The 59,447-nt window shown below is 35.9% G+C and overlaps 5 protein-coding genes and 4 non-coding genes across 9 annotated transcripts; 8 read left to right on the top strand and 1 right to left on the bottom strand.

Moving 5' to 3' along the window:
- Window positions 1–454: 454 nt before the first annotated feature.
- On the top strand, window positions 455–16,964 carry LOC130648385 (interaptin-like). Its single transcript, XM_057454428.1, has 11 exons — window positions 455–3,427; window positions 9,634–9,794; window positions 9,882–10,084; window positions 10,371–10,421; window positions 10,645–10,838; window positions 11,121–11,357; window positions 11,540–11,870; window positions 13,984–14,224; window positions 14,646–14,769; window positions 14,965–15,039; window positions 15,324–16,964. The coding sequence occupies exons 2-11, from the start codon at window positions 9,652–9,654 to the stop codon at window positions 16,053–16,055; spliced, it is 2,331 nt and encodes a 776-aa protein (XP_057310411.1). The 5' UTR covers window positions 455–3,427; window positions 9,634–9,651; the 3' UTR covers window positions 16,056–16,964.
- A 205-nt stretch (window positions 16,965–17,169) lies between these two features.
- Window positions 17,170–18,236, top strand: LOC130648386 (GPN-loop GTPase 3-like). Its single transcript, XM_057454429.1, has one exon. It carries the CDS (start codon window positions 17,263–17,265, stop codon window positions 18,088–18,090), a length of 828 nt encoding a protein of 275 aa, XP_057310412.1. The 5' UTR covers window positions 17,170–17,262; the 3' UTR covers window positions 18,091–18,236.
- Window positions 18,237–18,370: 134 nt separating this feature from the next.
- Window positions 18,371–19,099, top strand: LOC130648387 (EKC/KEOPS complex subunit TPRKB-like). Its single transcript, XM_057454431.1, has one exon. It carries the CDS (start codon window positions 18,503–18,505, stop codon window positions 19,040–19,042), a length of 540 nt encoding a protein of 179 aa, XP_057310414.1. The 5' UTR covers window positions 18,371–18,502; the 3' UTR covers window positions 19,043–19,099.
- A 20,867-nt stretch (window positions 19,100–39,966) lies between these two features.
- LOC130648822 (60S ribosomal protein L18-like) lies at window positions 39,967–48,099 on the top strand. The gene is made up of 6 exons (XM_057454924.1): window positions 39,967–40,059; window positions 40,194–40,280; window positions 40,367–40,474; window positions 43,513–43,611; window positions 47,333–47,526; window positions 47,986–48,099. The coding sequence occupies exons 1-6, from the start codon at window positions 40,057–40,059 to the stop codon at window positions 48,059–48,061; spliced, it is 567 nt and encodes a 188-aa protein (XP_057310907.1). The 5' UTR covers window positions 39,967–40,056; the 3' UTR covers window positions 48,062–48,099.
- On the top strand, window positions 43,981–44,203 carry LOC130650087 (small nucleolar RNA SNORA73 family). Its single transcript, XR_008983489.1, has one exon. It is a non-coding gene; the product is annotated as a small nucleolar RNA SNORA73 family (small nucleolar RNA).
- Window positions 44,327–44,542, top strand: LOC130650085 (small nucleolar RNA SNORA73 family). Its single transcript, XR_008983487.1, has one exon. It is a non-coding gene; the product is annotated as a small nucleolar RNA SNORA73 family (small nucleolar RNA).
- On the top strand, window positions 45,344–45,565 carry LOC130650086 (small nucleolar RNA SNORA73 family). Its single transcript, XR_008983488.1, has one exon. It is a non-coding gene; the product is annotated as a small nucleolar RNA SNORA73 family (small nucleolar RNA).
- LOC130650084 (small nucleolar RNA SNORA73 family) lies at window positions 46,425–46,646 on the top strand. The gene has a single exon (XR_008983486.1). It is a non-coding gene; the product is annotated as a small nucleolar RNA SNORA73 family (small nucleolar RNA).
- Window positions 48,100–54,649: 6,550 nt separating the features above from the next.
- On the bottom strand, window positions 54,650–56,258 carry LOC130649615 (cold shock domain-containing protein C2-like). Its single transcript, XM_057455939.1, has 3 exons — window positions 56,088–56,258; window positions 55,856–55,978; window positions 54,650–55,588 (listed from the first exon to the last, which is right to left on the bottom strand). The coding sequence occupies exons 1-3, from the start codon at window positions 56,243–56,245 to the stop codon at window positions 55,429–55,431; spliced, it is 441 nt and encodes a 146-aa protein (XP_057311922.1). The 5' UTR covers window positions 56,246–56,258; the 3' UTR covers window positions 54,650–55,428.
- Between the last annotated feature and the right edge of the window lie 3,189 nt (window positions 56,259–59,447).

The raw sequence follows: 59,447 nt of genomic DNA, 5'->3' as shown, positions 1-59,447 counted from the left end.
CTCTTCTAGCAGCATGCGAAGTGTTGATATGCTTTGCAAACACTTGGTTCATTGTTGTACCTTCAAGAGCTGGTGGCAAATCTCTTATCACGTTGGGAAGATTAGGATTTTGTCCAAATACATATTGATTGGAAGAAAATCCGTCCCACATCTGCAGGCAGTTCTTTGCATTTATTGCCCACACTAGAGCCATTTTCAAAGACACTGTTGGATTGCCTGCCAGTGTCTGTCGACATCTGTCGACAACAGCATGGTTTCTCTCACAGATTCCATTTTGCCACAGGCTTTCAGCAGCTGTGTTAAGGACTTGAATGTTTAAGTTTCCACACATATTTCTACAATCTTCATTAGCAAATTTGCCACCATTATCTGCCAAGAACTTCTGTGGGGCTCTAAATGCAGAACCAATCTACATTTGCATAACATTATCTATGATAGTGGATGGTTTTTTATCTTTGATGATTCTTGCAGTGGTAAATCGGCTGAAGAGATCAAGCAAATATAGAATGTTTACATCCTTGTTCCACTTTTTTAAATCCATAGCTACAGTCTCATTAAATTGATTTGCCAAAGGTAAACAAACTGCTGGTCGTGGTGGTGTTTTACAGACTCTTTGACATATCTCACAAGAGGCATAAACCTCATCTAATATAGACTGATAATCATCATCCCAAACATTCGCATCACTCGGAAAGGCTTTCAGTTTACCTTGTGAAGAGTGGGCAAATTGCTTGAGTAGTTTGACAAGCGTTTTCTTTTTCTCTGTTCTGGATACATCAGCTTCCAAGGTATAAACGGAATCAGAAATTGGTATTTCTTCCTTGTCAAGCGGAATGCAATAATGTCCTGATGAGGTACTATCAAGGTCTACTGTTTTGCCCCAAATTTCAGCTTGGTCATTTTCAAGGTGTAATTTGATTTTGGCATTATTCCTTGCAGTTTTGCTCAATAATAATGGGATTTTACTATCAATCACATCCGTTTTGATGAAAATGCTTTTTCCAGCAATCTCGCATGGGAAGGTTACACTACCTCTGGATTTCTTTGTTTCTCCTTCACCAAATTTAAAGACTGTTGAACTATCACAGTGCTGGACTAGATTAGATTCTCTAGCATCTAACTTTTCTAGGTAACAGTCCATCCAATGCCTGCCTGCAACTGTAGATGTGCAGTCTGAATCAAGAACTGTCGAATTTCTTGCTTCACTAGTAAGTAAACACAACTCACTTTCATTTGATCCAGTAAATAATGTGATATGCTCCCCAGAGTTCATGGACCATCTGTGAGGACAATCTCTCATAAAATGCAAAATAGACTTCAAATTTTGCATTTTGTAGGTTTATCATTGAAACCCAATGGGTTTGTTTTAGTGTCAGTGTTTCTAGATTGAAAATGTTCATTTTCACCATGCCTAAAAATTCTCTGTGGTCTGCTAAAACGGTTATGTTGATATTTATTAGGACAATTGTAAAGTATCTCTTCTGAAGCTGAGGCTCCCCTGGATTCAAACGCAATGCCAGAAACATCACTCTCAGATGGGATAGCTTGTTTTCCATAGAACTTTCTGAGAGCAGTTTTCATTTGATCAAATAACTGTTATTTCTTTGAGTAATCAACACCTGTTAACACCAGTTGTCTCTCTTTGTAAGAAAGTTTTGAAGCATCAAGTAGTTTAAATGCTAAGACTGAGGAAGGCAATTTCATATCTTTTTGCATTATTCGGTTATACCTTTTTTCAAATTCCAAAACAAAAGCCTCAACTTTCTGGTTAGCTTCACGTACGTATCTATCAAATATGGTATAACGTTTGTATACCTTACTTAGCTCATCTTTTTTAAAAAGTTTATCCAAATAATCAATAAGTTTCTCTACGCCAACATCAGCTTTAATACTTTCCAGTTTCAGTTCATTAAACACTTTGTCTCTAACACCACTTGGATCATCTTTCAGAAAAGACAATGCTACTGCAACTCCCCATTTCTTTTTATCTAAATCTGTAACAATGCACCAAGCATGTAACTCTTCACAATATCTGTCATATGGTTTGTCTTTTGCTATTGAACACTGGTGGCTTTTTATAGCCACTCATCTTCAAATTCTTCAACTACCCTTTGCTACCATGTAAAATTGATAATAACCATAGATAGTGAAACGATGTACACATATATTTATTACACCCACCAGTTTAATGCTACACTATAAAGAAACAAGTAATAAGCATATGATCAACACTAACATACAGAACGTTCTTTTCTAATGTTTATAGAATTTTGTTATGTATTTATATCTCAGCAATCCCGTTGGTACTATTTTCTTCATTGAATGTATAAACTTTAAATTTCACAATAAATGACAGAAAATATAAAGCTTATCACATAACCTGCACCACATTATAACCCGCACCCACAGTGGAAGTTGTAAAAATCAAGTTATAACCTGCAGGTTATATATGGCAAAATACGGTACCATAGCCCCGCCGGATTAACATAAGCCATGTGAGGGAAATTGGAGATAGTACACTGTGGGCTGTTGAATGTTGCAGGGAGTTGTCCGGTAGAACACGTACCCTGATTGCGTCTGCTTAGCTCAAAATAAATACTATATAATAATAATAATAATAAATAAATAAATACTCTAGGACTCCCCATCTAAGCCATTGACCCTACTGGAAATAATGAACAGGGTAAATCCCTTGATATTTGTTAGGCTAGCCATTTGAAAATTTGAATCATCAAACAAGAAGAGCTTCTAAAAACAGGCTCCATCAAATATATGTGGTTTTTTTAAAAGTAAGCAACAAACACAATTATACATGTTTAAAAATTGTTCGTTTGGCGTCATACATGGCGTTACGATTTTATTCTATTCACAATTTGTCACTCAGACCTTGCCGTGAGTTTTAGTTGCGAGTGTGACAAACCGCACGCGCAAAAGGCCCTGTGCGTGCCATGGTGTGCATTTTTTTAAAATTGTTTTAAAGTCTCTGAATGCTTTACACAATAAAATCAACGTGTAAACAAAATATGTGTGTATTTTTTTTCTTCCACTAGGCTTTCTCTGGTTCTCAATCCACATTAACATAATTGCTGACGTAAAATACAAAGATACCGTAGTTGCATCCACAAAAAAGTTGCCGACATAATTTTGTTGTGAAATGTAAATGAATGCCACAATCAAAAACGCTCGGTGTTATTATGAAGAACGTACGGTATAAAGAACATTGAAGTTGGCCCCTTTCCTTCGTGCTGACACTCTTATGCTTCGCTGGTGCATTACACTGAGACTCAAACGAAAGACGGAAGACCATTTGGAACCATGCCACAAGTCAGTCCGACCTTCATCGTCAGAAGAGTGCATACCCATGCAAGTTAAATATAATCAGAACATGGGAGAGGTTAGGTGTCCTATACCTTAAAGGAATCTTAAGGTACTTTTACAAGTTGGACTCATCTGAAAGATTTGCATGAGAAATGCTAAATGTATTTACTTTTTGTTAAAACTTCATGTAACTCCAGATATAGCTTTTTAAATATTTATTTTCTTGTGGCTCGACCGCCACTTTGGTTATATTCGACCTTCTTCTTCGTTAAAAATTTTCATTCTTGCTCCAGTCTTTTTTAGTGGCACGTGACCCTTTTAGGTATTATTTCGGTAGCGCTTTAATTATTACTGACTGCATAGCCAAAACATATACCTTCAGGCGGCAAAGTGAAACGAAAGCTCCCTTCGAACAATTATTTTTTTAAAAAAAAATTAAAATAATTCTGCATAAAGTTCTTTCAGAATAATTTTTTTTAAAGAAAAAATAGAAATAATTCTGCATATGTTCTCACATAGCTGAGCAATCAAACGAAAAATAAAATATGCATAGTTTTTATTTCAAAAGACTTTTTATTTGAGATGCAACTTGTTAAAGAGGGAAGGGAGAGGGGGCTGCATCACCCCTCCCCCTCCAGCATGAATATGATTAAGGGCGGTAACAACCTTTGTAATTTGATATGGCACTCGGCATTTGCCGAGGTAATTACCAACATATTTTCAAAACAAGTTCCTTCGCGTTGGCAATTATTTGACGTGGTAAAATCGCACATAAAAAGTCCCTAGGCATTGTGCGATTAGATGTGTAAAAAATAGCCAAAGATATAACAACGGAAAAAGTATTTGTTTTTCCAGAGCATAGTCCAGTTGCCTCCTATGGTAATGCAGGAACAACAAACTTAGCAAAAAAACAGTTAGTTTTCGCGCTTCAACTGCATCATTAAAAACAGTTGGTCACCAGTGAAGAATAAACCATAGTGGTGTTTTGAGGCAAAACTTGAAATACCTATGGTTACAGACGTACAAAAACTTTTCTGCCAATGTCAATTATTTTTAACATCAATCAAATATATCAAGCCATTATCACGTAGTCATGCCTTCATCCATGCTTACTTTTACAATTTTGTTGGAGCAAAATTATTATTTTTCTTTCTATACTAGAAGATTAAAGTCATGCAAAATAATTTTAAATATTACTAGATTACCTTATATTATATATTATATATATTATAAAGACTCTCAAGAGGGTATTGAGATAATTGAAGCTTTTTAAACAAACACCTTCAAACTCCTTTCTTGGTTGGTTTGTATAAAAAAACATTTCTAGAAGGGTGCTTCCACACAATCATAGATCATTAACTTAATGTGTTAATTAATTAATGTTTTGTAAAATCATAGTGTGTTACTATGGACAACATTATTTTTATCCTGTATCAGGAACTGAACATTGTAGTAATTCTTAAATTTAATTGCTCTTCTGTGTCATTGACCTAATAAATTTCCTTGTGTCAAAACGTTTAGTAGGAAACTTTTGGTATATACGAAGATAAAAAGATCACCTTTATAAGACTTTGTTGTCTGATTGTGTTGGTTGTAATTGTTAAAACTTGACAGGTAAATCTAATATGGCTGTTTTATATTTGCTGGAGTTTTTCAATTTGTTTGTGTGGACAGATTTAAAAATGCTTGTTATTACTAATGCATAATTTTAGTTGCAACAATAGTTCAAGTTTTGTTTTAAATTAACATTTCTAGATAAAAAAAATCCACAAATGTTTAGTTAACTTGACTTTTGCATTTCTTTTATTTTCTAATATCTTCTGTGGTTGACAATTAAAATGTTTTTAGCAAATATTTTTACCAATTAATTTTGCAAGTTTAGCAAGTATATGCAAGTATATTAATTTGTATTGGTATTTTTCTCTCCACATTGGCAATTTAGCGACTAGGTTTTGCGTTTGTTATTATACAATAGATTGTGAAAAATGAACTACTAACCAAACTATACCTTATCAAAAAAGTTTAAATTTCAGCCGAGACTGAAAGATCGTTTTTTAAATTTTTTTAGCTGTATTAAAAAAAAGATATTTAAAATTAGTTATTTCAACAAAAATAGGATATACTATAAGGGTCAGATTTACAGATGATGATGATAAATATTTTATACATAGATTTGGAAAAAATTTTTTTTATAAATTAGGTATAATTCAAAAGAGGAAAAAAATCTTCGGAAATGACTGAATGTTTAACTTGCATTATTTTGTTTTTAAACTACAAATTCACACTGCATTCATTTTTGTTTAATTCTTGGCAAAAAACTCATTTGTTTCTACCATGTCTCTCTAAAGTCTTTAAAAATTCTTTAATAGCTATATTATGTATTTTTTGTTTCCTGTTCTAACCTTATAATATCTATTTATTGTTTATATAATTGATTCTCAGAACTTCTATGTACATAAGTGGTTTACTATCGAAACTACCTTACCTCACTTGTTGTTTTATTATTTTAGAATATTCACGTGTTTAGAATAAATTTGGATGTTTTCCAGTTTTGATGATGTAAAGAAAGATATCTTTTGATAGTGTCCAGTTTTGTATGATGTTAAGAAACTAATAGGGTAGCCATTACCTTTCATAAAATTATTTAATTATGTCTTTTAATTTAAAAGCTTTTTAAAGTAAAAAAAAAATAAATTAGACAAATTGGATATGTTATAGGAACATCAGTGCATATGTGAGATATATGGTATAAATAAACCTGCACATTGGACAATGGATCGAATGAAATCCATTATCTTTGCAACACTTGGCAAGCTATTGTACAGGGTTACTTATACCAACAGATTGAATAATACGGCTGTTCTTGATTTGAATCAAAGTCTTTGTGTGTTTTGCAAAAGTCCTCTTGAATGATGGCAAAAGTCTGTTAATATCCTTAAAAAAATTTAATTTAAAAAGAAAATTTTGTGGCCCTATACTAAAATTTGGCAAAGTTACTGGAGATATCAAAACATATCATATTTATCTGCAACAAAGGTTTGTCCCTTTTTGTGTTTGAATAGGTGTGAAAAATTTAATTACTGTAAATGACACTAGGCTTATTTAAAAATTTCATCTTAACAGGGGGCGCTAATTAGGCTGAGACAGTTAATTCAGCAGGGACATTTATTAATTTTTTTTTCAGAAAAGTAAATGTTATAAACTTAATTGTCATAATTTTTATGAACAAAAAATAGAAATACAACCAAAAAAGAAAATGCAATATTAATAATATATCTTTTATGTGTATAAGTTGTCCTTTGTGCCAATCCCAAAGGGGCCTAATTATATATTATAAATTGTGTGGCATGATTTATACAGTCATACATTATTAATATTGTGTCCTTATTATTTTAAATTACATTAGTTTAGTGAAAGTTATATTTTCTTGTTGATGAACAACTTTAATTTGTTTGTCGGTTGAGAATTAGTAATTTTGTTGTCACAACTATGACTCTTGCTTTAACTTAGTTAAAAATGGAAAATTATTTAACATGTAGGGAAATGTATTTTCAAAACTATTAAGGAAGTGCTGAGATGTTTGTGTGGTTTTCTATGCTTCTTATATGTTGTTTGCTGATGTATATCATAAAGCAACACCGTGTTGGAATGGGACTTTCATATCTTGTATCCATCTCTAATCAATCAAGTTTTAATGTTATTAGCAGTTCCCTATATAATTGTGTAAAATGTGTACATGCAATTACAAACATTTTACATGCTGTGGAACATTTTTTTTAAAAAAAAATTATGGGATAATAGAAAAAAACCTTGTGTACATTTTTTGGTATTTGTATGTATTTTTTCTGTTTATTTGTGTTTGTTTCGCATCACAACCAATTATTAGGACATAAAAAGACTGTTTTGTCACTGACGTTGAGGAAATGACAATCAACTAAAAAATGAAGGTCTGTTTTTTTAAATACACACACATAGGTTTTACTTATTTCTTTTTTTTTTGTTATTGTTATGTTATACATAAGGTATGTTTGTTCTGTGTTGTTTAAACCTACCAGATGAGGTCATGGAATTTTAATTTCTGACATTTGCATGTTTTTAATAAAACATGAAAAGCCACAGCTACAATATGTTCATTCTTTAATCATTCTTTTAAATTTTTTTTCTTTATGTATCTTCTTTGTTGTTTTTAAATTTGTGTGAGAAAGTTGTTAAATAAATTTAATTCCACACTGTAACAGGAAAAGTAGTGTTTGTAAAACAAATAATAAGTAGTGTAAACATTACGTTTTAACCTTTCTTTATGATTTATGATGTAGTTATAATTGTTTGTATCTGTGTTATAAGGAGGTAAGGTTAAGTTTCGATTCATTTAGTTTACTCCGAGATACCTGTTTGGCCAGTTAAAGTTTATCTACTTAAGTGGATCTTTCTATTCATCTAATAATTTGTTAGCATGACTATAGATTCTGTTTGTATGTGACAAAATATGATGTAATACCATAACAATTTTTATATTGTTTGAATGGTAATTTTTTTGTTAAATTATTTTGCATTAATAAAAATTGGTCCTCGTTGTTATGATTGGAGATTTTTTTGACAAAATATATTAGAAAAAAGTTAACAAGACTTTTTTACATTCAGCAATTTGTTTTAAATGACCAGTCTTCGTGTATGTATTCATATTATTATTTTATTATTATTTTATGACATAATGTTTTTGTTAAAGTCTTTTTTTCTAAGGATTTTTTATTCAATTCGAACATGTAAAATTTGACCAATGAATGCTGCACAATATCAGCTTATCAACAGATATATAGCTATTTTTTTGGGATATATTAGCATGTGAGGTTGATCAATGTAACATGACAATGCTTAATCATACTAATTGTGCTGTTATGACTAATGTTATTTATAAAAATTTTAAATTAGAAGTTTTCATTGTGACATTGAAAACATCTCATTGTTAAAAGAACTTTTAATTTAATAAGTAATGAGTAATTTATGATAATACATAAGAAGACATTTTGTGTGAGAGAAAAATGGAACTGATTTTATATGTCTCTATAATAATAGCCATTGTCTGTCTCTGCGAAAAAGGAAACCACAAGCAGTGAGACACACAGAATGCCGTTAATAAGGAACATGCGAACCTGTAGTTTTATCCATGGGCCACAAACTAGTTTTTATATATTTTACTAAAGCTAAACTCACATTGATAAAAGTTCTATATCGAGTTGACATGCTTCCTTTTAGTTTGCTGCAGGACGCTTTGGAAAGTTTGAATAAAATAAAAGTTTGCCACTGTTTTGTGTTGTAGTAGGTTCAGATGAGCTAAGAAGCAGTATCCGTAGAATTGAAGATGTTATCCAGATAAGAAGATTAAATTGGTTGGGGCACTTGGAAAGAATGGAGGGGGATAAATGGGTAAGAAAGTGTAGAGACTTGATAGTTCCCGGGGCAAAGCCCAGAGGCAGACCGAGAAAGACTTAGCAGGAAGTTATTAGGACAGACTTGATACAGAGGAAGTGGAGTTTAAATCTAACACAGTCTAGATCAGATTGGAAGAGGGTCATAAATATACCCTGTCCAACCCATGCTGGAATAGAAAACGGACCTTAAGCCGAGAATGATGATGATGAAGATGATGATGATGATGATAGGCTTATATGACCATGTTTGTTGTTATTTTGAAGTTACATGGACTTTCTTTTGTATACAAAAATAAGATAGAGTGTCGCAACACAAGGAACTGCGTTTTAGGCCTGAAACCTGCAATATCAATTCCCTTAAGATTTTTTTAAAAAACTTACAGATGTATTATGCTAAATTTTAAGCAAAATAACACATTTTTTTGTAATATTTACTTACTGAGAAAGTAAAGTTCTGAAAATTGAAGTCTGAAGCTCTAAACTATAATGTCATAACGCATTTGTTTTATCTTGTTTTATTAGCTAAACAAAATTCCAGCTATAATACATGCTTTTTTATTCTACCCAAAAAAGGATTGGATAGTATTTTGTTTCAGCAGACAAAATTTAAGTATGTTTATTCGCCACAAGCCATTGCATGTAGGGCTATTTTTTTTTGGTATAACTTTCAGTTTTGTTGTTGACTTTCCATATTTCCATATTTTATTTATTTCCATATTTTTTCTGTCTGGTTCATATCTTTGTTTCACTCTTTTGATAGTGCTTGAAACTCATGTACTGTGTCTATGAACATGTTAGCAGTATTAACTTCCGTCATCATGTGACATGTTTTGCGATTTGGCGTGATTCTGTGTTACTATGAATAAACTGTGTCCTAACTGTTTAGTTTAAAAATAGAAGAAAAATGAGTGCATTTACTGAGGATGCAGTTCAGGTGAATGAGAAAGAAGAGGAGGATGAAGATGAATATGATTGCATAAAAGTTATTGATCGTAATCACTTAAATATTGTCACAAATCTTGACTTGGAGCGCCAATTTATAATGAGGTAACTATAACAACTCACTAGTTTTATATATAACTTTTTGAAATGTTATTTTTCATTATTATTTTTATATCTATTTTAATTCTTTAGCTATCTTCGAAGTAAATCAGTCTTAGATGACGAAGATTGTGAAATTATAAGCAAAACAGGAAACACACGCCAACAAAAAGTTTCCATTTTCCTGGATGTCATAAAACGCAAAGGCGTGGCTGGAGTAAAGCATTTCTTTGATTCTCTTGAATATGAACATCCCTGTTTATATGAACAGTGTACTGGGAAAAAGCCTACAGCAGGTACGCACAGAGAAAGTTAACCTTACATCAATTAATTTTTCTATTGAGTAAGGTAAAGCCAAGTATTCCTATCGAATATACCTACAAGATTTGTAATTTTTGTGTACTCTCTGAGAATAGGGATTTTGGTGTTATTACAGCAGGTAGTTGATTTATTATCTTTACAGTTCCTGTGTCATTTATTTGTTTAATGTTGTTATTATATTTATTGTCTTTTTTATTAGTCATTGTTCACCTTGCCATATTTTGAATTTGATAGAAAAATTATAATAATATCCTTTTTTAGTAATGACACCTTTTCCACATATGTCTAATGGTACCTGGAACTGGACAACAGGTAATCGTTAACTTTTTTTATCATATATACTATTTTTAAAGAACATATATTAGGCTGGGATTATATTAGTGGTTGGATTTTGTGTTGTTAAAGTATTGGCAGAGTGGTGACGCTTTGATACACAGCGTACAGTTAAATTTCAGCATGTTTTATATCGACTACATTACAGGCAGATTTTACAGGAAAGGATATTTTTTTTGTATTTTTCTTTTTTTTTTTGTAGGCTTGGCTGGCAAAGAACTGATCGATTTTGATCGTGTCATACTTGCAAAACAATTACAGCAAACGGCCAACGATTTATCTTGGATCACAAGGTCTTTGCACAAAGCACAAGAAGAGAAAAATATTATCGAGAAGCATTTGCTAGAAGCTAACAATAAGAATCAGATGCAACAGCAGCACATAAAAGAGTTGAAGGTGTGTTCGACCTGAAAGAGATTGGGAGTTGAGGGGGAAGAGTGGTCTTCCAAAAACGAAATCTACCGCCAGGGTAGAAGATGGGTGTTTTTGGCAAAACAAGGTTTGATAGCTAAGATGGGAGTTTCCGCTGAAACGATGTAGGACGCTTGAGTGAAAATTATTTTCACTTTGCCTTTCAATTACACAGTGCCCTTCTTGCTATAAACTTCATAGGATAGCTACAATTGTAGGTGCTAATATTATGCTAAAAAACTTATTTTTTTCAAATTTTATTACCAGGAAATTATTGAAAAAAGTTCCGAAGTGAAACGCCTCACTGAAGAGAATTGTGCTGGCAACAACGAAGCCGTCGCTCAAGCTCAATGCTTGCAACGGGCTATTGAACAAGAGATCGTTCAGAAAACTAACTTAATCATCGCATTGCAGGGAAAGTTGTTGGCGCAGACGGAAGAGATTGATGATATCAGAAAAGAAAACGGAGAGTTGAAATTGTTCAATACAAAGCTAAAGGAAGAGGTGAGTGCATTGTTTGATAAAACGCAGATTTGTAATCTACTCACGACAAGGAAGAGGATACTGTTTTGTTCTAAAGAAAATGTGGACAATATTTGATAATTCACAAAATTATTAATTTAGTTTTTTGCAGTTTAACCTGGAGTGCTAGTTGGTGTTACTGTATTTTAACTTTACTTTTGAAGGTTTTAGACCTTACACTCATGTGTGATAGCGAACGCAGAAACTCTAAGAGGTTAAACGAACAAGTTATAACACATCACGACAAAATGAGACAGGTCGACTCCTACAAGATGGAAAATCGCGACTTGAAGCTGCGACTTTCTTGTATGGCAGAAGAGAGGGACGAGTTAAAGCGAGAGCTAAACGAGTTTCGAAAATACAGCGAAGTGCTCAACGCCAAGTACTCGATCATCGACAGAGAGAAATGCAAGTTGAAGGAACATAAAGACGAACTTTCTGTCTCCTACCTCAGCGCCAGAGACCAAATCAACGATATCAGTATACGATGCACAGGTATGGTGAATGTATTTTTAATGTGTAATTTGTGTAGACGAAGATGTGAAAGTACATTAACAGGGGTTTAGTTTTTTCAAACTTTCAATTGCTTAATAAGAGAAATTAGTTTGCCCATTTCACTCATTGTCTGAGCTATCTCGATGACTGGTTAACATTATTAGCTGTGGAACACAAAGCTCAGGTAATATATACATACAGACAACTAGATAGCTATTTTGTGCTTTTCTCTCAAGTTTACATTTAGTTTGGTATGAGTCCATTTTGGGCTAGCCATTGTTACTTCTTGTGTTGTTTTTTACCAACCTGAAGCTAGCCACAAAGTAGTAGGGAAGCATATATAGCTTTTGTAATAATAATCCTGCAAATTTTGGCTATGATGCTTTTTTCATACATCATAATTTATTGTGTTTGTTTCAACATAGCAATAGAATAAAATATTTTATCCTAGTGGTATAAACGAGCTTCGATGTTTACGTTTTGACGGAATTTCTAGATGGACTAGCCTTTAACCCATAAAACAACGGTTGACTATCGCAGATATCTTTAGATTTTCGCCCATGAAATATCTCCCTGTCATCCTTTTTCAGGCGTCCTTGGCATAAAATAACAATTCGGCTACCAGTTTAAATAAAATATGCATATTATTATTGAGCTCGCTGCTCAGTGACTAAACAGGAGGGTTCTACAGTTTAGCCGCCCTGTTTAATTTTTCCTCTGTAAAACAAGCACCAAGCATTAGTTATGCTACCTAAATTGCAAAGTCAACCTTTTGTTGCCTTAATGAATTTCTTATCTTCAATGCTTTAAAGTGTTTTCTCAATGCTGTATATAGTTTATGGACATAAACTAGCTCTTATGCAGGGATATTGTGTTATTAAAACATGCTTTTACTGGTACAACTTTTAACTTTTATTAAAAACCTTATTACTTAAAAAAAATGATGTAACTTTTCTATTTCATTATATTTCAGTCTTGCGTTTGTGAAAAGTAATAAAAACGAATTTTAATAATTAGCCTAGCATCACCTGTTGCATATGCTAGGCTTGAGTTTTTATTGGTTTGCAATGCGTTGATGATTAGAAATAGGCTTTGTGTATTCTCAGTAAAAAAAACCCAGCTCCACTATAACATTGACTGCACGCTGTGCAGCTATCTTGTTGTCCTTAAAACCCCCATTTGCAGGGTAAAGCAGTAAGGATGTAATTTTGGACTGTCATAATAACATGCGTCATTGTTAAGTACGTAGTTGCTATTAATGTTGCATGGTACATCTCGTGTGTTCTTCGTGTATAGTAAAGTATCTTCTGCTTCAGCATTCTCTTCTTTGTAATTATCGGTTTATCTGTTAGTTGCTACCTTATCGGTGATAAATCGGTGGGTAAAACTGACGAATTTTTTGGTAGGTGACAAAAATTTTAAGCGACGGATTTTTTATCGGGCGAAATTAATAACAGAGGAGGCCATCTTTAATAACAGTGAGTCAATTTGTCACGAGTAAGAAGTTTTCGATGGATGAATAAAGATGGTGTGGAGGAGGATGTAAATAACAAGAACAATTATTTTGGGTCACAGAGCTACCTTTACGCTTCAGAAAATCTGTAAAGTCATTCCAAAGGCTGTTGTATCTAAAAGTATTTCTGCTCTTGTAAAAACATCATTAGATTGGCTTAGTAATACCGGAAGACGGTGGTTGTATTGTAATTGATAAGGAGTTGATGATGATTTAGAAGAACATAAATTAAAAAATCATTTTCTCTAGCTAGCCCGCCCGATATTTCGTCAGTTTAAAATGACAAATTTTTTAACCAGTTGACGATAATTTTCACCGACGTAAATACTGACTAGCGGATTTTTCACCGATAAGGTTTGCCCATAAGGATGGTCTTTCATGTATTATGCCGTAACTATTATCCCCGCTATTATCATCCGTATTATCCGTTATCCCCGCCCCCCGTTATTTAGACACCTTCCCCCTTTTAAATACTCTACATTGTTTAATCCCTTTCTTTGATAAGCCCACTCCGTCTAAAAAAAGAGAAATATTACGTTTATAAAGGTACATTTCAAATGTCTTTGGAGACTAAAAGGTTGAGGTCTGTGTCTTTTTCAGCTCTGGATTGCGACAACGCTTACCTATTGCGAAATAACAAAAGATATCAAAGTGACATCAAAACTTACCGCGAGAATCAGAAAACACTGCAAGAAGAACGTGAAAGGTTAATGAAGGAGCGAGACGAAGCGTGGAAAGCTGCCGAAAGTTCACAAGAAGAGTTGCTTAGGTACAAGAGGGAGCACGATGAGGCCATTCACAACCAAATGGTTATTAACTCTGCGCTTGACGGAAAATACAGGTTCGTTTCACATGGGTTTTAGTTGCAATGCTTAGTTTGTTCATGATATAACTACTGGCTGTTATTGCTAGAGACCAAATGATCTTTTTTTGTTTGCTGCTATCTATATTATAAAAAAGGTCTGTTAACGGCGCGTGGCCTTGTGGTTATGAACTTCGTTTTATAATCACAAGATTTGTGGTTCAGTCCACGGCCGGGCATGTTTTTTTTACAGCTGCTAGTCAACCTATGCTATGTGAGGGAATTTGGACAGGCAGTGCTGTTGTATACCTATAATATACATCAAATACAGGACCCACATTGATGACAAGGTTGAAATGACTATATCCTGTATAAATATTCCAAATAATAATAGTTGTACTAAACATTAATAATGTGCTAAAATTTACTAATAAATATTTCTTTATTTATATTCATTTAGAGATGCTGTAGAAGAGGTGGAAGACATCAGGGCTTGTTTACGACAAACAAACGAAGAGCTTGTTCTCACCAAAAAAAGACTTGGTAGCGAACTTTCAAGATCGAGTGGATCGTTCACTTTTGAAGTATGTTCGTCTGCCAACATCTAATTTAAACTGCTTCGACTACTAAAAATGCAAAAGAAGTTTTCACTAGTCAGCATAATAACAAATAATTATCAAGAAAAAAAGTCGATTAAACGTCCTTTCTTGGTAATATAAAACAGTTAGAAAGTGTCGGTATTTTCTTTTCTTGAGTAGAAAGTTTAAATATTATTTTAGAGTTTGGAAGTACCAGACATCGGGGCAAAGAAAGAACCTGATACTGAAGAAGATGTTCCGATTTCTCTTGATAAAGTAAGTCACGCTTTTTGTGTAACAAGCCAAAATATAAAGTGTTTGGCTTAACTTAAACGTGGCTTTAATTTGAGCCTGTTTTATCAATTGTTTATATTTAAGAAGAACTTGTGCATCTCAATCATTTTTATTTTAGTTTATAGTTGTCAAAAGATTGTTTGTCTTTTTATAGAATTCAGCATAAATGAATAAATAATATTATAAGTTGATATTTTTATTGCTGTCTTCACTTAGTCTTGTCTAACCGTTGCTAGATATATATTTTTACCATGTTTCTCACTTAGGTATCCGACTGCTCTGATGACGAAAGCAAAAACACAGCCTGTTTCAAGTACGCCTACAAAAAACGGCCGAACAAAGACTTACTCGATAGCATAAAACGTAAGGTGTCGGGAGAGGAGGAGAGACTGTTTACGTTGGAAAGCAAAAGCCAAAGTTTACCCGCTAAGGGCTTGATGACGTTCGATCAGATTCGTCTGCTCTACGGCACAGAAAATACGATTTACACAGATAGTCCAGTTATGACTCTGCCAAAATGTAACAAGAAAAATAACGAGCTGTTGTCAACAAGGTCCGATATCATACGCACATCTTCAAGCATTTCTGCAAGTTATCCGTCGGCTTCGCCCAGAGAAAGAGGCGAAGAAGTTGTCAACGCCAACGAATTCACTCGGTTAAACTCGAATAAAGAAAATAAGTCGAACGAAATTACTCGATTAAACTCTAATACAGATAATAAATCGGTTCGGAGAGAGGTTTCCGAGGAATCCGTTTTTGAACATTCCTTTAACGGAAGTATGCCTTTAGACGTTAAAAGTGTACTTAAACGACAGGACGCTGTAAGGCACCTAGCGGAAGTTACATCAAAGCAGGATAGAGACTCACATCATTTCGAGCCTGATATGAAGGGTTATCGGAAACGTTCCATCCTTGTAGACACTCAAGCGTGGAACAGAGAGCGCTCTTCTTCAGTTCCCGTTTCACTAGCCTATTCCTGCAAGTTTCAGGACTTTTAAATGACTTTCAACGAGCAGGTTGGAGAGTACGATACAGATAGGTGAAACAGTTCTTGATGAGATAAGCAGATGAAGACCAGAAGTGTGTTCATAGATTTTGTTCTGTAAAAAATTTTTCTGAAACTGTAAATTTGTGATACTTTTTATTTTTGTTTTCTTCAGACGCGATAGTAACTTTTCGTACACCTAGTTGTTTTCGGGTTGTTTTTCAAACACAACTGCAGCGTCTCTGCAACAAAGGGTGACAAGATGAAACTTATGTTCTGTGAGAAGACTCTTTAATTAATACCATCCTTGGTATGGTTTTTTATTTAATTTGTGAATATGTGAATTAAAAAGACATGTATATAGCTGTTGTAAACTCGTTCCTAGGGCTTCTGTCATCTCATACTGACATCAATAGCATGAAGAGAAAAAATCTCATGGGAACGAAGTTTTAATTGCAGTATTTAATTTATAATTTTTTTCTTATTATAATATGAAGAATAATTTTTTAACTCCTGTTGCTGGATTTGTCAGTGGATAACTTATCCTTATATCGTTCGGTTTGAGAAAATTAAAGATTTTCAAGATAAAGGTCTCTGAGTTGAAGGTAGTTTTTACACAAAGACAAAAATTATTCAGTATTCGAATGAAGCGGTGTCTATCATCTTTTTTAAAAACTTTCATCTATCCAACGTATTGTGAAAAACCTGAAAAATATTATAACTAGTATACACCCTATTTTTTGTAACTAGTTTTATGCTAGTTTTGTAACTAGTTTTATATACAAATTCGAGATGTAATATATAGGAATTATACATGCGATTTTTACATTATTTTCAGCAGATGAATTTTAGTTAAGCATAGCTTATACGACTTTGTACAAAAATTCAATGACGAGTAACTAAATAAATCAATCAACAAACAGCTTCTTTGTTATTTAAAACGACTGTGTAACCAAGGCAGCGTTATGTGCGTATTTGTTATTTAAAACGACTGTGTAATCAAGGCAGCGTTATGTGCGCATTTTTCCCCGGAAAACATGTAGCTTTACTTTTTTGCACCTCTTAACTATGTTGTATAGGGGATGCAATTATTGTTAATATGAGAACAGTTGTTGCTTTTGTTGTTGTTGTTGTTGCTGGTGGTGATATCAGTAATTCATTTTTACATCTCTTTTCATTAAGGTATGAACACACAAAAGAGAAAAGTTTAAAACATTGACATGAGGTATGCACAACTTGTGATGGGACCCGCTGGTTCCGGCAAGTCCACTTATTGCAACACAATACACGAACATTGTGAATCCATAGGACGGGTTGCAAGTATCGTCAATCTCGATCCAGCTGCTGAGCACTTCACTTACCCCGTCACAGCCGACATACGAGAATTGGTTGATGTCGATGACGTCATGGAAGCCGAAGATTTAAGACTGGGTCCTAATGGTGGTTTGGTGTTTTGTATGGAATATTTTGTGCAGAACTTAGACTGGCTACAGGAGCATCTAGGTGAAGGAGAGGACGATTACTTTATATTTGATTGTCCAGGTCAAATTGAACTTTACACCCACATTCCAGTGATGAGGAATTTGGTACAGACGCTCCACTCGTGGGATTTTCGCGTATGCGGTATATTTATTATAGACGCTCAATTTTTAGTAGACGCTGCGAAGTTTTTTTCCGGTATTATGTCTGCGTTAAGTGCCATGGTGCAGTTAGAAATACCGCATGTGAATGTAATGTCAAAAATGGATCTACTTGATCACCGGAGTTTAGACGCCGTTGACCGTTACTTAAATCCTGATGCTGGCATGCTACTGGATGATTTAAATTCTTCTCTACCAATCAAATATCGAAAACTGAATAAAGCCATTGCCGATGTTATAGACGATTATGGATTGGTTAGCTTTTTGCCAATGAATAAGAGCGACGAAGATTCTGTGAATGATATTTTAGTTCATATAGATAATGCGATACAGTACGGCGAAGATTTTGAGCCTAAAGAAAAAGTCGCGGACGAAGAGGACCCTGACGATGTGCGCTATGATATGTGAGCGTGTTATCATCGCAGCAATAATTGAGCAACGAATTCTCGCATATTATCTTTCGCGCAAGACTATTTAACGTGAATATTTTCTTCTGTACTTTTTTATCATTTCAAACAAATAAAAACAACATGCTTATGTAATAACTACTTTAAGTTTGTAGCATTTTCTTCCTATCTGGTAACGACTGGTTTTCGCTTAAATGGCTAAATGGGTAGAATGGTTAGTGTTAAATGGATATTTTCAGATTTACCTTTTTATCGAAATGTCTATTTATGTTACTCCCTTTGACAGCTGTGTGGGGGAGTTGGGAGATTATTTTGAGTTTGTTTCCTTGAAATGTTATTTTTCTGAATGTTTCTGAATTTTTCTCTTAGATTCTAGCTTAATCAGTATATTTTGTTTTTGTGTTTTTTAGAGTATGAGTACTAAAATAGCTTCCTTTTCAATGGACCTGCATCCAGGATATCAAGTTTATACAGCTCTTTATACGAATGTCACGAATACGGGTCAAATACGTAACAAGCTGATAAAAAGCTCTATGAATTGTACTCTGTTGAATTGTGCATTGGTTCCTGGCGTATTTCCAGTATTGCTAGCTTGTAACAAAGCTGTACGTGCGTGTAAAACATCATCCATGAAGACACGAACATTGCGAACTGAAATCTTATTCAATTTGTCGCCAAGCAATAGTATTAATGGTTCTTTGAAAACATTTCGTTTAGAAGATTCAGACCGAAGTATATTGTTTGTATTTATTACCGACAATGAGTCATCGCTTAAAGAGTTTAAAGATATGTTAACAGAAGTAAAGGGCGAAGCCGTGATTACAGATGAAATAGCTAATTTATGCGACATGTCGAAAATCAAATCCTTGTATAAAGTTACGGAAGACGAGCTGTGTTTAGGAAGCATATCAGATTCTGTGTCCATGCGAGTAGCTACTAAGGATGCTTTTTAGATGCATCTCTATGTTAGATGTTTTTTCTGCACAGCAATAAAAAAATTGATTTCTGCCTTTTTACTCTCTTCTTAATACACCCCGACAATTAAAAGATTAACGCAAAAATTTACACAATCATTATGTGTTAATTTTTGCGCCTTGCCTTTATAAAATGTGCCGGGTGGTTTTTTGGTCGGACTGACTGCCTCTGTAACTTGTTTTCGTTTTTGACAATCTTTGGTGCAATGAACTGAAATGTTGACTTTTTGACACCTTGACACAGTCGTAAGCCAACATTGGTCCAAAAAAATAGAACTGCTTTATTTCGACAAAATATGATACAACGAGCAAATGAAACATTAACATTATGGTGATTTCATTTTTTTTTACTTGAAAATACCAATGAATGAAGGAAAAACTCATGCCATTTTATGTAAAAAGACGTACGCTTTTTTCTTTTTCTTTTTTTAACCTTGCTACGAAAAAGAATCCTCAGATTTTTAAAAAACAATAATTTAATAAGATTTCTTCTCATTACTCTTCAAAACGTAAAAGATTACACGATCACCATTGTGTGCTTTGTGTGCATTTATACTGAGGCGAAATCGGACATGATTAGACAACAAGCGGTAATAATGAGTCGATCTTTTGGAAAAAGACTTCGTCTGTATAAACACTGAAATAGACGGAATAAAACGTTAAATTGAGAAAATATCAAGCATAAGTTAATTAGCATGGCATTATCGAGCGTGACGTTTTAAAAGCAAATCTTTTCTGTTATAACTCAGTAGCTTAAAAATCAAAAACGATTGAAGCAAAACATTGGGCCATAACAATGAAGTAAGTTTACAATCTAAATAAGTCATCGATTTTTTATACTAATGGAATCTTAATTCTTTCTGCATAATTTTCCAATTCGTGCATCGATTGTCGCACAAATTGAATTGCGAAAAGGGGAGGAAAATTTATTTGTGCTGTATCTAAAGTATTCGTCTCAGACGATTAGTTTGTCTAATGGAAAGATGGCGTATTTTATGTGATTTAGAACATAGACTGTGTATATCGTTTATCCCTATTTCTTTTCACCGAAACACGCGAATATTACCTCTTGATGCATAAAAGAAAGGAAATAAACATTTTATTATTCTCATTTTTAAAACGTTAAAATGTTGGTTTACTTTATATGAAAGATTTTCTTCCAATATCACCAGAAATTTCCAATTAAAAATTTAAACAAGAAGCCCTGGGGGCTCTAAGAATTTCAGCTCGCTACCAAAATTTTTGATGACAACCTGCTAATTCTTTGTGTTGTTGTGCCAAACATTCGATGAGGTTTGGTGCATGAAGCTCTGAAGGTAAAGCACACAAGTGACATTATATCTTACAACAAACGCAAACAAAACGAAACGTGTCATAATAAACTTACATTTTAAAAGAAATTGCTAACAAAAAATACAGCCAATCATTCATGGTTGAAAGTTTTGCGATTGAAACGTTTATGGTCTTAAACGGCATTTAGTTTCGAAGAATTAAAATTTTGATGTGACCATCATTTTCAGCATACTTTTTTTGTTAACTTTGCCAATTTTTGTTGAAAATGAAGTAGTTTTAATTTTTGAATAAATTTTGGCCTAAAATGACATTAAGGTGACAAAAAATCAAACTTTTGTACCATCATCATTTTCAGCATACTTTATTTGTTAACTGTGCCAGATTTAACCGAAAATGAAGTGGTTTTAATTTTTGAATCAATTTTGGCCTAATGGCATTTAGGTGACAAAAATTAAAATTATTATGTAACCATTATGTTCAGCATACTTTTTTTGTTAACTGTGCCAAATTTTGTCGAAAACAAATACCAATTTTGTCCTGAAAAGTCATTTAGATGACCTCCCAGTAGTTAGGGAGCTTGGGTACGAAGTTTACATCTTTGACGGAGGAACGTGTAATCCCAGGGTCGATTTTTTCTCAAAAAATGCTCCAAAAGAAAAAAACGACGGTTTTAAAGAATTTCCTACGCCTTCTGGCGCGGAAATTCAACAAGTTAAAATTGATTTTAAGTACTCCGAATTTTTACAACCTCGTGATTTTTTACCAATTTTTGTTTGTAAATGAACTTTGGAATAACAGAGTTGAAAGAGTGGGCGATTTTTTTGGCTTTCGTATATTTAAAGATTCTTGGGCCATCCTTTGCTCATAAAACACTGTTAAAAAAAATCTTCTTCAAAGTAAAAATATTTTCGCATACCGTATCGTAACTGCATGATTTTCCAAACATGTCTGAAAACTTCAAAGAAAAGGGAAAATGCTTTCGAAAGTTGCAGTACTATAAAGATCGTCGTAAAATTCTATGCGCCATCTTAGTTGTTATTGTCGTTTCTCTTTCAATAATTACGTCATTTCTTCCGCATAGCACTGGAACTATATTTAGCAGAATAATTAATAAGAGGTATTGTTGAAACGGGATATTTTTGGTGAAAAAAACATGGTGGCCTAAAGTTAACAAAATAATACATATTAACATACGTAACATATACATACAATACTACGGATTAAATGCAACTTTCCTTACTAAGCCAGGTGACTCGCAGAAGACAAAAGTAGTCTTATCATCGAGAACCTGTTATTTCTACGCAAAGCGTAGTTTCACGGTACATGTTTGTGTTTTTACTGTTACAAACAAGTTTATTAACAACAAATATATCCTAATCAATATAGCTATATATAAATACAAAAAGCATAATGAAATTAAAACAATGAGAATGAAATTAAAAAGACAAGTTTTTAAAAAGTTGCCAATGGCGCCTTTTGCAAAGATCTCGACAACAGTGACAATAACCTGTGGAGACTACAATCTTGGACAAAAATATTGAGACGAACGCAGTTCTTCCTCATTTTCCAAATATGGACAAAAGTGTCAAACAGTCAATGCGCTACAATCAGCATGCTGCAAAGTCACTACTACTTTTTCACACACGTGAGCCAGGCAGACAGCGTTGAAAAGTTGCTAGTCACATTCTTTAGCACGTCCGCACACTGAAAAAATCCACTTCAGGGCACGAAAGCCCCGAAAATCGTGAAAAACGGCCGTGCTGTCGTCAGCAACAGTTAGAACATTTTAAGAGTTTGAACTTAACCAAAAAGCTTAACTCTGAGCAATAATATCTTACGCAATTACTTGTAGTGACGAACTTATAATTAGTTGATTGTCTCGTCATATTTTGACCAAGACTGTAGCTGGTGGCTAGTTTGTATCAGCCAAAGTAAGTTGACAAAATATTTTTGGACGCCAGTAAAGTGAAATGATACGGTGTATGACGTAATACCCTTTTTGCACGCAGGAAACTTTGCAGTAGGTCAAAGCGAAGAAAGAAAGTTATGATAGTAAATTGATAAATACCTCTGAATACTTCATTCTCCGATTTTTACGTATGGCATTGTGATAAGCAACATTTTGTTGAACTAGGGTTAAAAGAAAGACGACATATTATTTGTGTCAAAAAGAAAGAAGTCAAAGTCAGAAAACTAAAAGATCGCTGGCTGAAGCAATAAAAAATACTACTAGCATCGAGAGAACCAACAACCTTCGTCGTTAAAAAAGCAAAGAAGTGTTGCAAATCGGACAATTAGTTTTGGATGGATAAACTATGATGATAAGCAAAGAAAATATGCTAATGAAGATTGGGAAGGGTAGTGGTGTGAGACGAGAAACATTCTGTGCAAATTATCTGGAGTGCTGGAAATTTGCAAAAATTGTTTTATTTACGAGAACTCAACATTTAACTCTACAGATGCAAATTTCCATTTGGGAATTCCAAATATGATAAATAATAAGCAGTGACTAATGGAAACTTCAAAGAGGAATCACATTGAAAAGCACAAACTTTCGAAAACTAGATTGTATTTATTGACCCAAAAAAAATTATCATTTCAGATGTTTATGGAACAAGACTTGACTAAAAAATTAGATTCAAGTGATTCATCTGACAATGACATTAGATCGAGCACTCATTATCTTTAACATAAGCAACAACAACCAAATTGATGACCTATTAGATCCGTTAATCTCAAACAGTCTTGATCCCAGATTTTCTCCTTCAAGGTCAAGCGTTTTTAAAATTAAACGCAGTGCTTTTTTGTCTGTGGTGTATCCCATTCGTCTTAATTTTCGATAATTTGTCGGTATCCCAGTAAACCCGTAGATTCGAATTGTTTGAGCTCATCGCGAATTGCACAAACGTCACTTATGGGCCACGGTAAAAGAAAATAATATTATGGCTATAAAATAAGAGTGATACAACAGAAAAAAATATTGATATATAGTCTGAAAATAATTACGAGAATTTTTTTTTTTTGAATTTCAAAAGGGTTACTGCCGCCTTGAAGAAAAAGGTTGGTATCTAGATTTCTGCTATCAACAATTTTAGGAGGACATAAGTAGTTTCAGTTAGTTTTTTACCTAAATGTTTATGAAGTTTTTTGAAGCTATTCAAAATGTAGAGACATTATACATTATAAAAAAAACTATTACATTTTTTTCACACATAAAAACGTTTCATGTTGTTTTTTAAGACGGATTATTTCCACACTAGCCTAGTTAACTAAATTTTCTTCAAGGACATTAAAATTCAGTTTCTCTTATATGAAAGATTAGACGCAAACGAATGTGTTAGACAAACCCCTGAAATTAAAATCCATCAATTAATTCAAAATTAGTTCTCAGAGCAGACTCCGAACTAAAGTCAACCAATGAACACAAAACCAGCGTGGTCTCTTAAAAAAATCGAGAATTAATTAGATTTGTTTGGCTGAGTAAGGCCATTTGCACTTAACACAAAGGATTTCCCGATTATGATCACATGAGCAAAGAACAATAAAAGTAACCAATCAAAATGCGCTGTCAGTTTTCTGACTGCAGGAAATTCGTTTGCGACCCAGCGTAATTTTTTCCTCACCTCAACTAATTCGATTTCCTGGTGGTAAGAAAAATTATTCCGGCTACTTTCACGGACGCTTTTGCACAACTCTCTGCACAATTCCATTCTCGTTTCCTTCTGCCCATAATCTCTTTAAATAATTTATGGTGCGTGCACAAGGAGCACTCATTTTCCTTAAAAAATTACGTGATCACAAGATGAACAAGTTCAGAGTTTTAAAAACAGATATGAAGGTCATTTATGTAAATAAGGAAAAGAAAAGGTCGAAGAATTGAACCTTGCAACATGTGGGGTGCCACAAGGTTCAATTCTTCTAGTCTAGGTTCGCCTGTTTAAAGCGAAACACATTGCTGTCTGTTAATTAAGTGCCACTTTAAGTTGTTTCCCCATATTCCCTAATTATAAGGTTCTGCAAGTAATGTATAATGGTTGAAAGGTATCAATAGGTCAAGGAATACCCCAAGTATGTACAGGTTATCGTTGAAGCCGGCGCATATGTTATTTACTAAATCCAAAACTGCATGTTCGGTGAAGTTTTTTTTAAAGCCAAATTGTTATAAAGAATATCATTTTCGTATTGATATAGTCTATTATACATTCTTTTTAGAATTTTAAAAAACATGGAAGTACAGAAATAGGTCTGATTACATTAGAATCATTACCTGTTTTAAAGGTAGGTGTAAAGCTGATCAGAAAAATTTCCAGTTTTAAGACAGATTAAAAATTTGTAAAAGCGGTTTGCCAATAATACCGAAAACGTTTTTTACTGCATTTCACTATATCATCCACTTCTACACTTTTGCTTTGCAGACATTAAAAAAACATCTTGAATTGACTCGCGAATAACGAGTTTAGCACGAATTTCTTTTGAAACTTTTTCTTTTACAACTTTCGCTTAATATTTTACTAGCCTACTTACATTGATGTGCAGCAGATATATTAGAGATTTTAGGTATGGTACTCAGAGGCAGGATTATTAAAGCTGAAAGCACGAAAAAGAAACCTTTAGACTAGTAAGTGTGCTTCCAATTTGTCTAAATTTCAATATGGTTTCAGAAAAGGCTATAGTGCCCAGCAATGCCTCCTTGTTATGCTTGAGAAATGGAAAAAGGCTGCTGACAAAGGAGATCACTTCGGAGCTTTGCTTACTGACTTATCAAAGGTTTTTGATTGTCTCTCACACGAACTTTTGGTTGCTAAATTAAATACCTACGGATTTAGTCTACCATCCGTAAGACTTATCCATGACTTTTTATCAAATCGTAAACAGAGAACGGGGGCTAATTCGACTTTCAGTTCTTGGCTTGTAATAATTTGGGCGCACCACAGGGTTCCATATTGGAACCTTTGCTATTTAACATCTTTTTGTGCAATATGTTTCTTATTACTAGTGACATTGAGCTATGCAGACAATAATACCCCGTATACAACTGCTGAAACTATCAATACCAGAGAAGCGTCAAAAAAGTTCTTTTTCAGTGGTTTAGCAACAACGAAATGAAGGCGAACCGAAACAAGAAATCGCGGTCGGTGTAAAATCACACATGACGAAAAAACATTTCAGTCGACGCGTTCCTTGAAAGAATATGTTGATATAATACTGATCCAGATATTAATAAAAAAATAATAACCTGCAATTCCAGTTGCATCACTTGCATATTCGTAAATTTTGTATTTGAGGAGGGCGGGATAAAACTTAAACCAAATTGTTCAAAAAGCTAATTAGAATAATAATAATGATGTGTCAAAGGAGGTAAAAAAAAAACTAGCCAAAAATAAACCCAGCCTTTGACGTGTGAAATAAAATCCTTAAAAATACCCTGTATAGGAGGTTCTCACACTTTTGCATGTTTTAAAATTTTATCAAACATTCTGATCACTCCGGACAAAAGCTTCTTTTCAAAAATGTTTTTTCCTCTGCGCGTGAGAACTTATTTCAAAAGAATATGCAGAAAGAAAGCAAAACCGAATATCAGTTTTGCTTTTGTGAGATCACATGTGAAAAAATGAAATAAGAAACTATACAAACTTTATATTTTTCAAGAAGTTAGAACTTTATATGTTAATACAACATTGTTCAGAAAAAAACACAATAAATTATACATTTTATTTTTGCATGGAAAATTTCAGCAACAACAGCTTTTTTCTTCATCTTAACTAAGCGCCATGCTTCAATAAAAGCAGCTAAAGATAAAGATAACTTCTTCATTAACTTTATACCAAGAAAGCACAACAACATGAGCTTTTCGTTTATGCGAGAAAATAGTAGAGAATTTTTCATCCAGTAAAATGAGCAATAACAATGACTTGAATCCAGTGTGTTGAAACTTTCCTGAAGACTGCCGCCGCCGCCGCGACGAAAGGGTAAACCAACATATCACACTACTCCGTATGTGTGATTTAATAAAAGCCGTCTTTCACTCAGGAGTAAAGAAAAAACTGTTATGACTGTCGATAATACTCTCGTTTAAAGTAGTCAATCTGAGAGACTACTTGGAATTAATTTTGATACGAATTTATCTTTTATTTTGCATTTAGAAGAAATTTGCAAAAAAGCTTTTCAAAAACTGAACGCAATTGCAAGGATAATACTTGTATTGAGTGTTTGAAAAAGAAGAACACTCGTAAATGCTTTCTTTAAGTCCTTGTTCAACTACTGTCCACTAGTGTGGATGTGTTGTAATAGAAGCTATAATAATCGAATAAATTAACTACATGAACGTTCCTTTCGCATGGTGCACAATGATAAGAAGTCATCTTTTAGTGAATTGCTCATGAAAGGCAGATCTGCCTCTATCCATGTTAGGAACATCCATGCCCCAATGGTCGAACTATATAAAGTGAAAAATAATTTGGCACCAGTTCTCGTAATTCAAGTCTTTGAATTAGGATCTACATCGGCCTATAATTTCCGAGCAGTTATCAAATTTAAAATTCCAAGGGTCCGAACATCAAAATTTGGAATGGAAAGTTTAAGCTTTCTTGGTCCAAAAGTTTGGGAAACGGTCCCCTAGAGATAGAGAAATGTTACTTCTGGCGCAGTCGCGTGCGTGCAATGCAGTGACGTCACAGCAAGTCACAACAAATCCGGCACCATACCATGCTTAGCCATGCTTAACCATGCCTAGCCATGCCTAGCAGTGTAAAGTCCCTAATAAGTAATGACGTCATCAAAGTATACAGAATAAGAGGTCCAAAAATTTTTTAGCGCAATTCCCATAATATTCTACGCGCATAAAGGGAAATTCCCTGATACTCATCAATAATCAACGCATGTGCAATAAAGACACGCTAGGTCGAGCAGAATGAAATCTTTTGACAAAACAAAAAATCGTATATAATAAAGAGAATGGAATCAAAAACTGTCAAACAAATACGCGATATTGCAAAAACCTGTGTATTATAGACTACATAAGAAGTATCTACTCGAACATATTAAAAACAATATCGTAAGACGAACATTGTATTAAAGATGTTGACGATCTGTTCTATATGATCGCGTTTATCCGGACCGGTTCAAGACCCAAGACATGTGTAATGGGGTCATTGCAAAGGAGACCCAGATGCTCCCATATGTTCCGGATAGGTTCAAGACCCAAGACATGTGTAACAATGCTGTTGAGGAGGATCCCCTAATGCTCGGGGATGTGCCGGATCAATTCAAAAATCAGGACATATGTGGCAAGGCTGTTGAAAAGTATCCCCTTATGTTCATATATGTGCCGGATCAATTCAAGACGAAGGACATGCGTAACAAGGCTGTTGAAAATAATCCCGATCTACTCAAATATGTCCCGGATTGGTTTGTTACCCGGGGCATGCTATCAAATAGGAGAGGAAAGCTTAAATGGCGAAATGCCCAAAAGGCTAGAATTAAGGAGGAGCTAGCTCCGGTAGCCTGGCATCCAGATAGGGTCATCGATTGGTGCTTTTCGGAGGATGAAAAGGCAGATCTTGAACAATTGTGAGGGCTGGCCTGAAAACATTATCTTACAGCAAATGTTGCAAGATAAATACTACTAATAAAGATGAGTTTTAAGACACAAGACATGTGCAACAAGGCTGTTAAAAAGGAGCCATGCCTGCTGAATTATGCACCGGAGCGACTCAAGACGCGGGACATGTGTCATAAAGTTGTTGAAAAAGATCACTGGCTGCTAATGCTTGTACCGGATAGGTTCAAGGCGCAGGACATGTGCAATAAGGCCGTTGAAAAGGATCCCGAGGTACTCGAATATGTGTAACCTAACAAAATGTGTATCAACTGTCAATATGGTTTGAAAAGTATGATTTTCATGACCTTCCTTACCACCATTGGTCTATCCCTACCACTTGTAACCCTAGCATGTGTACAGGAAGAGAAGGAGGGGTCTAATGAACGGAGGATTAGGGATCTAGGGGCTCGCCTTGACATCCTAATAAATGAATGAGCATTGTGACGACTGTGAAAGGGTACTCGATCCATATGACAAATGTACCTGCGGACGTAGGTTCGTGGTAAAGTGTAAAATATTCTGCTGGTACTGTTATAATGAACATTATAACGGAGGCGGCGGCGTATGTACAATGACATGCAATTCTCTGAAGTCGTTCGAAATATATAATAAACAGCAGGATGCTAAAATTTGAAAATGAGCTTGTCAATCCAAAACTATTCTACAATTTTGGTACTACGTTTACAGACATTAACGATATCAATGTAAACTACCTGAAGGTATCAGATGCCAGGCCTGCTAACGGAGGTAAGGATAATCGGTACATTATAGGGTACCATACACAGGACCTTGTGGTGGCCTTGAGGGTAAGACGCCTAAAATCTGGTCCGCACATGGGGTGACTAAGTATAACGCAAATGCGTCACCGGCAATGAGTCTAGATTTCGAGGAGTATCCCAATTGGGTTGCTAAATATCGTCAAATATGGTCGAACAGTTGATATCTGAACAACTTACGACAGGGGCTGTAAAAAAGGACCGTTATGTAAATGCTAAGCTCCAATATTACAAGGACACAATTACCACCAAATTCCATGGTATGCCGATACCGTATGATGAACCCTGCGAAGCCAGCGCTATTCTAGCTATGTCATCAGTATATGTACAAAGACACAATTACTACCCGCAGGCACATATCACAGAATGCTGGTAAAAAGATTTTAGGAAGGAATGGTTGCTAAGCGAGGATTAAGAAACCATATATTTTATATGTCTAATGGACCTATAAAATATACGAAATTAAGGCCTATATTCAGGTGGAGACTCTACATAGTGCTTGCATATTGCACAGATTGAAGTCTCCTATTCATTGATGGTATTTACGATCCTATTAAACCCCTGTCGCATTTGCTCCTTCAACAGCATATACCTCTCCTTTTCCCTACTGATAAGGCTATACTCATGGTCGCTGATAACGCCGTTTTCCATTGCCTTGCTGATCAGATCTACAATCGAGTTTAGTTTCGCCTCCGCGAGTAGCCTTATACTATCAGGTTTTTTGGACTTAACACGCAACCATTTAGAGGCGTTCCGGAGACCAGCCTGCTCTATTCCGTTGGCAATTGCGACTCCCCCATGGCACAGGCCAGTGAAACCCCCAAACATGAGGCCATAGCTCCAGTCCCAAGCCCTGACGTAATCACACTTACGCCAAGCAGACCATGCTCGCACATCCTGACCCACGTGTTGTGCATCCTGATTTTTTTTGCCAATCTATTCCGCTTATTTATTTCATCCCGGAGATATTGTTCTATTTCTTCAATCTTCTTGAGCCTAAAAACCTGTCCCTCATCCTGATCGGAGCCCTGCGCAGGTGCACTCGGTAAGCTCGGACAGAGTTTACTTACATCAGTCATTTATTTTACGGAATGCACATTGTGAGCCCGATAAACCTCCCACTGAAGGAGTCAACCGATCGTCTCGAGTTCATGTTAACAGACGTATAGTACCCATCATAGTCGCCCTTTATAAAATACTTATAAGGCCTAGGAGCTCTTGTAATTAGTTGATTCATCACCACTGAGTACCCATCGCTGACACGGAGCCTGCGGTAGCCACTTTTCAATACGAAAAGCTTGATCTTGTCCTCTGCCTGGCTATTCACAATAGTCGTAATATCTTCTATCCTGTATAAACCGGTGATGATCTCGATCCGAGTCACTCTCTGGTCAGGCCCCACCTTACGTATGGTAAACTTTGTATTGCTATATAAATTCAGCCATCCGGGTCTAATGTTGATAGATTTTAGAGCCATTCGGGTGTCCTGTCCAAGGTAGTCTTCGAATATAGTAGGCATTTCGATATCGGTGATGTACAGTTGTTTCATCTCCTTTTGTTTTAAGAAATGAACATATACCAATACAACCATTCTGCAAGGTACAAAAGTAATAGGGGTGAATGGCCACTTGGTGTAACCAATTTGGAGCATCAGGATCTGTATGTGAGTACAGACTCCAATATTTCTGTGGTATTCCCCGAATTCACCAAATACGCTATAAAGGTCCCAACAACCTACCTTGATGACCCTGTTAATGTGAATTGGAAAGGGCAAGCGTTGGATTACTGGAATATTCAAGTGAACTTCGCCACACACTGTGCAACCACGTCCATAGGCATATGTCCCAAACACATGACGGGTTCGGTACCCCTCATCAACAGCATTTTTAAATTCCATGTGTACTATCATATGCGTTGTATTCTGGCAAGGATGAAGGTACCCATGCCCTTTGACGATGGGTTCGAACAGTAAAAAAACCCCTATTCCACATCCGGGTATGCACAGGTATGCCGCAAATACGGTGCAGGCCCCAATAGTCTGTACAAGTTTAAGGCGGTAATGTCGTCGTTGACAGATGGTAAGCGGTGGCCCCAAGTTGACGGTGATTGGGCCAAGTTTATTATGCCCACAAGCCAAGGCCTAACATCGGAGGGTCGATACTCGCTATGGTTATCCCCTGTTCCCTGAAGAGTATACGAAGCTTCTCAAGCAGAGTTGTGTTATCTCTGGCGGTTTTCAGGAGCGTGTCCTTAATATGCCTTGGCTGGGGGTATATGTCAGTGGATAGTATAGCATGTGCTTCCCCTATGGCCTTCTTTTTATCGTTCAGATCCTTAATCTCTTTCTTCGTCTTTTCTATCTCCTTCTCAAGGTTACCCTTCTATCCTTCGTCTGCCCCGACCTGCTTCTCAAGTTCTTTCACCCTGCCCTCTGCCTTGTTAATCTCGCTGTCGTATAGGATCATCTTATTTTTCAGGCTTTTCAAGTTACCCCTTAACGTCTGAAGCTCGAGGTCAAGTCCCCTTCTTTCACGTGGGGTGATGCCACCTTCATCAGACCCGACAAAAGAAGTGTCTTGTATAAGGCTCTTGTGGCACCTACAAATTCCTCCATCTCCTCCAACGATTCCATCTCAATATGTTCGGCCTCCTCCTCTACTTTATTATCCCTTTTCAGAAGGTTCTGTGCCCTAAATTTACCACCTTTGTTGGGTGTAACATAGTCGACAAACCCCAGGGCCTGCAGGCGATTACTACCCAGAAGCGTTTGTATCTGACCAACGGTTTTTAGGCTACCATCTTGATTTGTAACCACTATTTCCTTTAAGGTTTTCTTACCCTTCACTATCTCCTTAACAATGAGTTGATTTCCCTTGTCTTCCCTGAACATATCATAATTTTCGCATTAGGCTGTAACCCCAATTTTTCCGTAAGACGATCTTAAAGCCATCGATCTTTTATTTTAGTAACTTTTGCCTCTACCCTGAAAGATCCCCATGCTGTTGTTCTGTTGAAGGCCCCGACGTTCCAGGGAGTTCTGGCGTTCCGGGGAGTTTCGACGTAGTCTCATCGAGTTTATCTGGATGGCCTCCATCATCCTCATCATCATCAATATCAATGTCAGGTACAAATACTGGATTGGTTGGCATCTTTATTTAAAAGATTTCCCTTATATAATAAATATGAGTGCCTTTGGAACGACGCTAGACCCCTATGCAGAGATGAAGTAACTCTTTGGAATAAAGGGCCGAAAACAAAGGTTTCGGATAAGTCACATGCCTTCAACCATCAACCAAAATAAGGACCTGCATGTGGATATGCCTAATATGTCCGGGAATGATGTCATCTTTCCGGGGTCCATCAAACTCTTATTTGACCTGACGCTGACGGGGACCAATACAAAACGTACCATTGTCAGTAACGTTGGTAAAAGCCTTGTTCGAAACCTACGCATCACTTTGAATGGTAACGAAATTCAGAATATTAGCGACTACAATATCCTAGCTGTGTACCAAGACTTGTGGCTGCCAAAATTTGATAGGGACAATAAACCTTGTTTTAGAGGGCATTACCCCAACGACGGGACTATCCGGGCCCTGCAATTCAAGGCCAGTGACCATGTCGGGACAGTTGAGGAGAAGGCAATCGTTGCGGCATATGGCAACACCTTCTGCGTACCACTAGGCAAGATGTTTGAACTGACGAGAGATTTACCCTTTTATGCAGCGGGTTTATACGACAGATTGCAATTCGTAATACATTTTGCAGGGCATGCTGATGTCATGAAGGATGCCAACAGCCTACCGCGCAGCCAAGCCGGCTGATGCTACCTATCGGATAAACAACATTGGGTTAGAATTTGAAAAGCTCAGTCTCGCGAGCGCCATGATGTCGAGGTATGCAAGATTGGCCCTGCCCTACAAAAGGATACTCCGTAGCAACGTTATCACCATGAAAAAGGCCGACACAAGTTATAATTTACAAATTTACACCCCCTCCAAATCTTTAAGGGTGTCTTGCTACTCTTCATCGACCCTGGAAAAGTGAAGCCCTATGCCGGCGTTAATGAAACGTTATTATATAACCCAATATAACCCAAAAATAGAAAATATTAGCGTCACTGTTGAGGGGAACCCAACAATTTGTACTCTCACGCGATGTTGCCGAAGGACCACCTTGACCAGATTGTGAACCTCTTTGGAAGCCACGACTCGAACGTGACCATCGGGCAATTTTTCAACGAAAGGTATGCCCTGTTTGTAGACGTCAGGGCGTCTCCCGATCATACCCTACATGGTAGTGGAAAGCCTCTACAACTTCTGTCTGATGGGATTACCCTACATATCACAAAGAAAGCCGATGGAACCGGAGATTTCATAGATTATGTGTATTTGGACGGTAGGTTCTATTCTGTGGAGTACTAAATGACCAAAATTTGTGCTTGTCCGTAAGAGCAAACACAAATCAATATGGAGGGAACCAAGAGCTGTCAAAAATGTAAGCACTTTTTATCTTTGGATAAGTTTAGGATCAAGGGGAATGGTCAAACTACATAAACATGCATCAAATGCCTTGATAGGGCAAAGGCGTCAACGGATCGTAATAGATGCCCGCATCAAAAGGAAAGGCCTAAAGGCAAAGACTGTAAGGGAAGCCAGGTTTGCAAACATGAAAGGGTAAGATCCCAATGTAAAGACTGCGGGGGTGGAAGCATTTGTAAGCATGGTAGGGGGAGGGATCAGTGTAAAGACTGCGGGGGTGGAAGCATTTCCAAGCATGGTAGGAGGAGGTCCACCTGTAAAGAGTGTGGAGGAAGTGAAATATGTCACCATCAAAGGTTGAGATCCACCTGTAAGGAGCGTGAGGGAAGTCATATTTGCTTCCATACAAGGCGGAGGGCTTTTTGTAAGGATTGTAAGGGTGGTCAGTATTGCGACCATGGAAAACTGAGATCCACCTGTCAAATTCATGATCCTGCCGGGCATCTCGCCCATGCTGTACGCGGCCGAACTCACAACGCCCTGAGGGGAAACAAGGAGCTCAGTTCTCGGGAGTATATCGGGTGCGACATGGCTACGCTGCAAGTTCACATCGAGGCCCAGTTTTCTGAGGGCATGACATGGTATAACCATGGAAAGTGGCACATTGATTACAAGGTACCGCTTAGGTATCGTGAAAATGGCGATGATCCTTCGCTTGCCGAGGTGGCAAAAAGACTTCACTACACCAATACCCAACCTATGTGGGCAAGCAAAAACATATCAAAGGGTAACCGATATGTCTCAGAATAAATGGCGACAATAGCGGTGACCGGGCCGGCCATAAACGCCCTACACCCAGCGGAACGAACTTCCTATTTTCAACGCTCTCGGCACATGGCGAAGCGGAACGGAAAAGACATGACCAGGCGATAGAACGATTAAATGCAGCCCAGGCGGAGTTGATCAGAAGGAGGCAAGCGAAACTGGACTTGTTTAATACCCAGCGGGAGAAACAAATAAAAGCTGGAAAAAGTCTCAGAGAGCTGGACAACGATATGTATCAATTTTATATTGCCTCAGACAAAAAAGCCCCGCAATTAAAGGACTTTTACACACCCTCGAAGCAGCAACAGGATGGTGAACTTACGTTTGTCCTTGGCTCTTTATCCCTGCTAAGGTTTGTAGCCTACAAATACTTATAGGAACGTTCTTGACATATATAATAAACATGTCAGAAGCATCACATATCGTTACAGAGGAGGAGGCCGAAAGGCTTAGTAATATCTACTACACTCCCGAACATCTGTGGGTCGGACGCAGAGCCGTCAAGTTACTCACTAAGGAGAACGGTCTCTCCAAAAAGCTGGTAAGTCATTGGCTATTCAGGCAACTTTTATTTCTCCGACATGTCAATGGCCCTAAAAAGATCGATTATCCGCATTTCACCATTACAACGCCTAACGAGATGCATCAGTTCGATCTGTTTTATATGCCCCATGATCGGTTGTATGGAAACACCTACAAGTATATTCTGACAGGTATTGACGTAGCCTCAAGATACAAAGTAGCAAGACCCCTGCGTACCAAGAAAGCTAGCGAAGCCGCTGACATGATCGAAGATATCTACAAAGCGGGGCCTTTACACTACCCTAAAACCTTTCAGTGCGATAATGGGGCCGAAATCAAATCCGACGTAAGAAAACTACTGGAGGATAAGGGTGTTAAATTGAAGAGATCCACCACCAATTCCCACATACATTCACGGCCTTCGTCGAATCGTACAACAAGGTCCTTGAAGAGAGACTATTTAAGCCTCAGGATGCCCAGGAGTTAGCATCCGATGAGACAGGTACCATCTGGGTCAAACATCTGTATACCATAGTGAAAGGTCTCAACAATACCAAGACCACTATGATTGGTATGAAACCTAACAAGGCGATCAAGCTGGATGATGTACCACTCGCAAAAGGCCAGGAATATCCAGAGGAAAAGCCTCTACCTGAGGATGGATTGTACTTGTATCTGCTGCAGCCCGGGGAAGAGCATGGTGATGCGAAACGACGTGCCACTGATGCTTGGTGGGGTAGGAAGATGTATAGGTTGGACCGTATAGTAGCAGGTAGTCGCCTTCTGTACTATTTGAAGGATGGTCCCGAAAAAAGCTTTGTTTCGGAAGAGTTGATGCTTATTCCTGAAGATGTCGAAGTGCTTCCAGAACATGTTAAGGAGTGGTGATAGGGATCAAGCTTTACCAAGGGGTGGAGTGCCATCCCACCCACTTTTGCATACAATTTTCACTACCTGCTGGTAGTAAAAATCGTGCCTATTCCGCAAGTTCTAAGAGGCGTTCATGCGTGTAATTCTCACCAAGCCTAAATTGTCTAACCCTCTCCGGCTTGACTTCAATACATCCACGTTCCCGTAGCCAGTTGTAATGGACTATAGCATTAGGGGCTCTGCCAGTACCACGATCTCACCCTTGTGGTAATCAACGAGTTTATTCCGAATCTTCTGTGCCACATGCCCCTGTTGACCACAGATGGCAAGGCATTGAAAGGGATCGCCATTATTCTTCCGGATGATGACCATGCTATTATCCTTTCCGGGATCTTCAAGGTGCGGCACAGCATGTTGCTGTAGCTCCTCAATTTTATTTCCCAACATCATGATTTGACTATCTCTATCATCAATTTCATCATTTAGTAAGGCAAGGACCCCATCCCTATCTTTCAGGGCTTGACACTGCTCCCTAATTACATCCTGTAGTTTTTGGACACCCGCCCTGGCCAACCATTAAATGACCCCAACGGCTTTTGGCTTTTTTAATCTACGCACAATTTCCAGGGCGCCATCGAGCGTGACAAACACGTCATGCCCATTTTTAAACTTACCAAGAGGGCCCATAGGAGATGCCTCCTTGTACCCCACTATTTCCGACCTGGTGGATAGGAACGCCAAAGGTATCGTCATATTTTTAACCTTTTCGATACCAAGGAAACGTCCCACATAGATTGACCCCGATTATTGGATAGGGTCTCGATGGCTCCTGTGTTAAACATAACTTGCGACGACATCTTTCTAATATATCAACGTAGGACAGAGGGTTTCAGGGACAGAGGCAAGATCTTCCATACCCTGGGATGTTCAAATCTAACGTACAAGCAAGCATGTTTGGACCTCTTCAGCTCGACCTTGATATCATCCCAGTCTGTAATCAGATTGGTTTCCTCATCAATTAGCCTCATATCTGACCGTTCGTGGGGGTACCATAAAAAATAGTGCTTTCTTCTGCCTCATCAGATTCTTGGGCAAGGCAGTATACAACTGGGTTAAGAGCCACAAGCTATGCTTGCGATGCCTTCCTGAAATAGCCAATTCAAGTAGTGATTGTCTACGTTTATCGAAATCCTCGTTTGCTCTACAGTCATCGACTATGAAGAGACTTTCCTAGCCTGCCAACAATTGGGACAGTTTCCATATCCATTCAAATAGCTCATTTCCTGGGTCTATCAGGAACACGTATTCGTCACGCCAGAGCAATGTCCTCTCCAAATAAGTGGACATAAGTCCAAATAAATACCTCTAGGTCCATCTTGGCACAGGGCCTGGAAACCCCCAAGGCCTTCTTTCCACCCATGGCGATTAGTATCGTATATTAGACGAGTCTGACGGACTCCCATAAGTATCTTAAGAACTCCCTAAACGTCATGGGTTCTTTCTTTGGTGGGGCTATTCCAAGCTTCCTCTCCCTCATCAGTGCCGCTAATCTGTGTCCCTGGGCAACCCTTCCCGGGTACTTTTTGTGTACCTCAACAATTTTTTTTTACGGTCTCGGGCTGCTGTTGATTGATGATAATACTACACGCGCTAATCATCTTTGTTATCTTTGGTCTCCTCCACGTTCTCTTTCTTTTTGCTCATATGCCGAGCCTTATGACCCGCCACAAGTAGTGGGGCTAAACACCTTCCAATGGTGCAGTATATGAATATTCCAAAATCTGTCATGCTATCCCGGATAATGGAATCTTCCTTGATATCCTTTCGTAGCTCCTCCTCAACACTGTCTATATCCACAAAATTCTCTATCATGCTGGCATATAGGCTTATGCCATGGGTTGAGAGTGCTTTTGCGGTCTTATTCCTTCTCCTGAAGTTCCCGCTGTACATACCGCTGTACATACCGCTGTACCTTGTCGATAGCCTCGTCAGGGGCCTTGTCGACAAAGCCTTCTGTGCATTTACCTTATGACCCTTGTTTTGGATTAGCACTTGTCTCTTGTAGATATCAACGCCCTCTTCCAGACATCGTTGATAGTCATCGAAGGTTATCGACTTCTTGGTGACACATCGCTTTGCACCCTTCGATTTGCAAACACCGCCATCTTTAGTAAGGCTCTTGTACGCATATAGCTTAGCCCTGAGGGTGATGAACTCTGTCATGATTTTGCCACCTAATTCATCCTTCATCAAGCCCACCACCTTTTTGTTTTTGCCCATTGGGAGAGGTCTCCCATTATCTGCATTATACGCACTCGTATCGAAGCGTGCTTCAACATCGTTTGCAATATCCTCATAAAAGTCGTAGGTTCGTATATGGTATACGAACGAGTCCGTGTCCATATAGCAGATCCGCAGCTTGCTACCGTATTTAGGCTGCATTAAATCGTAGTGAAATTCGTACAACCCATTTTTGACATGTCCAGGATGGCCTGGCCTATATACACAGGCTTATTCATTTTAGCCTCTGTTTTACCCGTCTCTACACCTAATAGATTTTTGCTGAACCGGCTCCCACCCTCGAAATTAGGTTTCATCACAAGCTTCGTGTACTTGTCCTCGTTGGTAACCAGCTGAATATTACGTGATTTCTAATATTTTCCATGGTCTTGCCAAATACACTTGAATTCATCAGCTTGTAAAAATCCTTCTCAAACTCGTTTTTGGCAGCCGTTCTCAACCTCGTGTTATGATCGATATATCCCACCAGCCATGCATTCTGATTAAAACGGATCACCCTGCTTACCCTCTTCAATTTAAGCCCGTGTTTTATAGCCTCATTTAATGTCCTAACTTGTACTACATATTTCCGCTTGTGTTCCAAATTAGGTACCAATTTCTCAACCTTGTGGACCATCGTGCGCTCGGGTAGGAACGGCAGCTCATTATGTTTATCATGTAACTCCCTTGGGTAAGCAAAAACTACCGATCCGCCTTTCGGTGAATGCCTTAACATTCCGTACCCATTTGAACCCGTCCGTGGGCAAGTCTTGACGCATCGTCCATCCATACAGATTGTTCGCATCCAGATATTGTAGGTATGAGGACTCCTCATCCGGGTTATACTGCTCTCCCATGTACCTATTGTTAGCTTTTGCATACAGCCTGGGTTATGTCTCCTCTTATACCCTTCTCAAACATCAGGAGCATGTCGGGATTGGTGAGAAGCTCTAGCTTGATTCCGGTATATTTCAGTGCTGTCTTCCATGCCAAGCCAGGCGCGCTGTAGAAATGGGCGGGATCAAGGTTGTATTTGTCCAAGAAAACGTCTCGAAATGTCTCAAAGACGTTGGCCAATAGCAGGACGTCTATGGACAGGTATATGTCATGGTAGTCACCCATAGTAACATTATCACCCTCTGGGGTAATGACATCCCATACTTCTTTTGCATAGGTATAGTCCCTGTCGCTGATACCCTTCATATTCAGCTTACTGTAAAACGCCTCCTTGGATGGTAACTCCATCTCCTCGAATCGCTGCCATCCATCCATGTACTCATAGGGGTACACACCTTTTCTCAACATCAGCCTGTAGGTATCATCTTTCTCGATGAACTTTGTCATGATGGTACGTTTGTCTTTACCTGATCCCGATTAAGCTGCTTCGTGGTACTCCAGGCGCAATTTTTGCACCAAAAACTTGCCATGTGCTCAGCGTCTTTGTCCTGAAATTCTAGACAGGTATCCGCGCATTGATGACACTTCATACCCGCAGCGTTGTGCAAATGAGATTGCTTCCAATTTGTCTAGCGATGATGCCATAAATCGACAACTATCGATCAACCGTATCTCTATGGTCTTGTACTTCTCACCATCACCATATCCCATACCTCCAAGTGGTACCTTGATTTTGATATTGAAACTTACATATTTTTTGGTATTCTCCGCAATACACCCAATGTCCTGAGTGTCGTACTTCTCACCTAATTCCCGTATGAAGAGATATATGGGTATATGGTTAGGTATCTTATATTTGAGATTACTGATTTCGGTAGTTCAATATACGATGATCCTCTTATTAATCTCAATTTGTGAAAATCTGCATCGATGTATATTATTTTAGATATTGTAAAGCCACTCCGGGGCAGTGGCGGATTTTCCACGCCTGTTCTGATTTGTGCAAACATCCTATCGAACACATCATATACATCGCTACCCTGGAATACCGAGGCCATATTGCTATGGAATACCTTCTTCACCTCAATGTACTCATCATTAAGCCTCCTCTATATTTGAGGGCTTCTTCCACATAATCCACAGGGATAAACTGTGAATTATGTGGAACATAAACATGCTCTCCTGTGGAGAGCATGTTTATGTTCCTTAGGTGTAAAATCTTGCCCCGGCTGTTCATATAGATAGTCTTCCTCAGTCTCTTTTTCTACCTCATCATGGAGCGTAGGCTTTGTGTTGCCTGTCCTGTTATAGAACCCCATCCGGCCGCGGAAAAAGAAGAAACGGGATATTTGCTGAAAAGATGTTTTAACACATGACCAAAAGTTCAAAAGCCGACCGCAGAATACAAGACACGGTCCTTGCAAATACAAGTTCTTTTCCACGGCCAAGATGGTAGGTTGATGATCACTGTTTAAGTAAACTTCAGTACGCAATTGTGATCATGAAGTATCTTTTCCATCTTGAATCAATATGGTTTTTATTTTGCACCGTCGTTTAACTACATATAATTTCTTTTGAATATGTAGGGTATCGACTTGGACCATCGCCACGACAAGAAGAAGCAGCGAAAGGAGCCTGTCTCTCAGGACCCCTATATTCGCTTACTTGTTAAGGTCTGTATAATTCCTGTACAAATAATGCTTGCATTTTCTGGTTAACCTTAGAAACACTCTTTTAACATTTATTAACCTTTAAATAGTTGTATCGATTTCTCGCACGAAGAACAAGCTCAAGATTCAATGAAGTTGTACTTAAGAGAATGTTTATGAGCCGCACAAATCGCCCACCTGTATCCATTGCCAGAATTGTAAGTACATGTGCATGTTTTACATCTTTTAGACAAATTCTATTTTTACATTTTAATTGATCTGTAACAGTCTGGAACAACTGCAATTTCATGCCAAATTCGAAAAAGTTGGTTTGCCAAGATACAGTCAGTGTTAACATTTACCTCCAAAATTTGTTAGTGGTTATTACAAACAATTGTAGTTTAGTCGCTTGTTAAATTGTTTTTTGTTCAAGCAAAGTCTTCAGGACTATACATCAAAGACTAGTTAGACTATGCGCAGCTATCGTCTGATAAACAAAGCAGCTGTAACATACAGTCAGGGATAACCGCAAATTAGTCTACGATAGCCTATTTAGGCGATTTATCTCTCCTAATTAGGCTATCAACATTGTTTTTGCTGCCTATCGCTGTTTTGTTGCATAGTCGCAATGATTTTATTAGCTAAAAACATTCTATAGAACCTCTTTCGATGGTACAAATATATTTTTCTTTATTATTTGCGCTGTCAGAAGATATAGCGTTTAGTTTTGATTAAGACGCATGCTCTGTGTTACGGCTTCTTTGTTTTACACCCACGGTTGCTTTTGGAAAAAGGCTAAATTTCCTGCGCACATATTTTCAACATGGTGGCACATAGCCTAAATAGACTATTTCTTGTCTAATTAGCCAATCCAAAGACTTTTAATGTCAAAATTTTAGTCCCGTAAAGCAAACTATAAAAAATTTTGCTCCAACGAAAATGATGTAATGAGCAACAAAATTCCGAAAAAAGATAGCTCGAACAGACGTGGTTGTCGAGATAATTGTAAAAGAAGAAAACATATCTCCTAAATGGGAGATGATCTCCTAACTAGTCCATGGAAAATCTCCTAATTTGCAGTTATCCCTGACTGACATAGTGCATGCTTTCTTAAATCAAAACAAACTAACAAACACATATCTTTAAAACATCAAAAGTAGATTTGGTAGTTTTTAAAAAAATACATGTGATGTACTAGCTTTAGATTGAAAAAAATATGTGATTGCTTAATTAGGAAAGATAAATCACCTAAAAAGTCTATCGTGGACTAATAAGACTAAATAGCAGAATTTGCAGTTGTCCCTGACTGTCAAAAAGTAGTTGACTCGCTAAATATGACCAAAACGGCAATATGAGGTTGATCTTGTAAGACTTTTTAAATAAAATTGCACTTTATTTGTCACACAAAAAATTCAAACTTGAACTGTACTTTATTTTGCGACTTTAATAACTGTATATTTATTTGATCAAGTGAAGCTTTTAAAGTCCTACCAATAAGAAAATAACATCCGAGCAATGAATTGTTCCTCCAAGTTTACAATAATTTAAACTGGTCAAACAATTTGAATAAATAGAATAAGTTAACACATTTTATCACAAAGTCTTTTTTATCTATTTTATTTTCTCATTTTTATATATATTTTAGTTCTTTTTTACCGTAAATAATAAGAGAACATTAATTTTCATGTGATATGAATTGATAATACTCAGTCAAAATAACTTTTGGAATTGGGAAGCAATTAATAGCTCAACTAGTTCTTTATTTCTCAGAATTGAGTGAGAGCACTATGCCAACAAACTTCAAAACAAATTTATTTATGATAGATTTGTCAAGGTTATTGCAGGACTTTCCGGATACAAGGCTCGATTTCCTGCACTAAGCCTTGATCACTAGGAAAGGCATGCTTAGCTCAGTCAATTCTTAGTGCTTACTACAACCAAAAACAGATGTAGGCCTAAATGTCCCTGAAATGTGCTGTTTTTTATCAGGTCAGCACCTTCATTAAAAACACCACATTCTTTCAGTAGAAAAATGCTACATTAGAAATAAAAATTTTCGGCCTGATTTTTCTAATTTTTTTTAAAAAAAGACCAGTGCTAGAAATTATATAGGGTAATCGGAAAATCAATGCAAAACTGCAATTTTTGAACTTATTATTTTCGTTATTTATTTGTAAAGTTGGATCTTGAGGACCCTATTTTAGATCTTGATTAAATATTTGTACACTTTAAATCCTTCCAGCCTTCTTTTTGTGTCATTTCCCGTAATCATTACTTTTAAATTTGGTTAAAATTCGTTCAAAAGGCTCACCCATACATTGTCATAAAGTTTTTCCGCCAAAAATTTTAGTTCTTAATGTACGTGTTTTAACCAATTGTCTGTGTTAAGGGTAGCCAGAATTCTTTAGAAAACACAGTATCATCATAGTCAGCTCCTCATGAATTGTAAATAATAAGTTTGTAAATCCTTAAGTTTTAACTTCAAACTTAACATTGTAGTTTTAAGCCAGTTTTTCCTAATTTAACTTTAATCCAGATACTTGTAGTTCTTGTTTAATTCTTTGAGAGCTTGATTGTATAATGTTTGGTCAGAAATTGCAATAAGGCTCAATTCGGCTATTCAAACACTAAGTATTTGTGACGTCCCTCTTGTGTCCCACTTTTAATGCAAGAATTGATGACCCGCCAATAAAAAAGGGATGTTTGGCCAATGTAGTTCGAAAATAAAGAAAGCAATTTTGGCAACTTAGTGATTTTTACTTTTTTTCAACTACAAGCAAGCAAGCAAGAAAAACTGTTTCAATAACTAGTGACAAATATCTAGCCAGGGTGGCCACACCTAAAATTTCCGAAATATGCACCAAAAAATTAATTTCTCCTAAAATCTTAAATTGTTTATATGGTGATGTATTTTATCTAATAGTAGCTTATTATCATAATGTTTATCTTGAATCAAGACTGTTAAGTTATGTTTCTATAGTTCCTACAACTTGAAAGGAACAAGCATTCAAACAAGAAAAGGCATTGTTATTAGTAACTATTTATTTCTTTAGATTTGGTAAATTCTAAAGTTTTATCCTGAAACCTAAATTCTAATATCTTACACCTACAATGTTTTTTTGGCAAAGATCTAAAAAATGCTGCTGAAGACTATGTTAGTCTTCTGCATAAGAAATTCTCTTTTTGATTTTGCCATTGACCAGACCTGGTTATTTATAATTAGTTTCCATTACTTTCCTTGTGACTTTATTATTAGGCTCGAAGAATGAGCAAACCTGGATGCACTGATAAAATTTGTGTTATTGTTGGATCAGTCACAGATGATGTTCGTCTTCTTGATGTGCCAAAGCTTAAGGTAAATTAAAGTTTTCCCCATTTAAGAATTCAATCCTAGTGCACTTTTCTTTTCTCAAGTAACATAAAAGGTTATTTGTGTTGTGATGACTTTATAATTAATATATTTTGTCTTTAAGTTTTTCTTCTGTGTTAGAGGTTATTAAAACATTGAATTTAATGAAAAATAGTGTTGGTGCTGTCAGTCAAATAGACAGAAAGTCTTAAAAAAATAAAACTCAATACACAATATAGAAATTTTAAGTTAAACCTTAAGCATTTCTAATTTTTCATCAATAAAGACCATGCAGCATCTCTTTTACACGTTAACAAGAAGATCATCTTTTCTTGTATTATAAAACCTGTTGTACACAGTTCTTCTAACCTTAAACCAACATAAAACATCTGTTTGATCTAGCCTCATTCAGCTCTGTTTGTGTGATGTGGAGCTTATGATTTATTTTAAATCAATGAGGTATATTCCTGTCACAATGTTGAAAATCGATTTCACTCGTAATATTTAGTTACTTGATGTGAAACTTTGCATATTCCATAGCCTTCTTGAAGCTACTATGTGGCTGTTATCAAGGAGATAAACCATGCAATGGACATTTTACAGCTTTTTGAAATTTCATTTTAAAAAGTGAAGACAAATAGAGGAAAAATATTTAAGACCAGAAAAAACATCTTTAACTGCATGCGTTCTGCATATGTATTTAGGAATTCCTTTGTGTGTCCCAACATAGAACATCTGATTGATCTAGCCTCATTCAGCTCTGTTTGTGTGACATGGAGCTTATGATGAGTCAATGAGGTATATTCCTGTCACAATGTTGGAAATCAATTTCACTCGTAATATTGAGTTACTTGATGTGAAACTTTGCATATTCCATAGCCTTTTTGAAGCTACTATGTGGCTGTTATCAAGGAGATAAACCATGCAATGGACATTTCTCCTGTTTGTTTTGTTAAATAGTTTCAACATGTATCTCAAAATCAAAATCTTCAATTTTGCATTTATAGTACAGTATAGTAAACCATTTTGTACAAGCTACTATGTTTGATATGATGAGATTTTTCACGACGGTCTTCATAACAATGCTGTTGATATCTGTGAAAACTAATCAAACATTTCAGTAAGATTGGTTGTTTTAATATAATAAACATTAAGAGTTTGATCTATATCTTGTATTTGTGACCAGTTATTAAATTTTTTTTGATGCCTTGTTACTTCTGAAATGATAAACCTGTTCCAAACATTACTGCTGATAATCAGCAGAAGTTCAATTTTCGTTGGGAATTATTCTATATAACAGCTATTGGAGCATCATAAATGTTGGTAAAAAGTTACAAATGATAAAGCCAGTGTGAAGATCCATAAAGGGATCTACTTATAGTAATTGTTCAAGTTTTCTGTATTTGTATTAGGAAACAAAAAAATGAGTTTTAGTTAACTGTATTTTAAATATAAATTAATTATTGCTTTGTTAGCTTTCACACAAAAATATTTTCTGTAGAGCAAATTCTTTTAAAGGAAACACTCGCAATACTGACAGCTTTTTTATGTATTGTAAATGTTTTCACACTTCTTTTACAAATATTTCGCCAGTTTATATTTGTTATATAACTATAAAAATCTAATACCTAAAATAACGTTACTTTGCTGCTTTTACTGTTTTTCATGATTTAATTATCAATTTCAATGCGTCCTGGACATTATACAAAATACTAACATGAACCTTTCTAATTATAAACCAACATGAACATCTGTTTGATCTAGCCTCATTCAGCTCTGTTTGTGTGATGTGGAGCTTATGATTTATTTTGAGTCAATGAGGTATATTCCTGTCACAATGTTGAAAATTGATTTCACTCATAATATTTAATTACTTGATGTGAAACTTTGCATATTCCATAGCCTTTTTAAAGCTACTATGTAGCTGTTATCAAGGAGATAAACCATGCAATGGACATTTCTCTTGTTTGTTTTGTTGAATTTAACGTGTATCTCAAAATCAAAATTTTCATTTTTGCATTTATAGTACAGTATAGTAAACCATTTTGTACAAGCTACTATGTTTGATATGATGAGATTTTTCACGACGGTCTTCATAACAATGCTGTTGATATCTGTGAAAACTGATCAAACATTTCGGTAAGATTGGTTGTTTTAATGTAATAAACATTAAGAGTTTGATCTATAACTTGTATTTGTGACCAGTTATTAAATTTTTTTTGATGCCCTGATACTTCTGAAATGATGAACCTGTTCCAAACATTACTGCTGATAATCAGCTGAAGTTTATTTATCTCGTTAACCTGATCAGAAGTACAATTTTCGTTGGGACTTTTTTTTGCTCTGTTGAGATGCAATTTATTTCTATAAAGCAGCTATTGAAGCATCATAAATGTTGGTAAAACGTTACAAATAATAAATAAAACCAGTTTGAAGATCCATAAAGGGATCTACTTAGAGTAATTGTTCAAGTTTTCTGTATTTGTATTAGGAAACAAAAAAATGAGTTTTAGTCAACTGTATTTTGAATATAAATTAATTATTGCTTTGTTAGCTTTCACACAAAAATATTTTCTGTAGAGCAAATTCCTTTAAATGAAACACTCACAATACTGACAGCTTTTTTATGTATTGTAAATGTTTTCACACTTCTTTTACAAATATTTCGCCAGTTTATATTTGTTATATAACTATAAAAATCTAATATCTAAAATAACATGTTACTTTGCTGCTTTTACTGTTTCTCATGATTTAATTATCAATTTCAATGCGTCCTGGACATTATATAAAATACTAACATGAACTTTTCTAATTATAAACCAACATGAACATCTGTTTGATCTAGCCTCATTCAGCTCTGTTTGTGTGATGTGGAGCTTATGATTTATTTTGAATCAATGAGGTATATTCCTGTCACAATGTTGAAAATCGATTTCACTCGTAATATTTAGTTACTTGATGTGAAACTTTGCATATTCCATAGCCTTCTTGAAGCTACTATGTGGCTGTTATCAAGGAGATAAACCATGCAATGGACATTTTACAGCTTTTTGAAATTTCATTTTAAAAAGTGAAGACAAATAGAGGAAAAATATTTAAGACCAGAAAAAACATCTTTAACTGCATGCGTTCTGCATATGTATTAAGGAATTCCTTTGTGTGCCCCAACATAGAACATCTGATTGATCTAGCCTCATTTAGCTCTGTTTGTGTGACATGGAGCTTATGATGAGTCAATGAGGTATATTCCTGTAACAATGTTGGAAATCAATTTCACTCGTAATACTCAGTTGCTTGATGTGAAACTTATTCCATAGCCTTGCCTACTATGTAGCTGTTATCAAGAAAATAAACCATGCAATTGACATTGAACACTCTTGAATGTATTTTAGGTAATGTGCAATTATACGAGGCATTTAAAAATTAGCGTCAGCAAAATTTAGCATGTTTTAGGAGTGGATTTAACTAAATAAAGATTTTTTTACTCCCTGTCACTACTTATCATTGTTGCCATGAAAAAACAAAAGTTTTTTATTTAATTTCTATATTCTTTGTTAAAGATCTCTTGGTTCTACTCGGACAAGTGTTACACAGCGATTTTCTTCTTTTGGTATGATGAGATTTTTCACGACGGTCTTCATAAAACAAGATGTTGACAAATGTGAAAACTGACAATTTTTTTCTGCTCCTTTTTTGAAATTAATTTTGTTTTTTACGCGTTTTTCAGGTTTGTGCTTTACGATTCACGGAAGGTGCGCGCACTCGCATTCTGAAAGCAGGCGGAGAAGTTTTAACGTTTGATCAGCTTGCCATCCGAGCTCCTACCGGAAAGAACACTTTACTGTTGCAAGGACGTCGTCGTGCTCGTGAAGCATGTAGACACATGGGACGTGCTCCTGGTGTGCCACACAGCAGTACAAAGTAAGAAAGCCTTTTGTTTTACTAGTTACTTAAAACACTTTTTGGTTTCGCGATTAATCATTCTATAAGACACACAATGTTTTAACTGAGATTATAGGTTCTTTTAACCGCTAGCAACCAGAATATTAAGTAAATTTAAAAAATTATGTTTATAGAACAGGTATATTGCTGAAAAAGGTAATTTTTTTAGCAATACCTCCATTGCAGAAGTCCAGGCTGAACTCAAAATATGTTTCTTTTAAACATATAAACGTGTCCTTTATTTAATTCTGAACAGAAGTTTGTGTACTTAACAACACCACATAATACATTGTGTACATTTTGTGGACAATCAACACATTTTAATCCGAAAAAATTCAGATATTTAAGGTGTTTAATGAGCATGAAAAGCCAGAAGAATGTCTTATACCCATGTATGATAGAGCAGTTTCCGTGTCAATTATATTTCTCTTATTTTAGGCCCTACGTTCGAACCAAAGGACGAAAATTCGAAAAAGCGCGTGGACGTCGTGCAAGTCGTGGATACAAGGCTTAAATTTATTTGTGAAATACAGAAATTCAATTCACAACCAACTCTGTCTTTATACTTCGAAATGTGCAGAGTCCGGCGGCAGTGAACTATTTTGTGGCTTCCACAAAAAGAATTTAAGCGATAGATTAAAAAAAGATTGTTCAGTCCGAAAATCTAAAAAAATTATAACTCAGAAGTAACTATAGTCCAAATAAACTGTGTATCCCTCCTAGAAACTGACTTGCTGAACGTTCACAAAAATTTACAGAACTTCCAGCATTTTTGAACATCAGGAGCATTCTTTTAGGTCAAAAAGATATTAGTTTTATTAGTATTTTATGCTTCTTTGGAACTTTCACGGTCAGTAACAAATTTTTTCGTTCACCCTTCCACAACATTTATTTCGAACGATAAATAATGAAAGGCAAGACCAGAAAAAGTTTCGCGGTGAAGGAGAACACAGTATTTATTGTTAAGTCAGGTCATTTTTCAAAATTTGTGTGTTGAATAAACACCATCGTGTGAATGCACAAAAATTTTTAAAAATTCGTATTACAAATGATAAATGTCTTAAAGTTTAGGATTATTACTGTTTTATTTCAAACGACACCATCTTTTTGTTGTTATCATCGAGGTCTTGGCGTGACGTAAATTAAGACAACAGCTTTCTGCACGTCGAAATGCTTTAGTTGTCGAATACACCACTGCAAACAAGTCATTAATATACCGTTATGGAGTTTCATACCGCGCAGGTCTGGGCACTAGCGGACCGCTTTGTAGGGAGAAATTTTTTGCTTGTTTTCTTTTGCCTCGATAAGCCCAAATAATTTTCTTGGTCAGTTTTTCACAACTATTGTGGTTCGTGCTGCGAAAAGAGGCAGAAATGCAAAATCCTGCCTGATGTTTCTTCAACTATTTTTTTGCTTTCAACTGACGTTTCACCTTTTAATAACACGCGTAAATGGTTTTGCTAGCCCTCTTTGTTATATATTGACATGGGTAAGATGTGGGAATCGAAGAAAACCTTAAATTACTGACTTTTACAAGAGAGACAAGATATACACTCTTATGACAGTAGTGAGTATCCTTCTTTTAAATAACTGTAAAATCAATATGTCTCCCCAGTTTAAAAATTGAAAATACATAGGAAAAAGACTAATTCTCTGCGTGCTGCATGTTTTCCCTAGCAAATGCCTCACGCTCTGCGGGGGATTTCAAAATTTGTCCCTACAAGCGCTTCGCTGTGGCCAGACCCGCGTAATTGATTTTACTGTTATCATGGTCACTTGTTGTGCTTTAAATTGTGGAAACTCTTCCACCAAAAAATCGGTAGGCATAAAATGATGTTGGACTTTCGTTCTCAAGATACCTCGGGTTTCCTTTATTAAGGTTACTTTAAGCGAACCCGAATAAGCTACTTTCAGTATCACTAAAGGGAGACATCTAAAGTCCGTTATGAGAATTTCTTTGATCGAATGTTACCACAGTTGGACCATTTTTACTTTGAACTGTCTGAGATAAGTAGTAAATACAAGATTCTTTTCGAAGTTTTTAAATTGATATTAAAATTTGAATGTTGAGAGAGGATTTAGCATTAACAGGCCTTCCTCCTCATCCGACTGGCATAAGCCATTTTCTGCGCTTAATGCGTCTACTTCTTTTTTCTGTTATCTTTTAAACTTGCTTATTAACAAAAACCTTTAGTTGCTCAAATCTTATACGCATGGGTAAATCAATCTCGTTCCCAGGGCTTCTTTTTCGCTTCCTGATGTGCGTGCTGGCGCGAAAGAAGTAGTACTACTTATCCCTGTCACAATGTTGGAAATCAATTTCACTCGTAATATTTAGTTGCTTGATGTGAAACTTTGTATATTTCATAGCCTTCTTCTCGGGCAACTTACGGAACGTCTGGGATTTGTTAATTCATCGGCGCACTATAAGGGTACTAGTCACAATAGCAGATGAATGTCCAATAGTTAACATGACTTTAGGGCTTCCTGAAAAAAGGTGTTTTAAATGTAAAATAAATATTATGACGTCGCAACCCCGATTTGAAGGTTTTTGAACAATCCTCTTTTCGCGAATATCTCAAAAAATATAAATACGACAGTCTTTGAACGGCTTTTTTACCGTTCGTAATCATTTTGTGGATGAATTACGTCAACAAAATATGTCGTAAGTCCTGCGCGCATAGTGCGATCATGCTTTTCCGTCACTTTCACAAGAATATTTGTCAGAAATAGAATGTGTCGGCAAAAATTTACAGTTTTGACGTTATTGCCGTGCCTGCGTCGGAACTTTTCCGTGATGCCAGCAGGGTGTAAAACGCGCGGGAGAATTTTAAATAGAAATGGCGGATATTCAGCGGGAATTGGAGGCAGAGAAATTCATTCTATAGTTAAATGGCAAATTATTTCCAATGCGCCTTTATGCGAGGAGAAGTTTTACGTGAGATCCAGAGTGTAAGTTACCACCATGAAGATGTCAGATATAATGCCTTCATTTCTATGTTCCCTTCTTGTGTAAACTTGAAGAAATCTCACTTTAACAGGAAGGCTAAAGAGCTTGTTTCCTTTGTTAGAAAAAGAAAATGGCATGGCAATATCAGGGTGAAGTACTTAAAGGACTTTTCCAGAGATGTTTGGAACAAATTCAGCAATGTAGAAAAAAATAAACACACAATCCATAATTGTGAAGGATGTTCTTTTTTACAAGTAGAAGAAAAAATACGTTTCCTACTGCAACTGGACACAGAAATAAAAAATATAAAACATCAAAAAAGGTTTTCTTGGACATAACAAACACATTAGACAGTATTACAAATACAGCTATCAATACAAACACACCGTTAAATAAAAATATGTCTATAAACACACCAATTGTGTGCAAGCGAAATACACCAGGAGCAGTGAACATAAATACACCTTTAAATACAAACAAGCCAATAGATATAAACACACCCATCAGGACAGAATTGGTGAGTGCTAACACCTAATAAAATGAACACACCTAAAAATAAGAAAAAAACAGGAGACAGCTCTTTCACCATCTCATTTGAAATACAGTCAACAAAAAATGACATGAAAATATGAAAATAAATGCAGAAGGAGCACTTAAATCAATAAATTCGAAGTGGGATAGCATATATGACACACTAAAGTCCTCACATTTAATTAGATCTGTAAATTTAGTTGAGGCCAAGTCTGATTTGCAGAAAAAAAAAGGAGTTAAGACAGCGGAACAGCAGAATAAAAAAAGTCCTTGGAAAGCAAATGTTATGGAAATGGCAAGGCAATGGAAACTATTTTCGGGATCAGACAGTCTGCATCTTCATACAGAAAATCACGATCGATCCATAAAGGAGATAAACCATGCAATTGACATTGAACACTCTTGAATGCATTTTAGGTAATATGCAATTATATAAGGCATAAACAAAAATTGGCGTCAGCAATTTTGTGGGCAAATTACATTGGAATCGGAATTTCAAGTCCCCCTTGTAGAATGGGCGAAACCCTGTGCGTTACACTTGCGATTGTTCCTGGAACTGCCTCCTACATTAATGAAATAAAATATTCGTTCAAATGGTTTCTCTATACAGATAATATCCTCTACTTCCAACTACCACTGTGAATGAGTGCATGTCGAATACCAAATTAAGGAAAAATATTAACGTCCACTTGATTTATTTTGCAGTTGCAAAAATTAAACTGATTGTGTTTCGAATGTTATAAATGATATTATTTCATTTTGAAAAATCTATTTTCAAGCGTTTGAATTAATTTGGAATATGATCCTTTTTAATAACAACGCATAACGTAGACATGGACATAACAAAATATTTCAGTGCATCGAAAAATGATAAATTGGATGGTCGCGTTCTTAACATTTCTGTTCCTGGTTCGTCTTCTCAGCCAGAGAATTAAACAATCTTCAAGAACAGCAAGAGCAAAGGAGGAAAAGACAAATTATGCCGAAGAAAATGAAAAAAGCAGTAGCTTTTCATGCTGGAATTCCAGAAGCTAGAAGGTGGACAAAAAGTACCCAAAATTTACGTTCAAAAGAGAAACTGTTTGGGATTGAAAAATGAAGTACTAAAAGAACTTTGAGTGCAACTAACAAAATAAATATTTCGCTTTGCCACGACAAGGACGGCCAGGCATGGTTAGTGATTAAATAGCAACAGAAATGAAAGCAATCCCTTATAATCTTCGGTTGAGTGGTGGTGCAATCACTCGTACACCAATTCGACATAACGCTAGACCGCGTTAATAAAAAGACTGGGAGGAGTTAAGGGTAAACAAAACTAACCGAAGTTATTTCCACAAGAAGGAAGAAGGGAAGAAAGTTGAAACTAAAGTTTTTTTGAGAACGTAGTTAGTGTTGTTAGATAACTATGGAGTTTGAAATGCTAGCAGGAGAAAATGCGAATTAGTAACTAGGGTGTTTGCAGCTAGCTAATGTCCCATTTATCAAAACAGCAGAGGGGTGGGGGTAGCTTTACATAAAAATTACCAGGCTAAGCTGACAGTCAGTGCATCTGGTGTTGTACTTTCTGAACCAAAGTATCTCCCTTCAGGTTGGCTCTGCGAGAATGATGGCATAAAGTTTTGACCATGCATACTGTATGCCGTTATATTCAATTACCTAATGTTTAACCCTAGTGAGCTTGGTAGTTCAGAGTCAAATGACTACAAAAGTTCGAAAGCCATTTTAGTAACGGTTGGCTTGGCCATAGAGATCAATCTCGTCCCCAGAGCTTCTTTTTCCCTTTCTGAATGCGTGCTGGCGCGAAAGAAGTAGCTCTGGGACTGTCTGGTTAAAGTTTGAATTTCATTGGCTCTTCAATTTCGCGAGTTATAAGACGAGTAGCTTCAAGGCGAGAACGTAAGGGCCGTGAGTTAATTTAAAATGGCGGAAGATGATGTGCGGGATTTGTTATGTTGCTGTTTGTTAATGGTTGAAGTTTGAAGATTTTATAAATGACCGACCGTTTCTTTGGATTTGTGTGACAAAGAGTAGTGGTAAAATTAAGTCTCAACATTGCGACTGCATGGCTGGTATGTCAGAGACCTGCAACCACACAGCAGCATTGTTATATCGACTTGAAGCAGCAGTTAGGATTGGACTGACCAATATTTCATGTACCAGTAAACCGTGTAAGTGGCTTCTTAACCGCACAGAAGTAAAATCGGTCAAGATCAAAGATCAAAGATGGTACTTTTAAACGTGAAGATTTTGGAAAACGAGGTAAAAAATTGAAGGGTCTTTAAACTACAGGACTATAATCCCTTAGATGTGTAGTGCAAACCTTTAAATCTTTGCGATGTAGCTGCTAAAAAGATTGTTCCAGATCTTCACGAGCAGGGTATATTGAACATATATGGGAATATGGGAAGAAACTAATAGAAATTTGGATAAATAAAATAAAATTGACGTCAATCTTTCTCGTAAATCTTTTTTGAGGTTTTAACAACAATGTTCATGTCTTGAAATGGATTTTCGCACAAATGGCCTTTAAATGCATTGAATATCAATAGTGACTTGGCGTCACTGCTAAGTTTAAATTCTTGCGCTTTTTAATATAATATGAAAAACTTATTTTCTTGAGATATTTGATGAAAATTAACGCCCTTTTTGTAAATTTTGTCAATGTTTTGGCCCTTTTCACGCCATTCAGCGCAACTAAGTAAAAATGCCGTAAAAAGGGGCGATAAGGAAGTATTCCAAAATCTTGGTTGATAAAACATTGGTGTAATAAAATTAACTTGACTTTTCTGGGTGTTGTCTTTTTCATTTCTTAATACATAACAATATGAAAGAGCCTTTTTTTGTCGGAAGCGATTTTCAAACTGAAAGTTTTAAAAACGACAAAAATTGGTAAAACTGTTTGGTCTTATCATTCACATGGATTTTTAAATTTATTACGCGGGCCCACAACCTCACTCCTAGGACATTTGTCTTTTTTGATGAAAACTTAAAACCAATAAATGCTGCAATAACTATTGCGATATAATGCTTAATATACACAAATTATTGCGTATTTAATAACCATCCCTGCATTTTTGTATGCAATTTGTTCGCTTCAATAGATACAAGATACGTGTTTCTTATTCTACTAAACTTGGATACATAAAAATTAAATTAAAAACTTAAACCTACTATAAATCTGTTAATTGCGTTTTGGCACGTCTTTTAACAATTTTACGACATCTAATAATGCAGAAGGTAAGTCAACACGGTGCCGTCCTATCAGAATATCATAGACGTAAAAAAGCCCTGAAAACAAGGTTGGAAGAGGTTGCATTCTGCGACACACATTAATCCGATTTCGAGCAAAAAGCAATTAAGGTAACGACATAGCAATGATAATGGCGGGGATCAATTCGTTATAAAATGCCCAAATTCTATTCCTTCCTGATTGTGGCACCCAGTTGTTAACATTAGCTACTCACCTTGACAAAATTCGTGTAGTGATAAAAAATTACCTTAAATACCTTTTAGGAAACTGTTTTCAAAAGATTACAGAAATAAACCACATAAACGAGTATTCCCATTTTGAGAATAAATGTTAGCTAAGAGTAGGGCATTTATAAAAGATTATTGTGTAGATGGTTGTGAAGTTAAGTCTTTTATTTAGACAATCTTATAAACAATACATTTACATCATTAGACACCCTCCATACATAGATCTTTGAATTACAAGTGGATGTAAAAATGAAATATTAAGCTAGCTTTCAATAACATCGATCACTCAAACATCTCCATGTAATTTACAATGAAAATAAATTACATTGCGTACTCGCTTACAAGCTGAATTTCCACCCGAATGCAAAACGCAGCGAAATGGAACCAGAAAAAATACATAAATTTGATTGTTATCTGCTAATTTTTTTTCATATATATATATATATATATATATATATTTTTCGGTTCTTGTCCGCAAAAAATGTTGGAATGGCTTCAAATTTCAGTTTGGATCGGAACGGATCAAAACAGAAAGGTTCATCAACCAATCAGATTCCACAAAAATGTCCGGTATGTTTAGACCCGTTCAGTTTGTTTTTGAGTGGAAATTCATCTTAGGAGGGATTAATAAAGTGGTTAGTAAAACATACGCAGACGCAATTTATTTCGTTTGTTTACGATGAATACGAAGTTAGTGTTTACAGTCGCGAAGACATACGAAATTATGAGTAAAGAGTTGAAATTGACAAATTTTACTTTAGATGTAATCATGTATAAAAAAACTAAGTTAAGTCAAAAACAAAGCTTCGAAATACTTGTAATTTTGATAAAAAAAAATTGCTCTTATAAAAATCCTGACCGACACCAAGAAAAATGTTCAAAAAGATTGAAAACATTTATATATATATATATATATGTATTCTCTATAGATCAGGCTTGCTATCCCATCTTTCGTGCGGTACTTCTGGGTTGAAACTTATTAATTTAACTTCCACCGCCATCTTTTCCAAACATTTGGGTGGCATCGGTATCGTTCGAAATTCCACACGATCACCCTTATGTACAACATATTCGTCTTCGATACTAAACAGAATACGATAAAAAATAAATAAATAAATGAAATGCCGAGAATGTTTCTATGCAACACCGTGATTTGCAGTAAAACAAATAAGCCAAAAGTTGATGTGCATCTTATTTTCGTAATGTTTACCTTCGTTTTTTTTACGCCAGAAAGACAATAGAATTAGGCGGTATGAAAATATTTGACTTTTGACTTTTTGCTTTTGAAGTTATTTTAAATTTCTTCACAAAACGAAACTTAAGCAAAATTATATACAATTTAACACTTACTCTGAAATGTGTAGAAATATTGGTTTTTCCTCATCATCTGGTTTCACAAAGCCATGACCTTTCTCCCGACAAAATTGGATTACTATACCCTCTTGCACATCACTGTCTGCAGCTAGTCTTGATCTATCAACAAATTTAAAATGTAAAAAAAAACGTAAACATTTTTAATTATCACTACCAACAACCAGTCAGGTAATTGCTAAGTAATACAAGGTTAACAACTGCTACTTACATCGACGAAGTTCTGGTTCTTCTACACGGAATTGGACTGGGTATATTTAGATGGTGATGATGGCGTGGTGATGCGTGCTTAGGAGGAGATGAAGGAGCAACAAATTCTCCTTTGTTTCTACTGCTCTCTTTGGCTGGAATTGGCTTTGATGCACTCATTTTTTTAGATACTGAAAAAATATTATCGATCTATATTTATAACAGTTATTTTCTGTACATCTAATAAAGGTCAGAAGTAATACTCAACAAACCAAGTGTGGCAGATCCCGAGTTTTGGGTTGTCATTAAAAGACCTGGGACAAGCAAACAAGTGTCATTTTGGCAAAAAAAATTGACTGGTGTGTGTCAAAGAGAACAGAAACCTTTATTTCATAAATAAATTTCTGCAGAATTTAGTTCTTTTATAAAATAAATATATAACTTTTTTTTTGGGATTTTAAGTATAAAAATGTATTATCAAGTTCATGCAATGATAGGGTACTGCTGTTGTAGCTGGAAGGCCTGAAGTACTTAGTACAGGTATAAAATGTGTCACAAATCTAGTGGAGGACTTATAGCAATACAGCATCAAAAGTGTAATATATTTCTAAGGTTCCTGATATGAAATCTATTGTTACTTTATACAATTGCTTAGCATTTTAAATTCTGCAAAACAATTTTCCATGGATGTTCAAAAAATGAAAAGCGTGTTTCAGATCTGGTTGAACTTTCTCAGAACTTTGTATTTACCTGGCATTAAATTTAGGTCAAATATTTGGCATTGTGCTTTAAAAGCACATTCTCGATTTCTCTTGTTTGGAAAAGCATTTGGTCCCAAACCCAGGACACATTTTTTATCCAACTTATGTAGATTCACGATATGTAGATTTACGATGGGTCAAAAGAGCTCGTTTTGAACTTTCGTCGGACAAAATCCAATAGATTTTCGTCTTGGTTGAACATTTTTAAATCTCTGAATTATTGAATAGTCCTGGTCCTTTTAATCCATGAGCAAGCCTATTCATAGCCAACCTGACTATCCTAACTAATTCACCAACTCCCGACTTAGTTAAAAGAACTACATAGACATAAATCTCTTTTGCCTGGCCCCTTTGTAATTGGTAACCTGGTCTTACACAAAACATCCAGCCATTCAGTTCTTAACTAATACAGAGGTGAACTCTGACAGAGCCAGATGAAGCAAGTCTGAAAAACTGCACTTACAGGTGGAACAGACATTTTATCATGGATTTAATTGTACATAGATATTTTGTGTTTGACAAAACAATTGGAAACCATAGAAGGCCAGATTGTAATTGATTTTTATTTATTTCACAAGTGTTATTTTTATTCAAACAATTTTCTACATGTGCGATATAATTTTTTTTCAGCATAAATTTTGTTAAAATGTAGCTGAACTTTTTGAATGAATTTTGAAGTTTTTTTTAAGTCACGTGAATAAGATTTTTTTAAATATGAAAACAACATATCGCCTATTTGCTTGGATGACTGAAAAAAAAACACAATAAATTTAGGAATATGACAGTTTAGTCATACATATTATTTCGGACATATAGAAAAGGAAGTTAAGATGGAGAGATGCTATATGTAGAAGCTCGATCATCGTGTTTGGGTTTCACGATTCAAAACGCCCCCCCCTTTCCTACCACAAAATGAATGTGCAACAAAGATTTAACATCCTTTGAAGGTGCGTTTTACATTGCACGCGTTACGTGATTTACACGTGCGAATTATCTGTCAAAGGAGGTACACCGATCTTTTCGTACCTCATGTAATTCAGTTAGGCAATAGGGCTTACGAACACAATCGCGTATCTCAAAATGAGAAACCTGACTAAAAGTTTCAAGTTCTTATTTCAATTTTTACTGGAGTTATAGGACTTTAAACTTCAACGAAAGGCACTGCTGACACCAAAATATAGCTGCAGGTACTAATCCAGCTGAACTATTTTGTAAAATTTTGTGTTTTGAGAAATGATTTATTCGCCATTGCAAAAATATGTGCTCACTAATTTTCATCAATTTCATTATTCACAAAATTAAATTCTTGCAAATTTAATTTTAAAAAAGTAGATTCATCAATTTTTGACCTTGCTTTAGAAGCATAATGTTGGTGACTTCCTACATAAGAACCCTTACATCATTGACAGAGATGACGATTTCTCAGGTGAATCTGATTGGGACAATTTTATAAGGAAATGTCTTTGAATATTTGAAAAATAGTTGTAAACTTAAAAAAAATAATCATCAGAAATTTGATTCACAGAAACATGAAAATTAAGTCTCGCAAAAAACATTCTATTAAAGGTAATTTGTCTTTAGTCAACACAAACTTTATCTGTATGAAAACAATAACGTTGCATGGCTTATTTTTTAGGGTAAAAACGAAAAATTTCTGTCCTCTTTGGAACATTTGTTTTAAACCTAAAATTTCTCTCAGCAAGAAATTTAAAAAAATTAATTTCTTATAGTTTATCTTGCAAATATTTTGATTTTAAATATTGTGAAAGTAATCATGAGAAATTCTCTATTTAAAAGATTTATGTGCAACCATTTTGCACATACCAACAAAATACGAGTAACATGCTTATTAAGTGAGGAATAGGCTATTAGGGCGTATGCAGAATTTATGAATGTTCACATTTTTGCTGTAAGCCCTTTTGGCTTTAACAATTATGTGGCAGGCAAAAAGATGCAGGCGCTAGGTGAAGTGAGGTCCTTTTTAGCCTGTTTCTTTGCACGAAGGTATGATAACTTTATATGAATATATGTCACTCAGAAGTTATCCATCTACCTTGATAATAGTTGTTTAAAGCCTCAACAATGTTTTTGTATAAAAAAATTGGCTGAAAAAAATTTTTTTTTCAGCAAGCTCCAGCATCTTTCTGCCTGCCACACAATTGTTCGGGCCAGAAGGGCTAACAGCAGAAAGTGTAAACATTAAAAAAGGTCTAGCTATAATACAGTGCATACGTCCTAAATCGAAACAAAGTAAATGCTTTATCTTCAGTTTAAAATATATTTGGGCCATCAAAAGAAGGTTCTAATTTGCATTGGCTCTTCGAACGCCAGTCACTCAACTTTTTTACTGCTAGTTAGCTAGCTAACTACTATATATCTGTTTTTTGAGTCATCCCTCCCTCATCGCTGCATCTCACCCTTAACTCTGCTTATGTAAAATTCATTGAACAAAAAAAGGCTATAACACCTAAAAATTGTACTTGCAGAAGAAAGTAATAATTTTAAAAAACAAGGATAAAACTAAAAAAGGTTACAGGACAAGAAAAGTCAGAGTGCGCACTTCAGGTACTAAGGGAGGCTGCCATCTTTCTTTTCAAGAAATGTGGCCGTGCGATCTATAT

This window comes from Hydractinia symbiolongicarpus, chromosome 7 (genome assembly GCF_029227915.1).
Source record: "Hydractinia symbiolongicarpus strain clone_291-10 chromosome 7, HSymV2.1, whole genome shotgun sequence".
NCBI lineage: Eukaryota > Metazoa > Cnidaria > Hydrozoa > Anthoathecata > Hydractiniidae > Hydractinia > Hydractinia symbiolongicarpus.
The sequence above is the reverse complement of the archived record's forward strand: the minus strand, read 5'-3'. Positions and strand labels throughout refer to the sequence as shown.

Coding starts and splice junctions, on each gene's coding strand:
- LOC130648385 (XM_057454428.1), top strand. CDS start 9,652: ATGAGTGCATTTACTGAGGATGCAGTTCAGGTGAATGAGAAAGAAGAG. Junction 10,085..10,370: donor TGGGAAAAAGCCTACAGCAG/GTACGCACAGAG, acceptor ATCCTTTTTTAG/TAATGACACCTTTTCCACAT. Junction 11,358..11,539: donor ATACAAAGCTAAAGGAAGAG/GTGAGTGCATTG, acceptor TTACTTTTGAAG/GTTTTAGACCTTACACTCAT.
- LOC130648386 (XM_057454429.1), top strand. CDS start 17,263: ATGAGGTATGCACAACTTGTGATGGGACCCGCTGGTTCCGGCAAGTCC.
- LOC130648387 (XM_057454431.1), top strand. CDS start 18,503: ATGAGTACTAAAATAGCTTCCTTTTCAATGGACCTGCATCCAGGATAT.
- LOC130648822 (XM_057454924.1), top strand. Junction 43,612..47,332: donor TTGATGTGCCAAAGCTTAAG/GTAAATTAAAGT, acceptor CGCGTTTTTCAG/GTTTGTGCTTTACGATTCAC. Junction 47,527..47,985: donor GTGCCACACAGCAGTACAAA/GTAAGAAAGCCT, acceptor CTCTTATTTTAG/GCCCTACGTTCGAACCAAAG.
- LOC130649615 (XM_057455939.1), bottom strand. CDS start 56,245: ATGAGTGCATCAAAGCCAATTCCAGCCAAAGAGAGCAGTAGAAACAAA. Junction 55,979..56,087: donor AGAACCAGAACTTCGTCGAT/GTAAGTAGCAGT, acceptor ATTTGTTGATAG/ATCAAGACTAGCTGCAGACA. Junction 55,589..55,855: donor ATATTTCTACACATTTCAGA/GTAAGTGTTAAA, acceptor TATTCTGTTTAG/TATCGAAGACGAATATGTTG.